The sequence below is a fragment of the Macrobrachium nipponense genome, chromosome 22 (genome assembly GCF_015104395.2).
Source record: "Macrobrachium nipponense isolate FS-2020 chromosome 22, ASM1510439v2, whole genome shotgun sequence".
Taxonomy (NCBI): Eukaryota; Metazoa; Arthropoda; class Malacostraca; order Decapoda; family Palaemonidae; genus Macrobrachium; species Macrobrachium nipponense.
The window spans coordinates 31,284,903-31,356,991 of record NC_087213.1 but is presented as its reverse complement, the minus strand read 5'-3'; the positions used below and the strand labels follow the sequence as shown (position 1 = coordinate 31,356,991).

Here is a 72,089-nt window from a genome sequence, read left to right as displayed (position 1 = left end):
CGCATGTTAACCCCATTGGAAATCAGGTTGCTTCCTTAATACATCTTGCGGTCACGCTATTTCTCCGAAGTTCTTAATGAACTTCCGATAACAACCCGCGAGTCCGAGGAAGCTGGCTACATCCTTAGCATGTTTCGGCTGTGGAAATTCTTTAATATGTGTTCCCAAAAACTCTACTTCAGATTGGAAAAATTTACATTTCTCTAAATTATTTTTCACACCATGGCGCCTTAATGCTTCTAAAACTTCTATCAAGTTAGCTTTATGCTCCTCTACGGTAGCACCGACTACAATGATATTGTCTAGGTATACATATACTCTATGGCCTATTATGGAACCTAAAACTGACATCATTACTCGTGAAAAATGAGCCGGAGCATTCTTTAACCCAAAGGGAAGGAAATTATACTTTTATAACCGATTATTCGTTATAAAGGCCGTTTTCTCTTTACTCTCTTCATCTAGACAGGAATTTGATAATAGGCCGACTTGAGATCCAGCTTAGTGAAAAATTTACTCTCTCTTACTTTAAGCAAAAGCTCTTCGATCGAGGGCAATGGATAGGCATTATCTTTGGTAATGGCGTTTAGTCGCCTAAAATCAACACAACCTGAGAGAGCCATCTTTCTTCTTAACTAAAACGATTGGAGAAGCCGAAGGAGACTCGCTTTCTTGAATAATACCCTGATCTTGCAACTGCTGTATTGTTTCCCCAATTAAGTGTTCGTGACATGCAAGAGTTCTATACGGCTTAGTTCGAATAGGGGGATGATCTGTCTCAATTTTAAAAGGTAACTTATTAATTCTCCATGGGGGCTCTTCTCCTATCGCTACCACATCTTAATAGTCTCTTACTATGTCTCCTATACAACTGCGGTAATTCAAAGGCGTTGCTTTGACAGCTGTTTGCAATAGCCTTCTAAGCCGTGCATCGCTGCGACCTTGACTCTGGGTGGTCAAGGCCGACACAGCGTTATCGGCTTCTACAAGGGTGTACACTTCTAAAATACAAAGAGAATCGTTACTTAATTCTAACCTATTACTACTTACATTAATAAAAGGTCCATTCGCCTTTTTATGGGGATTAATATATACATACCATTGTTCCGTCTTCTATCCTTCGTGCTGGGACGACAGGAAGAGAGTAAAGATGGGAGGGATGGATTACATCCCCTACCTCAAGGCTGGCAGGTACCACTCCCGTAATCCCATTGGATGCCCAGGCCCGGGCCACCTTAACACATCGACTCGGACTCTCTTCTCCCAGGGCGGAATGGTACTGCCCGGTTCCCACTGGCATCGACATTTCCACTCCCTTTCCCTGTCGCTTCCCCTTCCTCTTGAGGGAGGGGGCGCGACGTCGTTTTTTGAACACAGACTGACTTCAGGGTGGCCAATCTATGGCGCATGCGCCAACAGTGGCGCATTGGACGATTACAAGTGGCTCACTATACCCCAGAGATAATAAAAGAAAAAACATGCCTGCTCATAAAAAAGAAAAAATACTAATACTAATAATAATATTGATTTCTAGAAAAAAAATACAAAAAAGAATTCAAGTAACTTATAGCAAGAAGTGAGTTTTACAGAGATTTGTTCTAATCTAAAACATAGAAATGATTTTTATTTGATTTTATTGTTCCGTGTACATCTATTAGTCATCTTCTTTAAACAATAATGCGTCATCATTATGTACCTGTATATATATAGATAAAATATATATATATATATTCGTATGATTAATTTATATATATAAATATATATATATATTTACAAATCAATTAGCCATATATGTCCAAATTGCCATACTTAAAGGATTGGAAGGGGGTTAAAGTTTGTGTGGCGCATCTGAATTAAAAGTGAAGAAAATTGGTGCATGGGAAACAAAAGGTTGGCCACCCCTGGACTAGAGGATATGTTGCCGCACCTAAATCAGCATCTTTTTCCATACGAGGGGCATTGGGCGCGCAGGTGACCCCTCCCCCCGCACTGCCAACAGAACACCCCTGTCGTATCCACGCTCTCTCTTCCCTTGGGCCCCGTCTGTCTCTTGGCACTGGGGCCAGCTCCCCTGGAGCAGGATGGGGCAGGTAGCGCGCGCTTTCGTGTTGCAGAAGGATTGACGGCGGCGGCAATGGGTGGGGGGTAGGACGTCGTCCTCCTCTCCCCTTTTTGATGTATTTCTTTATCCAGCGCTATTTGTGCCTGGGGAATCACCTCCTTCAAGGGCTGCCCACGTCCCGCCAGGAACGCAGCTACAGAGTTGGGGAGGGTCTTCAACAGCATCCATCGACAGAAGTTCTCTCTGTTCTCCTCCGACCGTTCCGTCTCCGGTGCTAAGCTGTTATAATCACGCGAAATTCGAGTGACATAGTCGGCGATAGTCTCCCCGACTAGAATTTCCGGATAATAGCGGAACCACATTTCGCTCCTTTCGTCCTCGTCTAGGGCGAAATTTCGGAAAAGGACATTTTTGAACGGTTCCCAGCCTTTCACTTTGCACTTCAAGGACATCAACGCCTTGGCCGCGGCCCCGGTCATCTTCGCGGTGGTCTGCGCAATTCTCTGTGCATCCGTCCAACCCTCAGTAGCATTTTCGACACTTTCAATGAAGGCTTCGATCGACAGGAAACCCTCCTTGGGCCTGGAATGATCGAATTCGGGGATGGGCAATAACGGAACGGGAAGTTTCATCACCACACTGGTAGGCACTACAACGGCCGGAATCTCCAACCAAGCGGGAACGAGCATTCCATTCCCGCTGCTGCAGTTCCCCACCGACGTAGAACTTTTAATTTTACTATTGCTGCTCGGGATTTCCGACAGTACAGTGCTCTTCATATCGAGTGTCTGGTTTCCAGCCTCCTGCCGTCTCCAATCCATGAATGCCTTAAAAAGGGTTAGTGTATAGTGTTCGTCTATTTCGTGATTTTCTTCACTCTTTACCGGATTAACTTTCACAGCCCTACCGTCTCTCTCGCCTCCGCCATCACTTTCTGTCGCTTGGACCCTCGTGCTTCGTGTATTATACACCATTGTGCCTCACTAATATCACTCCGCGTTCAATTATCGAGTTGGCACAAACGAAATGACCCACAGTTAGCTAATGATTAAAAATTTAGCTCATATAAAAGGTTATACCAGACAAGACCCCGCGACTGACACCAAAATTATGACCCGACCTTGGTCGAGTGGGCTTCTACTCTTACTGCGGGTCATGCATAAATCAAACGCTCTGGTTTAAATGAACACATTAACTATATTCTAGGTATCTAGGATATCTTACACAAGGGCCCAAGTGAAATAGAACTAAAATCTACAGTAACCGCCAGTTAGAGACTGAGGGGGAAAGCGGCAGGTGCAGCAAGGGCCAAGGGGAGTAGCACGTCTTCCCCATTTCTTGATCAACGCGTAACTGCCGCTCCTCAAGGGGGTGCCTTGGGCCCTTGGGCCTTCTCCTCAGTTCCTCTGTTCCCCACAAACCCCCGATGTCTCCCCTCTTGGACGTGATGGGTTCCGACACCTCTCCTTAGGCCTATCGACCAATGGGTGCCAAAATAGGCGACGCTAAACGCCAACGAAATTTTTGGGGGAGGAAGGTTCCTCTTACGTGCTGAGAGCTTGTGACCGTTGGCTGGTGCCTTTATGGCGTCCAGCGAGAGCTCAGGGCTCGGGGAGATTCTTGCAAGCCCTCTAGAATGGCATATATATATATGGGATATATATATATATATATATATATATATATATATATATATCTATATATATATATATATATATATATATATATATATATATATATATATTAATATAATATATATATAATTAGATATTAAAGGAAATTTGTAGCTCGAATAATTTATATGAATCACGGTGATGTGATAATTATTCATGTATGTATATGTGTATATGAATATATACATCTAATAAAAGGAGCCCATAAAAACGCCAAAATACAGAAAGTAAGTACTATATTCCAGAGTCTGCTGTCTCCTCCTTCAGGTAGGTAATACCTGAAGAAGGAGACAATAGTCTCAGAAAAATAGTACTTACTTTCTATGTTTTGGCGTTTTTATGGGCTCCTTTTATTAGATGGAATTCTATTGTAACAGAACATTTTTACCATTCACACACACACCTTACCTTACAGACCTTACATCTTGTTCGGGTTGCCCCACCAGGTCCCTCAGTGTGAGGCACCTCTAATGTCTACCAGAGAGTTGCTAGTACATCTTCCGGTATATTTTGCATCTTCCAATCTTGGATGGTCTGGGATGCAGTTTAGATATTTGTCGAGCTTATTCTTAAACACATCTACGCTCACTCCTGATATATTCCTCAGATGAGCTGGCAACGCATTGAAAATAGACGCTGCATTTATCGATGCTGGTGCGTAGTGGATTAATGTCCTGTGTGCTTTCCTTATTTTTCCTGGTATAGTTTTGGGCACTATTAATCTACCTCTGCTTGCTCTTTCTGATATTTTTAGTTCCATGATATTTTCTGCTATTCCTTCTATCTGTTTCCATGCCTGAATTATCATGTAGCGTTCTCTCTCCTTTCTAGACTATATAATTTTAAGAATTGTAGTCTTTCCCAGTAGTCTAGGTCCTTAACTTCTTCTATTCTAGCTGTAAAGGACCTTTGTACACTCTCTATTTGTGCAATATCCTTTTGATAGTGTGGGTACCATATCATATTGCAATATTCAAGTGGACTACGAACATATGTTTTATAAAGCATAATCAAGTGTTCAGCTTTTGTTGTTTTGAAGTGCCGTAACAACATTCCCATTTTTGCTTTACATTTTGCCAACAGAGTTGCTATTTGATCATTGCATAACATGTTCCTATTCATCATCACACCAAGGTCTTTAACTGCTTCCTTATTTGTGATGGTCTCATTATTAGGTCCCTTATATGCATATAGCTTTCTTTCTCTGTCTCCATAATTATTGATTCAAATTTATCAGAGTTAAATACCATCCTATTTACCTCTGCCCAATCATATACTTTGTTAAGGTCTCTTTGTAGAGCGTTCCTATCTTCATCACAAGTAATTTCTCTACTTATTCTTGTGTCATCTGCGAAACTACTCACTACGAATCCTTAACATTATTGTCTATGTCTTCAATCATAATAACAAACAGTATTGCAGCTAACACCGTACCTTGCGGCACACCGGATATTACCTTGGCTTAATCCGATTTCTCGTCGTTTGCAATAACTATCTGTTTTCTGTTGTGTAAAAATTCTTTTAACCATCTTCCTACTTTATCCACGATATTGTGTTTTCTAATTTTCTTCGCTAATATATTATGGTCTACTTTATCAAAAGCTTTTGCAAAGTCTAAATAAACCACATCTGTTTCATTTCCGCTTTTCATATTTTTGAATATGTTCTCACGGTGGACTAACAGTTGGGTTTGTGTACTTTTTCCGGGTACGAAACCATGTTGTCCTTTATTAAACAAATTATTTTTTATTAAATGTTTCATAATATTTTTCTTCATTACCCTTTCATACACTTTCATAATATGTGATGTTAGACTCACAGGCCTATAATTACTTGCCTCTAGTCTTGATCCACTTTTGAAAGTAGGGGTAATATATGCTAATTTGTGCTCATCATAAATCTTGCCTGTATCTACACTTTGTCTTAATAATATTGCAAGTGGCTTTGCGATAGAATGAACTACTTTCTTTAACAAAATAGCAGGAATTCCATCAGGCCCTGCAGCAGCTCCATTTTTAATTTCATTAATAGCCTGCACAATATCAGCTTCATTAATATCTATGTCAGCTAAATATTCACTATTTTCATCCCTTACTTCTATATCATTATCTTCATTATCTATTCTAGGGGTGAATTCTCTCTTATATCGTTCTGCCAGTATGTTGCAAATTTCCTTTTTTTCATTCGTTAATCTCCCTTCAATTCTCAGAGGGCCTATTTCTATTCTTCTTTTATTCATCTTCTTCGCATATGAGTATAATAGTTTGGGGTTTGCTTGATATTTAATAGGGTTTTTTCTTCCAAGTCCCGTTTTTCATTTTCTTTTGATTGTATAATCTTTTGTTCTGCATTTTCTATCTTACTTTTTAGTTCTATAACTTTCCATGCATTTTTTTCTTTTGCAAGACCTTTTTTCCACTTTCTGATTTTCTGGAACAAGATCCTTTTGTCTCTTGGTATGCATGAATGATGTTTACTTTTCTTCTTCGGTATATATTTTTCCACTATTTTCTCCAATATTTTATATAATATCTCCGTATTTACCCTTATGTCATCACTTACGAAAAGTATTATCCCAATCTTTGTTTAATTCTTCATTAATTTCTGACCATTTTATATTTTTACTGTAGAAGTTGTATTTTCCATATCCTTCCCACTTTTTCATTTCTTGCTTATCTCTATTTTCACTTGCTTTGGAAGGAACTGTTAATTCTATGACATTATGGTCTGAAATACTCGCATTATAAACTATTATTTCTTTAACATAATTCATCTCGTTCACAAATACTAGGTCTAAAGTATTTTCCTTTCTTGTTGGCAGGTGATTTATTTGTTGAATGTTGTATTCTAGTAGCATATCTAATAGCTTTTCAAATTGCCTCTTATCTTCTGCACTACTATTACTCTCTTTTTTATATGTATAAGTACAACCACAATCTCCTATTCGTTCTTTCCATTCTACGAAAGGAAAGTTGAAGTCACCAGATAGGAGAATAGTCCAGTCCTTGTGATTTCTACATATATCATCCAATTTTTCAATTATTAAGTCAAACTCTTTAGTATTAGGAGGTCTATATATTACTATGTTCATCAATTTTTCAGATTCAAATTCTACCGCTATTAGTTCACATTCTGAGTTACTATATTTCTCATATATTTTTCCTTGTTTTTTGTCTTTCCCATATATTGCGGTTCCCCCTTGATTCCTATTTTTTCTATCTGATCTATAAGTTTGGAACCCTTTTATTTGATCATCATTCCCAGTCTCTTGGGAATACCAGGTTTCACTTATATTCATTATATCTATTTTCTTTTCATTTTGGGTTAGTTCTTCTAAGTACTCTATTTTTCTTTTTGAGTTACTCGTAACTAAACCCTGCGCATTCATCACTATGATGGTTTGCGTGTTTTCTCTTCCTTCATTTAATACTGGTAGTAATAAGGATTTTCCCATGTCTCTTTCCTGTTCTGGTATGTTGTTCTTTTTTTCATTTCCAGAAATTCTGACATTAAAAAATCCAACTTTTCCATAATATTTGATCTTCCTTCATCATAATTATTCATTTTGTGTCTGAATCTGCAATTTTCTCCGTTTCTGCAATATCCTCTTGCATAATAAATACAGTTATTATCTCTTGAGTAGAATTTCGGAGCTGATGCTTTGAAATTTTTTGCTGACACCTCTGCATATCTCATTGGTGGTTTGCTTTTCTCTTTTACCTGATATTCTTGATTTCTCTCTTTATTTGTTTCTTTCTTATTTTGGATTTTATTACTTGGTTGGTTATTTATTTGATTATGATTCATGGCTACAGGGTGCATATATATATATATATATATATATATATATATATATATATATATATATATATATATATATATTGTGTGTGTGTATGTATATATTATATATAATTGCACCAGAATATTACTAAGGCTGTCACGTCATTTTCCTTTCCCATCAATATATATTAATTTGCTTTTCACTTAGTGTCAGTTGCTGAAATTTCGTACATTCCTGTATCTGAATATTATTAATGAAATTATAACAAATCTTTATTAATAGCAATATCATTGTAATGAATAAATAACGATATTGATGATATTTTGTACGTACATTAAACAGTTTCATTTATATTTAATATCTTAATTAGATAAAATAGTTTATATTAACCAAAATGCCTAAACATAATTATTCTTAGTATATTTATTAATTAATCTATCTATTTATTAATAATATAAGGATATTTGTTATATATATTTAATGGGTATTATTACATTAAACAAGTTCATTTTGTAAAGGCTACAGAATACATTTGATAACTTATAAAGATTTAATATTTTAGTAATAATCTTTAGTAACAAAACTCAAGTGGCTCTTTCTTGTATGTCCGCCCGGTGGGGGTGTGGGGTGGGACGGGCTAGGTAGGGGATTGGGAGGGTAAAGGAGACATGATACATCCACCCTCCTCCTGCAAACCTGTTTGTCCACCACTCAAACACCTCCCCTCAGGTGGCGACGGAGTAGGTAGGGGATCAGGTTGGGAGCGTAGGGTGGCGTATTACGAAAGCGCGGATTCAGAATAGAAACTATGTTGGGAAAGCGTGACAAAACATGCCATCAAAAGAGCGGCGTGGTTGTTGAACTACCTCACTGCCCAACCAGCACTTTATGGGTATAACATCGAGCCTGTAGGCTACTCGTCACCTAGCGACATAGTCAATCAAAGTTGCCAGTCAGTCAGTATTTGATGATGGATTTTACTGATTCTAGACCAACAAGAGAAAGAAATGTGTGGTGTACGACGGATATATTATGTTTAGAGTGGACAGTTTACTGAAGGACGGGTGTAAAATTTCTTAAGGCGATGTATACTACCAACAAGAAATGTAAAGTTAAAATTAGGACAGACAAGAAAGTGACCTTATTCCCTTTTTTTGTGTTAGTTTAAGGAACTTACGTATGTTAACCCCTTTTAATGTTGTACTTTGCTAATATATAATGTACATCTTTTGTAAATATTATATATTGCATTTTGAAATAAAAAGAAAAAAAGTTCAAAATCTTAGCTCCACCTCCCCGTAGTGAGCAGGGGGCAAGAGACGAGGAAGCATTGCTAACGCGCTTATAATATAAATTTCAGTCGCTTTTTTGATGTAGACAAATCCGCGCTTTCTTTGAAAACGCGACGAGCTTGTGGCATGGGGATCCGCGCTTTCGTAAAACTCTGCAGCTCGGTCTAAGCAAGGTATATAGAATAAGGGCATTCTATATACCTTGGGTCTAGGTATGCCTAGACCGTGCTTCGCAATAGGAGAGACATGATACGAGGGGGAGCGCCAGGTAGCAGTGCAGCGTAGCTAGCACCACTGAGCTCGTAATTGAATATATCATAAAAATTATAATAGTAATCAATTGAAAATAATCAATAATAATCATAATCATTATTATCAGTATGGAGAAGAAACTGATACTTCGTATGTGGGTGGCTTCAGAGAGATAGCAATATAATGGTTAGTGCCTCCTTTCATAATATACTTAAAATATTGTTTAACATTCCGTCATTTTTTCTTCTTATATATTTCATGGATATTTATTCTTCTAATTTTTTCCATAGAATATTCGAGATTTTACTAAGATCAGCCAGAGGGAGAAGGTTAATTATTATTATTATTATTATTATTATTATTATTATTTGCTGGACTATGACCTTAATTAACAGAGGTTTTATTGAAAATAATGGCTATTTCAGCTGCGTTTATTTTGTATAGAATTTTCTCTTTTCTTATTACTGACTTTTTGACATGAATCCCCATTTAACGTCTTAATAGCCAACTTGAGTACAGAAGAAAAGTCAGTATTCAGAAGAATAGAGAAAATTCTATACAAAATAAAAGCGGCTGAAATAGCCATTATTATCAGTAAAACCTGTATAATAATAATAATAATAATAATAATAATAATAATAATAATAATAATAATAATAACTAATACTGCAAGAAACATCAGCTACCTTGCAGTAATAAGTGGTACGAGCACCAACCTGAAGGAGTGATAGAAAACGATCAGGCAAAGATCCTCTGGGACTATGGTATCAGAATGGATAGGGTGATACGTGCAAACAGACCAGACGTGACGTTGATTGACAAGGTCAAGAAGAAAGTATCACTCATTGATGTCGCAATACCATGGGACACCAGAGTTGAAGAGAAAGAGAGGGAAAAATGGATAAGTATCAAGATCTGAAAATAGAAATAAGAAGGATATGGGATATGCCAATGGAAATCGTACCCATAATCATAGGAGCACTAGGCACGATCCCAAGATCCCTGAAAAGGAATCTAGAAAAAACTAGACGCTGAAGTAGCTCCAGGACTCATGCAGAAGAGTGTGATCCTAGTAACGGCACACATAGTAAGAAGAGTGATGGACTCCTAAGGAGGCAGGATGCAACCCGGAACCCCACACTATAAATACCACCCAGTCGAATTGGAGGACTGTGATAGAGCAAAAAAAAAAAAAAAAAAAAAAAAAAAAAAAAAAAAAAATCAATAATAATAATAATAATAATAATAATAATAATAATAATATCATAATAATAATTATGATTATTCTTAGTATTATTTATTTATTCTTATTATTATTATTATTATAGAGCAGTTATTGAATCTTCATAAACGCTAATGGATGAATTTCAAACAAATGTTGACACAAAATTTGACTACTGGTATTTTAAATAATAATAATATTATATTCCAATTCTTAAATTATTATTATTATTACTACTTACTTACAATAACAGTGCCAAGTTTGGGTGACCCTCATCCAGTGGTTTCTATGAAACTATTGAAATTATTGAATTACAAAATAAGCGGGGCCAGGTAAAGAAGAATGCAGAGGATGTTTGCCAATGTAGTACATTTTATGCAGCAGACTTTGTCTATGTAACACGTCAACGCTGACATTTGGCGCAGACGTAAAGTGAGTTCAATTTGCTTGTTGCATAAAAAAACAACTGAGTCATAGTCAGAAATATTTCAATTCATTAATAGTGAAAGGGACGCTAATGTGACCTTCACAACTCTCACGCTGTAATCTGCTTGTACATATACAAAGTCCGGGGTGTGGTATTTCAGGCAGTAGTATTGGCACATAGCACACTTTGAGATATTTATCGAAACGTCACTCATATACACCGGAACACCATAAACGAAAAACTATAGCTGATATAATTTCTTCGTTGGACGAGTGGTTAACTCGCTACCGATTCGATAGTATAGCGAGTTCGATTCCCGGTGTAGCGTTTGATATGCACTCCCCGAAATATGCACTCCCCAGTCATTATTATACGTATGAGTTGCACCCCCAGGGTCATTATTATACGTAAAATATAGACTTCCCTTGAATTATGTGCACTCCTCCAGTCATTATCATACATGTAATTCCCATCCTCTCCCACCCGTTAATGCTATACAGTATTATGTACTCTGCATTCTATAGTTGCTTTCGTACTTAGAGTTTAGACATAATTGTATACTCGTTTATATAGTCTCCTTATCATCATGTTTATATGTATTGTTATTTTTTATAGGCTGCTGAAATACACGTAGTTACTTATGGTTATCGACGAAAAAGACCGTCGAAGATATGAGGTATTTATGCATTTTACTATTCCTCATCTAACGGGGAACAATATAAAGTAAGAAAATTCATTTACCATGACCTTCCAAGTCGTAGTCATACATATTTTCGAACTTGCAGCGTCTCTTCCACTCTCCCTCTGTTCGTTTGCTTTCTCCTTTCATGCTACCCCCACTGTATTTATTCTTTTAACAGCGTTCAATGTCATTAGCTGCCCCAGTGCTTGCCGTAAAACCTTATCAGTTTTTAACACCCATTGGATATGAGCAAAAGGAATTTAAGAACAGATATACTGAGGACTTTTACATGTATTTACAATACAGAAGTACAAAAACTATCGTTTTAATTAACACCTGTTGTATTCTTAAAACTACAAAACATAGAACAAAAACTTAGCATAAATAGAGTTGAAATAAAAAAAAAAAAAACTGCTCGCTCATCATACAATGATCGTTATCATTTTGGTGCTGGTTATTTTTCCCTTCTACGTTTTGAAAATTTGGGAAATGGAGATAATTCTCCCGCTTCCAAACAATTCAAAAGATATTCCCTCGCTTTGCTATTATCATAAGAAGCTGTCGGATTTCCATCTTCTCCCAAAAGCTCTATTGCGTTTGCAATTGCATACACCCCACAATTCGGTTGGCGGTCACATGGTAGAAGATGCACTTCAATACAACCATCTTGGAGAAGAACGGACTATCTACTTTTCAACTGTTTCTCTGCCGACTCAGACAACCTTTCGGATGGCAAGCTGTCTGCCACTTATTTCCTCATTCTCGTTGTTGAAGAAGAAAACCAGTGTTTTTGCTTCTCATCAAAATTGATTTGTAAACAATGATGACCTGCTGAAGCAAATCCACGTTCTGTTTGAGACAGGAGCGTATTGTCTAATCCATTTATTTTATATTGATTACGCAACATCACTTGTGTTGCATCTATAATCCTATCGTTTAGCCAGTTATTAATTATGATTATCTTTTTCTCAACTTCTGTGAGATGGATAGAGGGTAGTCATTTTACAATGGGCGCTTCAATATCTGTCATATCTATCCTCTTAGTCACTTGTAATTGTCCTCTCCAAAAATGGCTTCAGGTTACATGAATTTTGCTTTTGTTTTAGCTTTACATCCGACGATGAAAGCACACAAGTATTATTTCCCAGCAACTCTTCAGTTTTGAAAGGACCTCTCCATGCGAGTTGATGCTTATCTCCCTTCCGTTCTGTGCGCCTTAGGTTTCTTCAGAGAACCAAATCGCCAAGTTTGCATTTATATGATAAGTTGTGCCTTTCATTATAATTTTGCTGTTGTCTTTCCTCTTTCCTGTGCCTTTCTAATATTTGCACTAGCTCTTGCATTGCAACATTCACGTATCTCCTGCATTGCCTTTGCTACTTCAGCAATATAATACTCATCAAACTCGCATGCATCCGAGTGATTTTGTGTTCCATACTTAACATCTTCTGGGAGGGTTGGCTTGCGATTACGAAGCAAGAAGAATGGCGAGAAACCAGTAGATCTGTATATTGCAGTCCCATCAGCAAATAACACGCCATTAAGACAGGAAACCCAGTTATTATCATTTTGTTGCAGTATCCTGACTAGTTTTTCTTTTATTGTTCTATTTTGGCGTTCAACAAGACCATTTGCTTCAGGATGATATGCGCTGGTTACCTTTTGCTTAATTCCAGTAAGATTGTGCAGCGTTTCTGAGACCTGATTCACAAATTATCTGCCTTGATCTTTGATTTGGACACTAAAACATGAATGTCGTGTTGTAAGTTCATACAGGAACTGTGCGACACTTGCACCATCTTTCTGTTTAAGAGGCTTGGCTTCCGTCCATTTTGAAAAATAATCAATGGCCACAACGACATACTTGAAATCATCCTTTTCAGGAAGACTGCGTAGGTCGACACCAATTTGTTTCATGACAGCACTTGGAACAGGGAGCGAATGTAAATTTGGTGCTTCGGACGTCATTTTCGGGTTGACTCGTTGACACTGACTACATGATTTGATATAGTTATGTACACCAGCTTCTACAGACCTCCAGTAAATGCGTTTGGAGATGAGAGTATATAATTGTCGCAGTAATTCCATGATGTCCACTGAAACTCTTCGACTCCCCGCTTTCTCCAGCTCCTTCATGAACTTCTTTGATGATGCAAGTCACTTCCTCTTTACTCCACAAAACCTGCATCTTTGAACATACATGATGCTTTCATTAAAATCACAACTATCTCCCTGAATGAAGAGTTTGGTATTTACCCAACCAAAGTAGAAATACGTACCGAATATTTAGAATTAATCAAAGACTGGAAACAATAAAAAAATCTTTACTATTAATAAGTCAATTTGTTGAGTGAATGTCTTGATATTTACCCAATCAAAGCAAGAAAAGAACCAAACTTGCAAAGTAGTCATAGACTAGAAATGATAAAGCATAAACATTTAACCTTTAATTAATCACCATTTGCCTGTCTCCTATTGTAAAAAAAAGCTTATTATCCGCAATGCAAAATGCCCGGCAAGCGCGACGAAAATTAGCTTTTTTTTCTTTAAATGTGATGCAATCCGGATGTGTATGTTTGTTAATAAACTCGTAAATATCTCCAAATGAATAATGCTCCCTTTTAGAGACTTTCACTATTTCCCCCAATTAATGATCCTGCAAAAAAGAATGCAAATAATTGAAGAAATTATTACATTTTTCATTTCCGCTAACTAGTGTAATGCAGTTGTCACAAAAAGGATATTATATGAATATATATATATATATATATATATATATATATATATATATATGTATATATAGTATATATATATATATATATATATATATATATATATATATATATATATATATATATATACATATACACATAAACACACACACACACACACACACACACACACACCACACACATATATATATATATATATATATATATATATATATATATATAAAGACATCCTCACATACATTAACAAACTGTTCCAATTTTTGATGAAAAAAGTTTACTTACCAACAAAAACAAAGCTTTTTCGAGATGTAGAAACTTATGACTTGATCAAGAGACAATAGTGAGTACTGGGCGTTGGAGTGAATAACAAAGATATGAACAACACGGAACAACAGCTAATGACATTAGTATACTTACAATTCACGTAAACAACCATTTCAGTGGCTAATATTGACATTAGTATACTTACAATTAACACAGAAACTATAAAAGGAGAGTGTTTATCATACAGTGGGAGTGTTTATTGCACGTATAATAGGGACTGGGGGAGCGCAAATCATACGTTTAATAACGAATGGGGAGTTACTTTTATACGTATAATAATGACTAGGGCGTCCAAATTCAAGTGAGTGCAAATTATATGTGGTATCGGCCCTGACAACGTGGAATTAGGAGAATGTAATTCTGGTAATTAGAAACTAGTTTCTCTATGTAATGTGGTTCAGTTCCCACAATAAGCTGTAGGTCTCGTTGCTAGGTAATCAGTTGGTTCCTAGCCACGTTAAAATATCAAATCCTTTGGGTCAGCCCTAGGAGAGCTGTTAATCAGCAGTGGTCTGGTTAAACTAAGATATACTTAACTTTAATATCTCATATATATAAGACGAGAATGTTCACATCACGCAATATATATACAGATGGGTCTAAATCACAACACGGAGTAGGATATCCGACTGATCATCAGAACAAGGCATATCAATATATACTCTTTACCTAGTAATGCCTCAGTCTTCACAGCAGAGCTGTGTACAATTACATTAGCCCTCAAAATGATAAAGAAATGTGTGATTTTTAGCGACTCGAGAAGCGCTATAAAAGAAGTTCGGTTACTACCCAAAAAATAATATTGTACAGCAGATTAACTTTGAACTCCACAAATTGTATAATAATGAAAGAAATGTTGAGATATGTTGGCTTCCGTCCCATTTAGGGATTAAAGGAAACGAAGAGGCTGATAAAGCAGCTAAAGAAGCACAAATGAAAAATCCCTATTAGTAATTATATAAGATACATAAGAACAATCATTGTAAATAAATGGCACAATATATGGAATGAGGAGCCCATCAATAATAAATTGAAACAGATAAAATACCGTGTTGGAAAATGGAGTTCATCATATCAAAGAGAGAGAGAGACAAGTAATTGTGATGCATCTTCGAATAGGCCATACTCGTTTGACACCTAAACACTTAATGAAGAGTCCACATGGCCCTCCTGCTGTCCCTAAATCTTTAACTATTTACAGAGAGAGAGAGAGAGTGGAACGGGAGGATAACAGTCAAACACGTATTTTGTGAATGTCCAAAATACAACCAACAACAATAATGAACTTTTAGAAATAAATCGATGACGGAAATTTTGTCAGAATCATCTACATTTTCAATTATTCCAATTGTAATATCCATGGGGAAATGTAATTTAACTGATAAAATATCAAAATAAATAAGTAAATTATTAAAATACAAAACCTACAGGTTTTTTAATGAACTTTAAAAAACGAAATTTAAAAATGTTACGAAACTTATTCTGAATTTTAATATTCTTTATTTTTTTATGATGGGAACATGAGTGAATGTATTTAAGGTGTGCTTGTGTTCCAGTTTAAAATCATATGCCTTTTGCATTTTTAAAATTTTGATTTAATATCTATTTTATCTATTACATATATATTTTTTATTTTAAATATCATTTGTATTTATCACGCCGAATGACTTATTTGGTCCCAATTATTGATCTATGGCCTAGACCTGGTACTTCGTCCTAATCCTTCGCTTCAGCCTTATGAGAGCTGATAGCCAGCTCAGTGGTCTGGTTAAACTATTTGAGTAATAATAATAATAATAATAATAATAATAATAATAATAATAATAATAATAATAATAATAATAGCTAAGCAGATAAGCGTACATTGCCTAAACAAAATTTCCTTCAGAAGTTGCAGAGATGATAATCCACGTGATCAATGCCATTTTTCCTCGCTGGACGAGTGGTTTTCGCGCTCGGCTGCCAATCCGGTGGTCCGAAGTTCGAATCCCGGCTCGGCCAACGCGGAATCAGAGGAATTTATTTCTGGTGATAGAAATTCATTTCTCGATATAGTGTGGCTCCGATCCCACAATAAGCTGTAGGTCCCGTTGCTAGGTGACCAATTGGTTCCTAGCTACGTAAAAATATCTAATCCTTCGGGCCAGCCCTAGGAGAGCGGTTAATCAGCTCAGTGGTCTGGTAAAACTAAGATATCCTTAACTCCTTAGCTACCATTTTTAGGTCTGAGCGTATGGATTGAGAGAAACCAATTCGAGCACGCACCGTACATGAGTAGGACTTGATCACACGTAGTGTATAAAGAAAACATAAAGTTAACTATACGGGCATGAATACCAGTCGGAGGCTAAGAACTGTATAGACATCTAAAATGAATAATACTCGCTTAGATAGTCGAACGGAATCATTTGATTTCGCCTGGTTTCGCTCATTTTTGGGCGGGATGGAGGAGGGAGGTTTTCCGTTTTCTGGATGCAGTTCGATGAATCATAAAACAGAAATGAAACGACGAATTTTTTTCATTCGTCTGTAAAATGCAGTTCTGGCAAATTAAGGAACTCGTAGGAGTATTTATTTTTTCAACTTTCCTCAAGATTTCTAGTTTTTCTTCCAATTCGCCGAGTTCGCTAGTTTTTTTTCCAGTTAGAAATAAAAAAAAAATTATCGATGCTGTCACTTAGATTAGATGGCCTCATTTATTAACACCATATTTTAAGTCAAATGAAACTTGCATACAATTTTCTACGTCTTGTGTTAACTGGAAAAATTCGTATAATTTCAAAAGGCACCACTTAAATAATAATATAATTGTATGATATATTCTCTACGATCAAATCTTGTAGAGTTTTCGTCGCTGAAGAATATACCCTATCCTGAATATTCATATAGTGTTGTATTCGCAGTAACAGGACTATTTATCGACTGCTCTGTCCGCATAGACTTGGTATTGCGACCATGAATTTTATGTGACAAAATGTTGGATCCACCCTTCTTTGGGAACCTGCAGTATCACGTCCCCGCCCATCTCCCTGCCACTAACCCGCTTTCCATGGTGAATGCAACTTCCGGATGTGGGTTTGCGTCGATCGGGCTGTTACTCACTTCGGGTTGTAGAAGAAACGCAACTGGTATCTACGGAACGTTCCTCTGTCCGGCTCCAAAAGGCGCTCGATTACATTCTAGTGAAGTGACGAGGGCTTGGACATCGGTGATGGTACCCCTCTCTACGTGAATTGACATAGCTTGACAGGATATCATGAATGTCGTTGCTAAGAAATTTGCTTTCTTTGAAAAAATCCAAAAGTAGTGGAATTCTGTGAAGAAGTTAGACCGACGGTGTTTCAATGTTGTTACTACTGAGCTGAATAAAAGAAAAGAAGTTTAACTATAGTTCGTGATATCGATGGATATATTATTGACATGCATTAGTTTTCAAGAGGGTCTTGAAGTTTGGCTCATTTGAAGTTACCCAGCTTGGTGATGTTGCTAGCGAGTGGTTTGATCTTTAAGAAGAGGCACTGGTAAACGAACGATTACAGATCAGATATAAAAACAAATTAAAAAAACTTGAACTCATTCATATTTCAATAGCTCTTGTGGATTTTTAGTGTTTTGCCGCAAAAATAAGAAAAACAGTGTATCAAAGAAGGAAGAACGTCTTGTCAGAATGGGTTTTATCTGGACATGGTTTAAGATTTATTGGCAAAGCGTTCTGCTCATCGCGGTTCCGATTATTTGCGCAGTCATTCCGCTGACGGTAAACACTGAGGTGAGTCCGTGAGACGCAGAGGTGTTCGCTCTCCAACATTCATGCGAAACAGTTTGTATGACTGTGAGAGATGTTGCTCCGTTAAATACTTTTCAGAAAGTTCGATATTTCCTTTAAATAGTCACACGAATAACTTTCTAAAAATTTTAGATTTTTAAAGTCAGGTCAAATACTTTTCAGAAAGTTCGATATTTATTTTAAACAGTCATGCGAATAACTTTCTAAAAATTTTAGATTTTCAAAGTCGGGTCAAGCTGATGGCTTCCATACTGCACCCTGACTTATTGTAAACTGCGTGCGAATGGTTCATTGTTAATGAGATTGTATCATTAAAATTCGTGGATTATTCTCAAGAATAATCTGAGTTTGAAATGTCAAAAGCATCATTATAAACAAGATATTCTATCTTGCACATATCAGTGTCCGGACATGAAGTGAAGCAAGAGAGAAAAAATGGTTGAGTGAACATCTACGATAAAAATTGCTTCCTGTTTTGTTGATTTATTCATTTTGTGTAAATGTCTATCTGTCCTTGGAATATATTTCTTTTTTCTTTAAAGAGTCTCTGTTCATTGGTGGTGAATACTGCTTCAGCTGCCACAGTAATAGCCTACTGGCAGAATAAGTATGAAAATCATGTCTAGGTTATTCAGTTTGTGAATTTCTGTTTCTCTGCCTCATAGTTAAGGTTTTCTCTGTTTCTATATATAAGTATGTCACTCTACTTATAAGCATGAAATAACTTTTTTTCTCCTTTCATTTTTCATATTCGTGTTTTTTCTACATAAAGGCATCTTTTGGTCCGTTTTCGTCGACTTCCTTTTGTTTTTGAAAAAAAAAATATTTATGAACAAGGCGCAGCTTCAAATTGAGCATTAAAGAGCATTCTAGAAAATTTAGCCTTTAAAAAAAAAAGGCTGTTACTACTGAGAATATTTGCAAACATGTTATCCAAATACTCTGAAAGGCGGACAACTTTTAGGAATTAAGCTATTATTCTGATAATATTTGAGAGAGAGAGAGAGAGAAATGGGGCTGGTAGCGATGAGGCCTTTGTAAGGAGGAGAGCTCTTCTGATGGTTTAGATTTAGGTAAATGTTGTGACATTGTTGTAAGTAGACAAGAAACGCACTGTTTTTTTAACTTTCGCTTTCCAAATAATCAACATTTCCAGTGGATATCTTCAATTCCATTAACCACCAACTATAGGACACCACACCGAACCAGTTATCAAAGCAAAGCTCCACTCTCACAAAAAGACTGAGACTTCCGTCATTGTCCTTCCCACAGGCTGCAAGATGTGGCTTTGTCATCTTAGTCATGGCCGCCTTCTGGATGACGGAAGTCATCCCTCTGGCTGTCACGGCGGTCATCCCCGTCTTTGCGTTTCCTCTGCTCGGTATCCTCTCCACGGACGACGTCTGCCTGGTCTACATGAAGGAGACGAACATGATGTTCCTTGGGGGCCTGGCCGTCGCCATTGCTATTGAGCATTGCAATCTTCATCAGAGAATTGCTCTTTTAGTTATTCTACGTGTCGGTAAGTGAATTAGCAACAAGGCTAAACTAACGAGTGCACTTCTACTTATCTATCAGATTGCCTATCCAATTATCTGTCTATCTATTTATCTATCTGCCTAGGATATGTATACTTGCCGATCCGAGCAGTTTCTTGGTATTGTCGTAAGATGTAGCGTGGGGACACTAGCAGCGTTCAGCAGTTCTGAAAATAATCAGCAGGAAAACGCTTTGCTTATAGTTCTTTATATTCCGCTGACTTGGAAGCTTAGTAATAGGAATTTTAAAAATATCTGTTCTTAAACATGGGAGTTCGATGGTAGGATATTGTTTTGATCTTATGAATTCGATATATATCTGACGCTTTTTAAAGCCTTAAAACATAATGGTAGTTTAGCATTGCACCTGATTACTGCTGGCATCTTCATTTCAAATTTGATTGTTTTCACTACATTTGTCTACGCTCTATATATATATATAGATATAATATATATATATATATATATATATATATATATATTATATATATGTATAACTGAATCACGAAAGTTAGGAACGTGATAAATCAATAAATAAAGGTATATGACACGAGGGAAAATAAACAACGGAGTACCCGCGAGATCTTTCGACGTTCAAAAGTAAAGGATGTTTGAACGTCGAAAGATCTTGTGGATACTCCGTTGTTTATTTTCCCTTGTGGCATATACCTTTAAATATATATATATATATATATATATATATATATATATATAATATATATATATGTGTGTGTGTTTGTGTAATCTCAAAATAATTCATTGAATTCTCTCATGCTGTTTCAAAAACTGTACTTACATTGAGTCATATAGAACAGTGAATATATCCGAAACAGTCATGCGACATGTTACTATTCTTGTCTTGGAAATATTCTTGAATTTCATACATAATAAATACATTGATGAGATGAGATGAAGGCTAGGGTAGTTCATTAGTTAACAGAAGCTTAATAACTATTCATTGCAAGACTATCTGTATATAGACGAAATCTATTTTCTAATCTTCTTTGTGAAAATTTTTCAATTCCATATAAAGTTTCATATATACTGTTCATTTGAAAACTACTAGTAGGGTGGTGGCTAGTTCAGAGCTAAGTATTTGCCTGGTTATTTTAATGATTTATTATCCAAAGGATTTGTTGATGGTAAATGTATATTGTAAAAAACTCTTGACAAAAATATTCTATGGAGCTTTTAAACAACAGGCCAAAGCCCTCGGCGCCTGATGACAGGATTCATGCTGACCACCATGTTCCTCTCCATGTGGATCTCTAACACGGCTTCCACCGCCATGATGGTTCCAGTTGTTGAAGCCATAATAGTGGAACTACAGCTGGTAACTTTGTCCCATCTCTTTAGTTTCTACATTCTTCTAACATGAATTTTGTTCTTTGAAAAAAAAAAGCACTCTCCTTTTCATGATTATTCTGCTGACATACAACATATAGGTACGAATGCAAAATTATTTGCAGTATCCTTTCTAAAAACAAAATCATATCTGATGCTTTTAGAGACGGCAAAGAGAGACAATCTTCTAAAATGAATATAAGAAATTAATGTAAAAATGGGTGTTAAATCCAGGTTCCAGAAAAGCAGAAATCAGTCGGTTCAGCTCTAGTAAATACAAAAATGATCAGAACAAAATTCATGTTACGAGCCTTGGTAAGGCCTAGTTATACAAATAATAAGAGAAAGGAGAAATGTTTTTAGGAATGTAATGTTAGTATTAGTGGTAGTAGGGGGTGGGAGTACGTGTTTGTAAAAACTTTTAAAAATCAGTAGTACTATTAGTAGTCGTGATAATGATAGGGATATTCCTTTTCAACGGCTCCTTGTCTCGATCTAGTAGGCATAGTTGGGCCTTAGGGCCCTTTCACACTATGTCGTACGTAAATGCGACACGATGTCGGACCTACATGCGACTAGCAGTCGACTATTATCTCTAATGTACCTTTTCACACTATGTCGGTCCGACAAATTTGCCGGTCCGGCATCGCGTTACAGCCGACAGGCCCCACTGGCCATGTCCAGTGCTGCACCCAGACGCGATTGCAGTTGGCCATTGCCTTCAATACGTGTCTTCACACTTTGCGATTTTTTCCTGCATATACGCGCGACAGCAGTAGACTTCCACTGCTTCTGGTGATCGGGTGCATTGGGTATTGAAAATTTGAAAACATTTGAGGGATATAAATAGTGTTATTCCCGTTGCTGAATAACCACTGGTTCCATGCAACGAAAAAACACCATACAATAATAATAATAACAATAGTGTTATTCGTAAATAAGAAAGAACTACAGGTATGGATAGCTTAAGTATAAACTATACTGAGAAATGATTTACTAAATGATTTGCTGTTTTATTCATCAAGGTTACATATACGTTTTGATACTGAAATTATTAGAAGGTTATCGGCAGATTATTGATATAAAAGAGGACTAAAAGCTTTTGATTTCGATATATATGATTTTTTGAGAAGTTTTTATAGTTAACACTTACGTTTTATTTACATTAATTAATGAAACAGAGAGAGATATGGATTTTTTATATCAAAGTAAAAGATTTTAGTTTTTTTATATAGATATATCAGTTTATACTTTTGATAAATAGAGATGTTTCAGCTAACACTAGTTTTTTTCATTTCTCCTTTTTAATTTCTATATGGAAAAGCAAATTTACAAGGAAAGGTCCATATTATTTCCTCTTACTTGATGGTAACTGCCAGTTGTTGTGCTGGTGAAATACATACCATCTCTGAATGTCGTATTTCTTTTAGCAACTGGTCATGTAAACGTGACAAGAATTCCTCAAAGGTTGTTTTAGACACTGAAGTAAGTGAAAAATTTATCATTATCTCTCTTCAGCTCCTAGAAAATGGTGGAAAATGCACCATACAAGTGACTTTGTGTATTCAAAGGGTGTACCCAGTGAATTCTAGGTTTTCTCTTCTTTTTTTCTCAAATGTAATAAATAAAGACAATAATTTTCTCCTCCTGTCCATCTAGTCACCACTACAGGCTGAGAGCAGACTGCAAGCGCTTGTCAATAATTGGATCACTTTGTACTGCAGTCGGACAAATGTACGATTTGGGCAATTTTGTGTCGCATTTAGATCCGGCACTGCATGCAATCGTATCTTGGTCCAACAAGTGTGAAAGGGCCTTAAGAGTTGTGATCGATCCCTTGCTTTTCAACAGCGCACCCCGAAAGAATCTAAGTTAAAACTATGATCGGTCGTTAGAAGTTGAAAGAATATGTGGAATGTACTTTTACAAAGCCAAATATACCGAATATCGCTTTTTAATAGTGGGAGCCACGAATTCCATAAAGGAGCGACCCAACGATCGTTTCACCTCTATACGGAATTCAGATCTATGCAGATGTAGGGTTATTTCTAGGTTGTATTTACACAGTCCTGCCAAATAGAAATCTTTAAAATGTTATCATGAAAGAATAAAACTAATGAAACAATGGTACATATACCTTAGAAGTGAGGTAGTTATGCCATTGCTGTATTTTTGTTCATTTTATGCTTTTAAAACCCTATGTTTTAGTTTATTCATAGTGCAAATTCTTAGGTAATAAGCATAAAAAATATCCATCAGTCACACAGAGGAGAGGATAGCGGTGTTCCTTCAGAAGCTTTCTCTTCAGGTGACGTCCAACGAGAACAGGTGGAAATGGAATCAAACCGTATTTCCAGCGATATCTCCAATACGTCAACGTGAGTGAAATTTGGAAGTTTGCTGTTCTACAGTAACACAAACTCTTCTCAAAACGTTTGTGCAAGATGAAATATATGAAATGTCACTGCTTGCCTTTTATTTAATCTTAAGAGTGTTTGTTGCAATCTATACTTTCGACTGAATATGTCAGGACGCATCGAGCTTAGAAAAGAGACAAATCATATATTTTATACAATTACTTTTGTCTTTCAGGGAGAAGTTCAGCGGCGGAGTCACAAACGACGCTTTTGTAAGAGAAGAGACCAATGGCGGTGAAAATACAGACACGACACCCGGCAGAGACCAGAATACCAGACAAGGCCAGGGGGCCAGCAGTACTCTTCTTGACGCCAAGCATCTTGCCCTGAGGGACATGTGTTTAATGGCAACAGCATACTCTGCTAATATTGGAGGCACAGGTTCACTAACTGGAACTGGCCCCAATATGGTAGTCAAGTCGGTTCTGGAGAGGTAGTCATTCTAATTTTGTGGTTTAGCATTATTTGCACTAACGCTCAACATTCCCAGTTCTTCTAAAGTGAAGCATAATGTCTTTTTCTACTTGTACTTGCACAAAAATATAAGATTTAAAGTCCTTGGAAAATTGTTAAGTTGAAGCTCATCTGTCAGTTTCATGGCTTGCTGATAGAAGCTTGTCTCGATTTTTGCTATTTAAAAAAACAGTAAAGCATTATGTCATTTACTTTTTGGTTATCTTTTTCTTTAGTTCCTTTAGCGAGCCGTCTGGACTCAATTTTGCCACGTGGATGGCATTCAACATACCAGGCATGATTCTCTGCGTCATTCTGGCTTGGGTTTGGCTGCAGATCCTCTACATGGGCCTCGGATGGTAAGTCTCCTCCAGTGATACGGTTTCTCAAGTGTTGTTGCGGTTTCATTCAGTTTTATTCCACGTACGTTATTACTGGGTTCATACTTTGAAACATTATAATCTACTCCATTTCAAGTTAGTATGATCGAATACACTGCGAGGTTGACATTTATCAGCGCGTATTTCGAACTCCATTTTCTCCACAACCAACGTTACAGTTATTCCTGAGCATTTGTATACTCCAGTGACATCTCTGAAAGTCTGTAGATACAAATTAATGTTATTTTCAGATACTTACCAAAGCGATGTCTTAAAAGTGCACTACAGGAAATTGTGAATAATTGCTTTCCAGAAGTTAAAAAAACTAATTACATCTTAAAACAGTGCTAATAATCCGAGTTTATTATCATTTATCGTTATTATTGTTATTAGGGAAGACTATGTTTTTGTTTTATTTTGACAACTTGTTTGATTAACCAGCTGGTATTCTTGATCTTTTTGTTTACCTTGCAACCTTCTTTCCAACTGTATTTCATTTGTGGCTCGACAATGCCTGAGCAATGAAGACGAAAGTGCCCGGTACGGATTTCTGCCTATCATTTTCCTGTGGTATTCGATTATATAATGAAGTCACGTGCATCTACTGTGATTTTTTAATATATATATATATATGTATATATATATGTATATATATATATATATATACATATATCTATATCTATATATATAATATATATATATATATATATATATCTTTGATATAAATTTTATCTATATATATATATATATATATATATATATATATATATATATATATTATATCATAATTACAACCAACACATTTTTACATCCTACAGTAAAACCGGTACCGTCCAGAAGACCAGCGCCGAGAGCGAGGCTGCCGTCAAGCATCTCATTTCCCGAAAGTACCGAGACCTGGGCCCTATGACCCACCAGGAGAAAACGGTGACTCTGCTCTTCGTCGCGCTGGTGGTGCTGTGGTTCTTCGAGAAGCCCGAGTTCATCCCTGGATGGGCGACCTGGATCTCCAGTTTCTTTGAGAAGAAAGTGTAAGTCTTCTATGTTTTATTTTTGTAATCTTATTCTGTTGGTTTTTGAGTTTCATTTTGACTCAGCTGATTTCCACAGACTCCTGAAGTTTGTCGAAAGTTTCTTTAAAAATAGGATCTCTTAAGGCAGGGACCGTCATACTTGGTTTTTAACTTCAGTTGCAGCTGTTATTGTTATTATTATTATTATATTATATTATCAGTCCTACTATTATTTCATGCTAATAAATGTAGCAAATGATTCTTTGTAGTTGCTGAAGAAGATGTATACTTCCGATTATATGTATTCCTGAAATTTCAAGGTTCATTCATAATCCTCCCGGCCCCTAACCCTCTCTCCTCTTAACTACGGTAGCTTTTCCTCCCTCTAGTGACCTCATATCTCAAATTATTATTATTATTATTTACAAAAATTCTTGTAAAATTCAAGTTCCAATCGATAAGAGAAAAAGTAAACTTATTAGGTGAAATTTGCCTATGACAGGGTGCACAAATTTCACCTAAAAATTCTGTTATCAATATTATTCTTTTTGTTTTGCTTTCAATTATTAACATCATAAGTTGACGTAGATGTTAATGTATGTCGTTAAATTTTCCAATGATAGATTTGATCATAACCGTTGAAGTTCATCATGTTACTATCATTCAAAGGGGTATCAGCCTTCAGTACACTCGTACTGTAACAGTCTGACAACTGCTTTCGAAATAGATAAGCCCGAAAGCCTTTCTGATTCACAATGCTAATAATAGAAAATATCGTAGAACATAATCAACAGCGAATATCAAAAAGAACATGGCGAACTGATTACAGTATTGTCATTCCGTCATTCCAGCAAAATTGGCGGCGCAACACCTGCCCTGGCGGTCACCTTCCTCCTTTTTGTCCTTCCTGCACAACCCACATTCTGGTGCTCTGGTGGCCTCAAATGTAAGTAAGAAGAACAAACATGAACACTGAAACCACAACTCTAAAGTCGATTTCATTATTATCTGTCTAAAAGCTTTATAGTGGTATTCTGGGCTGCATTGGATTTCGTTCGGGGAATAATCTCATCAAGGGACAACCGTCACTCCAGATTACTGGAAATGGTGATGTTTTTTCAAGTTAAATGGTATGACACTTAGGTAAGGGATTAGAATGCTTAAAAAAGCAACCAAAAGTAAAATGAATTCACATAGGCCCAGTTCCTTTTTCTCTGTACTTACTATTTCCTCGTATTTGGGATAGATGGGAGTATTGGGTTGCCAGTTCCAATGTTCTCTGAATGTAACAAAACGCCTACATTGTTGGATGGTAATGTTATCTTTCCTTTTCTCTCATACCCCTTTTGTTCATTGAAATCACTGCTGTCTCTCAGTGAAGGATGAGAATAACAGAAAAAGGCTAGCAATAATCACTCATTGTCATCCTCTCAGAGTCCTCTAAGAGTAATTCCCTGTTATAGCTTATAGCTTTTCATATAAAAAGGCTGTACTATGTTAATGATCAGATTTTGAAGGAAATCTGCAATAAGCTCCAGCCCTTGGCTGAAATACGGTGATTATTGTTCAGTCATCTAGAAACGACAAAATAGATGGCGTTCGTAACTCGGTATTTCTATAGAACATCTCCCGTATACAGCTGAAGAAGAGTATGGCAAGCATGAAAACTCGGGAGATCACATTACAGTCTATAAGAAAACTATAGCCACTGGTTTTTAAACCGAGCAAAGGCTTGAAATTCGATAGCCATGATATGTAAGAGTGACTCAGAAATGTAAATTTAACTTAACATATTTAAGCGTTAAGACTATAAATTGGAGGCAAGATGTCTAGGGCTAGATTGTTATACACTTCATGATCTGGCGGCTTTTTTTTTTTTGTTTTTTGGGGGGGGGGGAGGGGGAGTGAATTTAATTTTCAAGGGTATCATACGTGCACAAAAACTGACACTTCCTGGGATTTCTTTTGCATTGAATCGTTAATTATAAACGGCAATACTTGTAAATCTAGTGTTAAAAACATTGCACTTATACATTGGACATAACTAAAGACTATATCATAACGAGGGTCTAGATTTGCGGATCAGTTCTTGGTATGAAAACTTCTTTAATAAATTTAAATCATTTGAACAGGGTGCATAAGAAGCAACCATTTACAAACCATAACTTCAGCAGATGTAAATACGTCAAACCATAAGTTACTGAATAAGAGCGATGAAAAATTATGATCTTATACCGTGGATGTATATTTTAATATCTTCCATCATCTCACCCCAAAGGTAGCGGACCCATGAAGGCATCGCCAGCCTGCATTGCGTGGGAAGTGATCCACCAGAAGATGCCCTGGAATCTCATGTTCCTGCTGGGTGGCGGCTTCGCTCTGGCCAAGGGCTCCTCTACTTCTGGGTTGTCCTCCTGGTTAGGATCTCAGCTCGTGGCTCTCCAGGTCATGCCCAAGGAAGCCATAGTTTTCATTGTCAGTCTCATGACAGCAATGGCCACCGAAGTCGCCTCGAACACGGCAACGGCCTCCATCATTTTGCCTGTGCTGAAGGAGATGGTGAGATGTGGCCTCCTTTTTCAGAGTAATGCGGTCTGATTTATTCTAGACTCATGATCTATAGAAACAGGAAATCTGGTATTGATATCCTTAAGTCTTACTAAAGGAAGCATTTAGAAATAGACGTCCTTGCTTTTAACCGAAGAATATATATATATATATATAATATATATAGATATATATATATATATATAATATATATATATATATATTAAGCTGTACACTTCCTGTTGTACCTACCTCGTACTATTAAAAAATTAAAGTTCTCTTGTATAGAAAAAAAAATACTGACGACACGGTCGTCTAAAACTGACATAACACGGAATTAAACACTTCATGATCAATATAAATTTATAGCAATGACTTCTGCAAATGAAAGTTTTATTCCATGATTCGAGGGCATTAATTTTTGTGCAGGCCCTGAATATGAAGGTAAACCCGCTCTACCTGATGCTACCTGCAGCCGTGTGCTGTTCCTACGCCTTCATGCTTCCAGTGGCAACACCTCCGAATGCTATCGTCTTCAATGCTGCCCAGATGAGCAACTTTGATATGGTGAGCCATTTTGATTCGCTAAAAATTACAAAAACCTTTGGTATGATTTTGCAATGAATGAGAAGTATTTTATCGTAAGCATTTTTCCAGAAAAAAAACATCGAATTTTGATTTCTCGTATTTCCTCAGAGCTCTATCTCTCCCTTCTCCGTATTTCAATCCAGGCTCGTTTTCCAGGGCGGTTTGTTATTGTTTCTACTATTATGGAGTCCCTTTCGGAAACTGTATTCGAATGAGGAACTGCAGGACGTTTAAAAATAGTATCCATCTCTCCATTCGACTCTTTATTCTCACGAAGCTTTCGAATTTCTGCTCTTAACCCATCATCATTTGCACATATCTATGTATAGAGTTTTAACTGAAAGTCAGAATTGTTATTTGAAACGCCTTCCCTGTTCACTCTGAGAATAAGATAGTGTCAAGTCGTAACAGCTCCTCAGTTCCTATCAGTATTACGGTAGAGTTTTGGAAAATCTAATCACCCGTAAAAACTGGACCTTTACTCAGACGTTCGCTTAAAACAACCGTAATTGGCTGGAACATTCAAGCTTAACGGCAAAGTATAATTCGTTGTTAGAAAGTGAATCTTTTATACGTTATCTTTATTTGCTATTTTCGTTTGTCCCATAGACTTGAAATTTTTCAGAACTCCACAACTCTTGAATCTTTGGTTAAGGGTCATTCTACCATTTCTTAATTAATATCCAGTCAGTTACTGAGTTACTTACTTTCCACCCTTGTGTTATTTTCTACATTGTTAAAAATCTGGAGTAAAGCTTTGATACAAAATTTCATATAGCTCTATCCTTCAGTTTAACTTAGACATTCTGAAACCACGAATTATCGCTCTCATACGATTTCAGTAGTCCTTACATTCTTTCAATGATTTTTGCTTGCTTTCAGAATCTTAATGACTTTGATTATATTCTCAACATTTTGGGTTTGCCTTAAAGATTTGCAATTGCAAAATGTATTGTTTAGGGGAGGGGTCACAAGAGTACTTTCCAGTTAGTTTACTGCTCAATATAAATTGTTCATTATCGATGTATACACATTTGTTTACATTGGGCACAAGTTTATGCACCTGATTTTTAAATGACCTCTTTTAGAGTCGGTTTCATTGTGTAGTTGTATGCATTTATTATGTAGAAATTTTTGAATATTGAACGTAATTAGAACATGATATCTCTTTCAGATGAAGGCTGGTGTGGTTATGAACATCATATGTGTAATTGTTATTACAGTCATGATCAACTCGATTGGTATTCCCATGTTTGATCTTCACAGCATGCCTGCTTGGACCAATTCTACAACTGTGTAATCATACATCACAATGGTGGGAGGTTCTGTGAATTTAGAGCAGATTAGATGAAATGTATAATTGTAAAACATCATGGTGGAAAGGAGCATTACTTCTAATAATAGTAATGGAATCTGTGTACCTGTGAAATAAAGTCGTCCAAAAATATGTATTAGTTAACGAAACAAGAGACAGACTGAATTACTGTTACCATATTACATATGCCTTGTTCAAGCACTGTACTTCACCGTAGCACATTGGAATTCAAATGAACCAATCTTCAGTACTATTTAACTTCTATATAGTATGATATTCTTTGTTACTGTATGGTATTTGAATACCTAGACTGACCCATCATTAGAACTTCTTGGAAAGGTCGTCCCTCAGTTCATACTGGACCAGTTTCTTAGTTTTCGCAGCACTCATGAAATATATTTTCTGAATATTAAACAAATACAGAAAAAATGAGAAATATTTAGAACTGCAGAGACACACTCTTAATCTTTTATCTATATATTTTTTCTAATTATTTATTATGTTAACGAAATAACTGAATATACTAAAAAATGACTGACCATTTTGGTGAAAGAGAACTTGAAGGTCGGAAGGACAACTCAATTGAATTAATGTTCAGATGAGCCCAACTATTTGGAAGAGAATGCTGGAATGAGCGAGGAATGAAATGTTCCGCTCTCCTTTGTTGTTTCATGTCTGCTGAAAATTGATTGACAGGGGTAACTGAAGTAACAACACCTGGGTAGTCCTCGACGAGAGCGTATGGGACAAGCCATCAAAAAAAGTTGAAGGAAGTCCTACTTAAGAATGCTAACTAGACTTCTGAGGTTTGCAGCATGTTAGTCATTGTTAAACAAATAATGGATATTCACAAGAGAAATCTCTAAAACGGCAAAGATTAGGATGTGTAAGCATGGATTGAAAACGAGCACCATGACTACTATCTTTATGAAAAGGCTAAATAATATGACAGAAGAGTTTTATGTATGACCTGTCATTCATAATAATAGGAAGGTATCGTTGAATAACAATCAAACATAAAAGTGACCAACGATCATCATCCTTTTACAGAATAATTTTAATTGCGAACTCAGGGAAAGCTTGAGTTAAATTCTGAGGTTGGAGACCTTCCGGCTCAGCATTTTGGACATAGGCCATGGAAGTTTTTTTTTTAGAACCAAGAGTATGTTCTCTTGTTGCTGTTTTATTTCTAATATGGTTTTCTGTTCACTTCTTTATTGTCTTTCTTATCCCAAATTGGGGTGCTTTTTCTATTTGGGTTTGGGTTGTATCATTTTTACTTTTTCAATTAGAGTTGCAGAGCTTGGCTGGTAATAATAATAATAATGGATAAAGATATCAGGAAAATGAGACTGTCTTCCCTGCTGTATTTTTTTAAAAATTGCGAAATACCAAGGGTTTGTTCAGCTGAGTGTATGTTTAAAGAACATAGCAGGCCGTGTTTATCAAGCATGTATACTTTATATACTAATCAAGATCAATTAAACCTTACATAATCGACAAGGTTATCGTCATGTAATGCTTCTGGGTCATCAGAAAGTAGCACCGAATAGGTTGGAAGCTATGAAAAAAGTATATCTTAAGTTTTACCAGACCACTGAGCTGATTAACAGCTCTCCTCGGGCTGGCCCGAAGGATTAGATATTTTGACGTGGCTAGGAACCAATTGGTCACCTAGCAACGGGACCTACAGCTTATTGTGGGATCCGAACCACACTATATCGAGAAATAAATTATCCATGAAATTCAAAACAAGATCATCTTGCAATAATGTTGATGATAATAGTTTAAGTTCAGCAGTTACCGCTCGAGGAAGTTGCACCTGATTTTGAACAACCTTTTAAGTTGGTTATTATAATAACGCAAAATTCCTCATGCAGTGGATTCAGACCATTAACCCATAAAAATTCCTCGTGAGGCGGTAGGAGGCTAGGAGCAGTTACAAAAATAATAATTCTTCAAATTATTCCAAGGCTGTGCATTACGATAGTTTATGAAAGACAATGGTATTGCTGCGTGACTAAAGAAAGGAACGCTCCTAAACGTTAAAGATGTTATAGTAAATTTTGCTGCAATGTATTAAAGAAATGACGTGTGTGAGCGAAAGCCACAACAAATAACCACAACTATGCATCAGGGAAAGTATAACGTCACTCAGGAACCCTCCATAATTTTCGTTCGAAACTTATGTTCATGCCGTATCAGTTATAGTGACAAATGTCCGTATTTGTATACAATCAGTCATCACAATAAAGTTTGTTGTAAAAATACCATAAAATATTTTATATCTAAAACGACTTGCAGAGGATTCATTTACACTGTACAAGATTATTTTTCTGTATCGTAAGATGGAACATTTCGGACACAGCCTGTGATTCACTTAGCTGATGCTAGAGGGAGAAGGGTCAATGTGTTACCAGCTTTTGAGCTGCAAATATTATTTAAAGAATGACATATGCCTTTCTTAATCAAAAATTTTGCGTCAAATTTATATTTGAATTAAATGTAAGTAAATTAAATCATATAATTATATCTCTTTATAGGATCTTATCATAGAAATATTATAATATCCATCACCACAGTAAACGTGCAACAGCTAACCGTGCGCGCTTGGTAGACTGGTATAACTGCTCTGGCTATCCTCTTGTTTTCCTCGCGTGGTCGACGAGGTTGGTCTGCTTGTGTGGTTATCATTTTATTACAATTATTTAGTTTTCTGTTCAATACAATTTAAGTAAGTCACGCAGAAGTGAAAAGTAAAGTATAGTGTTGGGGCTGTATTCATGTGAATCATTTTATACTCTGGAATTGACAATTTTTCAATGTTTTGTTCATGCTTTATGACTGATCTGGAACATCATGGTCCGGTGTGGAAACGTCGAACCCCGCAAATGGTGGTAGATAATGTACGCTAGGGAATTTTTGTGTCTGGGTTACCCGTTGTACGTTAGGGAAATGTTTTTGTCAATGTTAACCAATTTAGGTTAGGGAAATGGTTGTGTATTGTAAACCACTATGTAACTAAAATGTCAAAGTTGGCCAATGTATGTTAAGATTATGGTTGCGTGTTTCCTTATGGTAGCGTGTTTCCTAAGTCTAAAGGCGCTGTCACACTAGCGAAATTTCCGTTGACTTTTGAATCTGACGTCGACTTTTCATGTTTTGACGAGGGCTTTCTGGTGTCGTCGTCACGAATTTTGAAAACGGTACCGATCGAATTCAACCCATCGCTACCGTCGACTTATTGTTTGTTTATATTTCGGAGAGCGTGCATTTTAAGTCATCAGATGCAAGATGGAGTTCTTGTTACAGTGGACAAGATTGGCAGAACAGTTTTTGGTCGAAGATGTGGGGTAGAGACGATGCGTATGGGATAGGGTAGATCATCACAGCAGGCCAAGCAGGCCGCCTACCATCAATGCAAGCCACCCTCCGAAAAAGTACATTATAACGCGTCCTGACACCCGAGATGGGCATCAGTCGCGACTTGTTGTTGGTGAGAAACGGAGCTAAAGACCTCTACTCTCCTTTCGAAGTAAGTATTTTCTCCAAAGTTAGAAATTAAGGCCAAATTTTAAGTTTCAAACATCTAACTCGACCTGGTAGTTGATATATATAGCTTACGTCCCTGACGTTCACGGCAGAATTTCAAAACTCGCGGCAATCGCCGATTGGGTAGTCAGGTGCACCACCTGTGCGCCCTTCTACCAGGTTACGTAGCACCATACCAAACTATTCCTCAGATCTTCCCTGCCGCCGCTACGGGGATGAGCATCGTTGGAACTTCGCTCGTTATTAGCCGTGTCTTTTGCAGTATTATTTGGTGAAGTACACTTTGGCTTTGGCTTTCGCTTGATTGGATTTTGATTCGTTTCGATATGTTGGTTTTTGACCTTTGCTTGTTTTTTGATCTCTCTTTTGATTTCTCATCATGTCTGATTCTGCTTCAAGTTTGAGAATGTGTGTGAAAGGTTGCAAGACTAGACTTGCTAAATCCTCTTTAGATCCTCATTCTATTTGTAGTAAATGCAGAGGAAAAGTTTGTGAGATAGGTGATAGATGTGATGAATGTGTGGGCTTGCCTGAGACTGAATGGATTGAATATTACCGCTATGTGCGTAAATTAGAGAAGGATAGGATAAGGAGAGCGAAGAAGACCTTGTCTCGCTCCTCCATAGACAGTCAGGAATAGATAGTTCTCTATCCCTCGATAATCCTATTGATCCTCCTCCTGTTGTATCATTACCAAATCCAGTTTCAGAAACAGGTAAAAGTCCATCATTACAGGACATGATGACGGCCATTCAAGCCCTTGGTCAACGGGTTGGTAGAATCCCTGGCCACAAGACAGGGATAAATTATGGTCTAATATGAGAGATATTAAAGTGAATAGTGAAATTAGTGCAAGTGCAGTGGAGGGTGCGGCCGCTCGGACTTGTCGTGCTCCTAGTCCTAGACCTCTTCCAAGCTCACCAACCCCTGTGAGAAGGAAAGTCGACCGACGAAGGGAGGGCGAGAGGTTTTAGCTCCCAGAGGGCGGTCGTCCCCTCGAGCGTACCTGTAGACGATCCCCAGGACGCTCACCCTCGCTATAGGAAAGGCGAGGTTAAAGTGTTTTCTTCGTCTTCTGACGACGCAGTACCCAGACGGGGCTGGCGTCAGACTTCTAAATCCAGACCCATTAAAAGGAAATCCCAGGACGCGAGCGTCTTGATACTGGACGCCAGACGATATACGTCAAGAGCGTCCAGGATGTAGTCATTGGAGCAGCCCCGAGCGCTTCCCTTCAGGTTCCGATATTTGCTCTCCTACCAAATTAAGACGTAAGACGTCGCACAGGCGACCATCGTCTTTGGTAGGAGGCAAGGAAATATTGGAAAGGGGGAAAACCTTCGGTGCAAACTGCAACTCCGGATCGTTTCTCTTTCGATTCCGATGCTTGCTCTCCTATGCCAATCAAGACGCATGATGTCGCACAGCGGCCGTCCGTCTTTGGCAGGAAATAAGGAAGGATCGGACGAAGGGAGACTTTCGGTGCGTGCTACAACTCCTGTTCGCTTCCATTTCGTCTCCGATGTTTGCTCTCCTACCAATATAAGACGTAAGATACCGCACAGGCGCCGTCGTCTTTGGTAGGAGTAAAGGAAGCATCGGACGATTGGATGCCTTCAGTGCATGCTCCTGCTCCTCCTTCGGATTGGCGTTCTTCAGGCCTTTCATCTCAAGACGAACAAGAATGAAGAGAGAGAGATTGACTTTGCAACTTCTCTAGATCTGTTCCCAGCAGCAAGGAAGCTCCACAGTTTTCCGTACTGCAAGATTTTAAGCAGAAACTCTCCTCTCTTATGCAGTCATATCAACCTGCTACTCTTACTGTAAACGCCAGGACGAAAAACGTTTAAAGCACGACGACAGACGAAAAAACGTTCTTGAAACAAGACGCCAGGATGAAAAACATCTTGAAGCAGACAGCAGGACGATAAGCGTCTTGAAGCAAGACGCCAGGACGAAAGAAGTCTTGAAGGAAGACACCAGGACGAAAAACGTCTTGAAGCAAGAAGCGCCAGGACGAAAAACGTCTTGAAGCAAGACGCAAGGACGAAAAACGTCTTGAAGCAAGACGCCAGGACGAAAAAACGTCTTGAAGCCAAGACGCCAGGACGAAAATCGTCATGAGACAGGATGCCGAGACTCCAGCATCAAGAAACTGGACAGCAGGATGCGCAAACGCAACATGACATCGCTACATCAGTTGTGTCTCAATCAGAAGAAAGGAATGAAGACATCCCCCATTCTCCTTTTGATCAGATGCAAGTCGTTTTTCCGAGGAAGAATATCAAACAGATCTACAACCTTCAGCAGATCTTAAAAGGCTTATGAAAGTTTTTGCGGAACTTTTTCCAGAAAGTTTGTGCCAGCTGCCCCCTCGTTCTCCACCTTCAGAGTTCACTTTAGGGAAGGCCTTCTAAAGAATCCGACTTTACGAAGATGGTATTATCGCGCTCTTCGAAAAAGAGCCTTGAAATTAATGAAGGAATGGATGGACTCTAAGAAAGGACCAGGGAAAAAACAGCTTTCTCATTTCCTCCGGCCAGATTAGCTTCCAGATCCAGCATCTGGTACGACACTGGAGAAGTCCTAGGTTTGGGAGTTCCAGCTTCTTCCCATGGGGACTTCTCTAGTCTTGTGGACTCTTCTCGTCGGAACGGCCATGGGGAAGACGAAAGTGGTTGTCTTCCTCTGAAATGGACCACCTCCTCAAAGGGATTTTTTAGAGCCTTCGAAGTCTTTAACTTCCTAGACTGGACTCTGGGTTCGTTGGGAAAGAAAATTGAAAACTTGAAGTCTACCAAAACGGAAGAACTGCGTTTCACCTTATGTCATGCATTGACAAAGCGCTTCGAGACGGGTCGAACGAGCTAGCAGCCCTTTTCTCAGCTGGAATCTTGAAGAAAAGGGCCCAATTTTGTTCTTTCTTTCGACGTGGAGTACGCTCACTCAGAGCAGCGGAACTGCTTTTCGCTCCCCTTTCGACTCATCTTTTTCCGCATAGTTTGGTAAAAGAAGTATCCTCAGCTCTGACTCAAAAAGCGACACAAGATCTGATGACTAAAGCAGCAAGGAGAGTTGTTTCCGTCAAGTTTTGCAGGACAGAAACTTAAAGAAACCACTCCTCACCACGTAGTTCTCGGCCCTTTCGAGGTAGATCCCTCAGGAGAGGGAATGCAACGACCTATTACAAAAAACTCCAAGAAAGGAGGCTTCAGAGGAGGAAGTAATAAAGTCTGACAAAGTTCTTCTTTCAGACAGTGGTAGGAGCCAGACTCAAAAATTTCTGGCAAAACATGGAGAAAAAGGGAGCAGATCCTTGGTCTATTCAGCTTCTCAAAGAAGGATACAAGATCCCTTTCTGGAAAAAACCCCCCTTAGCAGAAAAACCCCCGATTTTGGACGTGAGTTCCCTGAATTTTTCGTGAAGAAACAAAATTCACTATGGAGACAACGAAATCAGTTCTTGCTGCAGTCAGACGAGACGACTGGATGGTTTCGTTGGATCTCCAGGATGCTTATTTTCACGTCCCGATCCACCCAAACTCCAGAAAGTACCTAAGATTTGTTTACAAGACAGAACACTTTCAATTCCGAGCTCTTTGTTTCGGTCTAAATACCGGCACCTCAAATTTTCACAAAATAAAACTATGAGCAACGTAGCAGCAATGCTACAACAAGAAACGCATCAGAGCCTCCATTGTATCTGGACGATTGGCTCCTCAGAGCCCATTCCTACGCCAACTGTCTGGAGAATCTTCAGAAAACAATTCGATTATCAGAAGACCTAGGCCTTCTGATAAACCACCAGAAATCCCAACTGATCCCATCCCAGGAAATCGTGTACTTGGGGATGAGGATTCAGAGTCAGGTTTTTCGGGGTTTCTTTTTCCGTCCACATTGAGAACGGAACAAGCTTTAGAGAAAACATAAGAAACTTCCTAAAGAACAGAAGTGCTCTGCGAGGGAATGGATGAGTCTGCTGGGGACCTTTTCCTCGCTAGAACAGTTTGTCTCCTTGGGAAAACTGAACCTACGCCCTCTGCAGTTTCATCTAAATCAGCATTGGGACAAGAAGAAGACACTAGAGTCAATGTGTATTCCTGTTTTTTCGAAACGACATGAAACACTATCTACAGTGGTGGACGATCCCGTCAAGCTCCAGGAAGGCCTCTCCCTAAGCGCAGAGGAACCCAAGACCTAGTGTTGCCTTTTCCGACGCCTCGGACTCGTGGCTGGGGAGCAACACTGGGGAAGTTAGAAGTCTCGGGCCTTCTGGAACAAGGAGCAAGTAAAGTTCCACACAATCTGAAAGAATTGACTGCAGTTTTCCTAGCTCTCAAGAAATTAGAGAGCGTAGTCCGGAACAAAGTGGTACAGGTCAACTCCGACAACACAACGGCGTTGGCCTACATCAGCAAACAAGGCGGGACTCACTCAGTCTCTCTATACAGAGCAGCAAGAGAACTGCTCCTCTGGACAAAAAGGAAAAAACGTGATTCTGGTAACACGCTTCATTCAGGGAGAAAAGAATGTGAGAGCAGACATCCTGAGCAGAAAACATCAAGTCTTGACAACAGAATGGACTCTCCATCAGGAAGTTTGCAAGAGTCTATGGCGAATCTGGGGGCGCCCGCCCTTGCATAGATCTCTTTGCAACAGCGCAGACAAGACGGATGGAGACTTACTGTTCTCCAGTCCCAGACCCCGAAGCAATCCACATAGATGCGTTCTTCTGAATTGGACACATCTAGACGTGTACGCCTTTCCCCCATTCAAAGTGGTACACAGAGTGTTACAAAAGTTTGTGGCTCACGAAGGAACCAGGATGACTCTAGTGGCACCCTTCTGGCCGACAAGAGAATGGTTCACGAGGTACTGGAATGGATGGTGGACACCCCAAGAAGCCTTCCGTTAAGAGTAGATCTACTCAAACAGCCCCACTTGGAAAGGTATCACCAAAACCTCCAAGCTCTTCAGCTAACTGCCTTCAGACTATCGAAAAACTCACAAGAGCTAGAGGATTTTCGAGGGAGGCAGCGAGTGCAATTGCAAGAGCAAGGAGGTCTTCAACCATTAAGGTATACCAATCGAAGTGGGAGACTTTAGAGGATGGTGCAGGAACAACTCTATTTCCTCTTCCAGTACCTCTGTGACTCAGATAGCAGATTTTCTGCTATACTCAAGAAGAGACGTAAACTTTTCTGCTTCTACTATCAAGGGTTATAGGAGCATGCTAGCAGCTGTCTTCAGGCATAGAAACCTTAATCTATCTGATAATAAGGATCTACAAGATCTTCTTAGATCCTTCGCGACAACTAAGGAAAGAATACAATCCTCAACATCTTGGAATTTGGATGTAGTCCTCAAGTTTTCTCATGAGTGACAGGTTCGAACCCTTACAGGGAAACATCCCTTAAGGACCTCACCATGAAAACTCTCTTCCTGATTAGCCTAGCAACAGCAAAGAGGGTCAGCGAAATCCATGCCTTCAGCAAAACTGTAGGTTTCAGACAGGGCAAAGCCATCTGCTCGCTACAGTTGGGATTCCTAGCCAAAACGAACGCCCCTCTCAACCCTGGCCCAAGTCATTCGAATTCGAACCTCTCGGATCTCACGGGTGAGGAAGTAGAGAGAGTTCTTTGTCCGGTAAGGTCTCTGAGGCATTACTTGGAGAGAACGAGACAAATACGTGGCACTTCAGAAGGGCTTTGGTGTTCGTCAAGAAACCCTCTCTGCAAATGTCGAAGAATGCGCTATCCTTTTTTATAAGGCAATTAATTAGGGGAAGCGCATTCAGCATGTACTGAAGCAGATATGAAGCTGCTTAAAGTTAAGACTCACGAGGTTAGAGCTGTAGCAACCTCGGTTAGCATTTAAACAAAATAGATCTCTTCAGAATATCCTGGACGCAACATTCTGGAGGAGCAAGTCAGTTTTTTGCGTCGCACTATCTTACGCAAGTGCAAACTTTGTATGAAGACTGCTACACACTGGGTCCGTTTGTAGCAGCTCTTTCAGTAGTGGGAAAAGGGTCTACCCCTTAAAACCCATAATCCAATACTCTTTTTCTTCTCTTGGAACTATTGAAAAGTTATGGTTGTTTGTGGAGACCTGGATGCAGTCTTCCACAATCATTGATCTTAGTCAGGTGATCAACTTGTTCCTTAGTAGTGCCCGTAACAAGAGTATTGTAGGGAGTCTAGTCACATAGAGGTTTGACCGGTTGACAGTCTCCAAGAGGTCTTCAGCCCCTGGGTGGATCGCTGGACCTCATAAGGAAAGCAGGACACAATGAGACAGGATATCATTAAAGTCAGCTTCCTTAACAGGTACGAACCCGTAAGTTTGTTTTTATTAACACTTATGTCAATTCCAACGATGATAGCTGTTTCTGACCCTCCACCAAAGGTGTTAATCAGCTATATATATAACTACCAGGTGAGTTAGATGTTTTGAAAATGTTATTTTCATGATAAAATAAATTTTTGAACATACTCACCTGGTAGTTATATATAATTAAATTCCCACCCTCCTCCCCTCTAGAAACTATGGCATGGAAGATCTGAGGAATAGTTGGTATGGTGCTACGTACCTGGTAGAGGGCGCACAGGTGGTGCACCTGATACCCAATCGGCGATTGCCGCGAGTTTTGAAATTCTGCCGTGACGTCAGGGACGTAGCTATATATAACTACAGGTGAGTATGTTTCAAAAATTTATTTTATCATGAAAATAACATATTTTAAACAGAGGGTACTGAAAACGGTCTCAAACGTAGTGCAAATCTCACCAAAAACGCGTTCAACATTTTTACTTACAACTCGAGGTATTTAGAAGATTGACGCCATCTCGATGTTTACGGAGTAGCTTGTGTCAATAAACTAACCATTTCCTGTGATAAATCCGCACACCACTTGTACCCACAGACGCTGGAGCACTTTTATCACAACAATCGAAACACGATTTCTCATCAACAACAAGCCCAGGCGTAAACAGCTGTTGGGGTAGAAGATGACAAGAAGCGTGCTCTTGGCTAATTTTTAAATAAGTAGTAAAACATCAATATTTTACATATTTATGATGATTAATTTGAAAATATTCGTTATTGAAAAAGTAACTCGACTCTGACTCAATTTAAGTAATTATTTTTCTGAATTAGAACGTTCTTTCAAGTTCTGTATTATGACGTCACGACATCTTGACTTTCGTACCTATTGTAAATAATTGCTATACTCAACTGTCATTGCAGAACAGTTTACCAGTTATTCATGCAGATTGTTATCAGCTATACATGTAATTGTTATAATCGTAATGCGCATATATATCTTTATTATTTACTTTTTGGATATATGAAGATGTTTTACTGCTGGGATTATCGCCGTAGTGTGACGCAATCGTTTTCGGTCCATGGGCCTCTTGTCTGTTTTCGCACCATAAGAAATTATGGGGCCGAATTTGCAATGACCCAGAAAGTCGTTAAAAGAGGAAAGTTAGCATTGAGGGGCATATGTTTTGACTGAGAAAAATACAAATTTTATCAATAGCTAGCTTGTAAAAAATACTGGTTATAAAAACTTGATTGACAACTAAGCAGCATGTCTACTATGGGTTTCAGAGACAGTGCAAGCAGGTTTTTGGGCAATACCTATTTCTGTAACGAACACTCTTAACAGAACGAGATTTTGCTATAGTGCATTACACCCAGTGCCGTAATTTATATGGGTATCGTGAATCACTAATCGTAAAGAATAAACGACACTTGTCCTTGTACCAAGAGACAAAAACTCCATTATGCAGAAATGGATACGAACACAGCGTATAAAAGCTACGACCTACCCTACCCTCTCCCCAACCCCAACCCCCCCTCCACCGCCATCCCTTTTCTTCTTCGTTCCTCCGCCTTCCTTTCTCTCTCTCTCTCATCTCTCTCTCTCTCTCTCTCTCTCTCTCTCTCTCTCTCTTGTCTGTTCGTCCCCCCCCATTCGGTGTGTTGCCCTCCAAACTGGGTATAAGACTTACACACAAAACGTTGAAATTGGTGAAATTAGGCTATGTATTGGAAGTATATATACATAAATATTAAAGCAATTTATCATTATTGCATTACTATGACAACTAGAATTCATGGAAACAGTTTTATAACCTGTTAAGCGTCACCCACGTAATAATACGTTTACCTTGCGATCTACTCGGTAGCGCCTTCAACGGGATATTACGTTCAAGACTTTAACTGTGCTTGTCAAGCCGTCAGCCCCGTAATAATACGTTTACTCGTATAGAAAGTGTAGGAACATCATTTGGTAAACACTCTCAGCACATGGGAAACTTATTTCCAGCCTGGCAACTCTTTCCTGGTGGTGGTCGCTTATGCTAGAAAACTGCCTGTCCCTGTTGGTTTTCTTTCAATACGCTTCGGGCGTTTATCGAGACAAATTGGATTTCGCGTCTTCACAATGAATGTCCCAAAGAGGAGGCATATTTCTTTAGGTGAGATCAATCAAATACTAGATGAGGAGTGTGATATTGATAACCTATTTGATGATGAGAGCTCTAGTTTCTGAATCCTCCAGTGATGATACAAATTTTTCTTCCAATTGCGGGAGTGGAAGATGACTTTTCTTTGCCGAGTGACTGGACTCCGAGAGAGAGAGAGAGAGAGAGAGAGAGAGAGAGAGAGAGAGAGAGAGAAGAGAGAGAGAATTTCCTACAGTTAATTACAGTATGAATAACAAGCAATAAAAATCAATATTAACTTTGAAAAACTATCATCAGTGCTATGATCGCTGAATTACAAAAAAAGCGTGACGGTGACTTTGTTAGCAGCGAGCTCATCAGGGGCGGACGCTAACAGGATAATGGAACGGCGTATGTGTGAAGCCTCCACTAATGTGGCAACGATGATTTTGCCATTCTTAGCATGCAAACATTAAAGCATGCAAACATTAAAGGTTACATTTATTTCTGGCATACGATTATTTAAGAAATTCAAATACTAATAAAGACTGAAATCAATGAAAGTGCTAGCAAAAACAAAAAAAGCAAAAAAAAAAAAAAACGTAGTCTTTCCTCTATGCACTTTTTCCGTATTCGTTCCTCTATGGTTTTCGGCAGCCAGATGTACGAAAACGTTAGAAACATTTGATTTTATCTACGTTAGAAATATCTGTAATTTTTCGGGGTAATTTGGTTGCAAAAAAGGGATAATATACATGAATTAAATCAAAATTTTTAAATAACAATGTAAATTTAAACTAAATAACGAGTAAAGTAAACAGTTTAGGGAATAAAACTTTGCAGTTTCGTCGTCTGTCGTCGTCTGCTGTTTGTAATTGTGTTTATGGCGCGCGCGCTTAGAAACCAGGAACAGCAACGGGTTTAAAGTGCAATGTGGAGTGAACTGAGACCAAAATGTGTATAATAACAATCAAATAAGCACTGTGGAGTTTCAGTTGTGATGGCAGTAAGGATAAAAACCGCCGATTACAAGGTAAGAATGAATTCAGTTCCAACCATAACCCCGGGAATAACAAGTTTCATACTTTCACTATTAAATATGCAACAAAATGTTGTTTTATTGTGCTGATTACAACTGCAATCTTGAGTAAGATCAATAAACGTTACATACATACGCTAACATTGTTCAAATGAGTGCTGGGAAGGCTGGGGAAAGATGGTGTCCGTCACTGATGAGAACCGTCCATGAAAAACGTAGCCGCCATATTGGATTTCAAAACTGCCTTGAAAACATATTTTACGAAGAGCTCACATGCTTATTTTAGTTCGTATGGGGCTTTCATATATCACAATATGTTGACGAAACTTCAGTCTTTTAAATGGTATGCTTAGAGTTGCAATTGTATTCATGTTTCACCAATTAAATATCGAGTGAATAAGACCCGTCTACCGTGATGAGGGTTGGCCTGTACTGATGTTTCCCCCTAGTACTAAGCATGATAGTTTTATGAAAAAGGGTCTTAAATGAAAAGATTACCAAGAGATCACCATGCGACTCGGGGAAAACTGTCCTGAACTTGCTGATCTTTATACAGATAAGCATATGCTATAGGGTAAAAAAAAAACCGCATGGTACAGGGGTGGACCATGTACGATCAATTGCGATAGATATTGGTACGGTAGTGAATTACTCATGCGTCAATTTCAGACTTCGTGCCGTGGGGGTACGTCAGATTCTGTCAGTGGTGCCGAATTGCGCTATTGACTTGCTGTAGGCACGGCAGGTTGCTAATCAAGCAGCAGTTGCCGTACTCTGTGGCTAAGAGCAATAGGTATGGCACTAGAAGATCAGTGACAGTAGTAATAATAGTCGAACTGCATTGGTTCGCTGAACATGTTCAATTCAAAATGTCAAAGTGAAGCACCATACTGTCATCACCAAAGCACCAAAACATTTTTTGACAGTAAATGAAAATATAAAAAATCATAATAAAGATTTCGAACTGGATATTGGTACGGCAGCCGTACCCCGATCTCGGTAGATATTGGTACGGCAGTGAATTACGCATGCGCTAACCGTTGTTTACCGCCTCACGCATATCCAAAGACTATACTGAAGTATATACACAGTCTTTGGGCATATCAGTGACAGCAAGAAAAATGGTGACGGAACAGCATGAACCGCGGAATAATACATTAGTTTTCGCCGAAAAACAGATGTTTTCAGGCTTTAACGAGCTGAAGAAAGCCATAGACATCTATGAAGACTCAAACTTTCAAAAATTGGGTAATTCATGGTATATACGTAGGTCACGAACGATCGAATCGGCCCTGAAAAGAATTCCGAAGAGGAGATTCAAAGAGGATTATATATAAATATATACACTACCATCGTACCTTTGGTGACTTTCTCGGCTCTTTATTCTGCCCGACGTCGGCAGCTGCAAGGGCCGTTATATACTTTACAATATTCTTTTAATTCACTTCATTGGGTATATTGCAGCTGTCGGAGAAGACGATAGAATTTACCAGGTCCATTAAAATCTGGATAGTGTTGTTTTTGTAGTACAAAAAAGCGGGACACAATTCACAAAAGCTAAAATAAACCAAAAACAAAAACAGGGGGGAGGAACATTTTGCTAACTGAAAAAAGGGGGACAGATGTTCAAAAAGCGTGACTGTCCCACCTAAAAGCCGAGCTCTGGTTTACATAATACAGTATGATTAGCAAACTGGTAAACGGATACAGCTAACTGCCGTATCTACAGCAAGTCAAGACCGCAAATACGGCGCCAATGACAGAATCTGCCGTACCCTCACCGCACTATATTATTTGTACGGCAGGAAGTCTGAAATTGACGCATGCGCAATTCACTGCCGTACCAATATCTACCACGATCGGGATACGGCTGCCGTACCTATATCCTGTGCCTAAAGATTTTTACTATATAGACATAAAAATAAAAATACACTAATCTATCTGTGTACTTCATATCTTCCTTGAATCTCCTCTGAACCGTGTAATAATACATCAGTTTTCACGGAAAAACAGATGTTTTCGGGTTTCAAAGAGCTGAAAAAAGCAATACTGTAGATGTCTATGAAGAGTCAAACTTCCAGAAATTGTATATCCGTAGGCCACAAACTATTGAATCAACCCTGAAAAGAGCTCCGAAGAGGAGATTCAAAGACGACTTGAAGTACACAGAAATCGTCTTCTGCTGTATTTATGTTAGTAAGGAAAACTACCAGTGTCGATCCTCTGGTAAATGGCCTAATCAACCATAAGTAATCTTCCAAATCAGGTCTATATTAACAGCATGTTTCCTATATTGGACGCACTACTGACTGCTGCACTACCTGACTAGCTAAGCTTCAAATTTTCTTTGAATCTTCTCTTCGGAGGTCTTTTCAGGGCCGATTTGATCATTCGTGACTTACAGATATACAATTTCTGGAAGTTTGACTCTGTAGACGTCTCTTGCCATTTTCAGCTTGTTGAAACCTGAAAACATCTGATTTTCGGCAAAAACTGATGTATTATCATACGGTTCACGTTGCTAGGTCGTCATTTCCTTTCTGTCACTGAGATGCCTTAGGCGGTAAACAAGGGTTCGCGCATGCGCAATTCACAGCTGTACCAATATCCAGTTCATGAACTATATGGGTATGCGGTGAACTTGACGACAGTAACGTAACCGCCTAGTTTATAGGTATTTGGTTATCTGCTCGTGAGGGTTAGACAGAATTAGGCTATTAAGCTATGCTTTATCTAATTTAAAGAAGGCTGGGGCAGAAGTAGTGTAAGCTGTAGAAGTAGGGTAAACTGCTGAACTGCGGCAAAGTGGCCACCTTCCTGAGAAAGTACTTGAATTTGCTACCATGAGCATAAGTCAAGAGGCAGCTCATCTTGAAGTGTTTTCTCCTAAATTACGAAAATGGCATAATTCAAGCTCTTTTTCAGGAAGTGGCTGTATCCGATAATGTAAACTGCATAGCAGATCACCTTGGAAATTGATTTTTCTATATTTTGGTTTGCTTATCAAGCATTGGTAGATCTAATGTAATTGCTCCGCATCAGGTATTTCCTTGGAAATTAATTTTTTCTATGGTAATTTGGTTGCTTATTAAGAATACATTTTTATTTTACAATGTAACCTGTAATTAATCTCAGAACTGATTGGTTTTATGTGGGATGCAATTGCACATGGGCAGTGTTACAGGGGACATTAGGTAAGAAGTGGTTTCCTTCAACCCTGATTTAAGTAACATGGCCAACTAGGTTAGGTTATGGCATAATAGGATAATTTGGGTCCTATTATAATGGTGTAAAATACCAAATGGCCACCTCTACAGTAGCACAACCACTGTCCCAAAAATCTGAAAGTATGGCATACCTAATTTGTGACTTGGGAGAAAACACTTTGAGAGGAAAGTAGAGGTCTCGAGGTGTTGCTTTGACAGAAGCTGGCTCTTGACCAATGTCTATCCTGGATTACAGGACTTGTTATAGTGTTTTTGGGAGGGTTATTTTACCCTAGATTTCTATAGCCAATCCCTTTTCGAACATATGACTCCCTAATGACTTTAATATTCGCTGAGCCGTTAGTCTGTGTGCAGTTGGTTACTTGGAAATACTGGATACTGTAATTAAGCTCAGAACTGATATGTTATTGTATGTTTGTCTTCATCAAATGCTGTTGCTCACATGTAGTGTTGTACCTAGGGGAACATTGGTAAAAAGTAGAATTTCCTTCACGGGGGGGATGTTCGGACCTGGAGCTCTGGCTAACACAACCTATTATATTAGGGTAGGTTAGTATAGTGCCTCTTAATAGGTTTCCCAAGTCAATCACTTCTTAAACATAGTCTATGGCACCCACATGCCTTGCGTATGCATGGAACCATTCCAGGGTGGCCATCTTAACAATAACATGTCTGTTCTCCCTGTGTTTTACCCCACCCTAAACCCCATTCCCAAAGGGTCCCTGATAACCTGGCTGGCCTCCCACCAAGTAATTCATGACCCCTTTCTATGCATTCTACACTGTAGACTATGCCCTGTTTAGGCTAAGTGGGCTAGCTTAAACAAGTTGTTAGTATGTTAGCCATTCTGTTAGGCAAACAATCTTTAGACAGGAATAGGAGTGGATGTAGATAGACTAAAGGGAATATTTTACAAATGTAGCAATGGGATTGCCAAGACTGCAGTGGTGGCAGTTGCATATAACTTTAGATCACGGTAGGATGAGTCTCAATCCTGGGTGTCTTAAGAAAATCAAATTGTGATTGGATTGTTTGAGACACCTCGCATACAGTTTCATACAATGGTGTTTTCCATTCCTCAGAGCTTACTGCTACAGTTTTTAAGGGAGATGTTGAACCACTTTATATGTGAAGTTTCGTTATCTCAGTACTTGGTGTGTTTTTTTATATACATATATATATATATATATATATATATATATATATATATAATAAACAGTTTATTTAATTTATTTCATAATTGCATTAATCATGCCGTAGAGCACCAGTAATTGAAACCATTTATGCCACATGTGGAGCTAATTTGACAAAGTAAACAGGGACGTGCACTATATGAAAACAAACCTCCAGTTTTCATACAATCAACTTACCTGTCAGATATATACATAGCTAAGACTCCGTCGTCCCCGACAGAAATTCAAATTTCGCGCCACTCGCTACAGGTAGGTCAGGTGATCTACCGGCCTGCCCTGGGTGGCAGGACTAGGAACCATCCCCGTTTTCTATCATATTTTCTCTGTCGCCGGTGGTATCAACATTGTTGTTATTACCTCCTGACTTAGATTCATTTTTCATCCTTTGATCATCGTTTTTCGGCTTTTTGTGACGTATTTGGATCGTGTTTTGGCATTCGCTACAGTGGACTGTTTTTGGAATAACTCTTTTGGATTTTTCTCAGTATGTCTGATTCTAATGTGAGTGTGAGAATGTGTGTGAATGTAGGCTGCAGGGTGAGGATACCGAAAGCTTCGGTTGATCCTCACACTGTATGCCGTAAATGTAGGGGGTTTCAGTGTTCTGCTATTAATACTTGTAAGGAATGCGAGGGATTGAATGCAGAAGAGTGGAAGACTTTGACTTCTTATTTGAAGAAGCTAGAGAGGGATAGAATTAGACGATTGAAAGGTGTGAGTTCAAGGCTATTGAGCCTTTCACTGATATTTCTAATCCTACTGATGTAGATTCTCCCTATGTATCTCATTCTCAGAGTGCTTTTTCGGATTCGGCATCGGAAATCGCCAATCTGAAAGCTACAATTAGAGACATGAAGTCCAAGATGGCTGACTTCAAAGGTAAGGCTAGTGAAAGTGAGCATTACAGTGAAGTGAGTTTTCCCTCCAAGTGTTGTGGAGGGGGCGTTTGATCGTCCCTGCGACGCTCCCAGGCCTAGACCTCTTCCAAGCTCACAAGCCCAGAGGAGAAGGAAAGTCGAAAGCCTTAAGGAGGTTGTGGGGAATCCCCAACGGTCAGACGTCCCTTCAGCTAGCTCTGCTTCGTGGCAGGCGGCTCAAGGGCGCTATAGAAAAAAGCGTCCTTCGCGAGTGTTTCTCGTCCTCTCCCTCTCCCTCACCTAAACGAGGGTGGAAGGAATCGAACTTGTCGAGACCGCTGAAGCGTCATATGAAGCCTGACATAGATTCTAGTCAGAGCGTTTCTCAGATGACGCTCCGTCTTCTAGCAAGAAAGCGAAGGGGGCGTCAGCGTCACCTGAAGTGTACGCGGAAGTACCCTTTCCTTCTTCTCCCCGAGTGATGACGAAAGACGTCATGCACTGGACGTGGGAGAAGCGTCAAGAAGATCCATTATGGGCAGTTCAAGAGCAACTGTCATCTCTAGTGGAGTTTTAGCGCCACGTCTTAAGGACGTGACGCTTCCAATTAAGAAGTCTCGTCCTCTCTCACCTGTTCAACGAGAAGCGTCATACAGACGGGAATCGGCTAAACGTCTTACAGAAGCGTCTAGTTCGAGAGCGAGAACAGGTGCTTACGAGAGTTTCGTAACGCCAGAGAGACGTAAGACGTCTTTTAGACGAGAAGCGTCATTGGAAACGGAGCATAGACATGACGCTCCGTCCAATATTATGACGCCAAGTTGGACGCCTTTGGAGAGCGGAGCGTCTTCCAAGCGCGAAGCGTCATCGAGACGTCAGCAAAAGACGTCATCCATGACGCTTGGCGAACGGGAAGCGTCATGTAAGCGTGAAGCGTCTTCTAAAATTCTAGAGAAGCCGAAGCTTATGACGCCTTCCCAGAACTATTAGAGCGGGAAAGAGGAAGGATTATCATTCCCTTAGCCCTCTCCTATTAGATTTGTCTCCTCAAGAAGAGGAACGTTCGGAAAGGAGAGCGGAGACGCATGTAGATCCCGAGTTACAGGAAAACTCGGATGACGAATATAGTGGAAGAGAAGGTCTGTCTAACTATAAGGTGTTGACTACCCTACTTCTTGAGGAGTACGGAGACGAGTTGACTCCTGCCGCTCCTCCTTCTCCGCGCTCGCTCTTTTCCAGTGCTAAGACGAAGAAGCCTTCGTCTTTTCTCGAAATGAAACCCACCATATCGATGAAAAGAGCTTTACATGCCTTAGACTCATGGATGAAGTCTAAGAAAGACTTAGTGAGGACAGTCTTCTGCATGCCTCCAGCAAGATTAGCTGGGAAAAGAGGCATTTGGTATCGGACGGGAGAGAATATGGGTATTGCTCTCCCTTCTACAACCGAAACAGATTTTTCGACTTTGGTTGACGCTTCACGGCGTCCAAGTCTCAATTCTGCACGGATTACATGGGGAATTTCGGAACTGGATCATCTCCTCAAGGGACTCTTTCGTGTATTGGAAGTTTTTAACTTCTTAGATTGGTCCCTTGGGGTGATGTCCAAGAAAGCCCATGATTCGGAAGGAATCGAACCTGAAGCCCTGTTATGCATATTGTCTTGTATTGACAAGGCGGTACAGGATGGATCTTTTGAAATCTCCTCTTTGTTCGGGGCAGGTCTTTTAAAGAAAAGGACTGTATATGGCGCCTTCTTAACAAAGGCAGTCTCACATGCTCAGAGAGCAGCACTTCTATATGTGCCTCTATCTGACTTTTTGTTCCCTTCTCAGTTAGTAAAGGACATTGCGCATTCTTTAACTGAGAAGGCAACTCAGGATCTGCTGACGCAGTCAGCAAGAAAGAAGAAACCTGTTGCTACATCGGACAAGAAAGGACCCAGTACAACGGTGCAGCCCTTTCGAGGTGGTCCGACCTCCAGACCTTCCACAAGGAGGAAGGCTCCAGAGAAGAGAGGTAGATCTGCTTTTCGTTCCTTTAAGAAAGGAAAATGAAGATTCTCTCCTCCAAGCACCAGTAGGTGCCAGGCTCCTGGGATTTGTGGAAGCCTGGACACTGATAAATGCAGACGCGTCATCTTTGGCGATCTTAAGGAGGGGATATCGTATCCCTTTCCTGAACACTCCTCCCTTAACGTCAATACCAAGGGAACTATCAGCCAAATACAAGGATCCTGTGCTGAGGGATACTCTTCGATCGATGGTGGAACAAATGTGGGACAAGAGAGCGATAGAATTGGTACGGGATCAACACTCCCCGGGGTTTTACAATCGCCTTTTTCTGGTGGCGAAAGCCTCGGGAGGCTGGAGACCAGTACTGGACGTCAGCTCTCTGAACAAATTTGTTCAGAAGGAGAAGTTCTCCATGGAGACTTCTGCTTCAGTCATGGCGTCATTACGACAGGGAGATTGGATGGTGTCTTTAGATCTCCAGGACGCCTACTTTCACGTCCCGATCCACCCTTCATCGAAGAAGTACCTCCGTTTCATGACGGGGGGAAGGATCTTTCAGTTCAGAGCCTTGTGTTTCGGCCTGTCCACAGCTCCTCAGGTCTTCACAAGCCTGATGAAGAATGTGGCGAGGTTTCTTCACCTCAAAGGAGTGAATGTCTCTATGTATCTGGACGACTGGCTCATCAGGGCCAGATCGGAGAGACAGTGCTTGGAGGACCTAAAGTTAACTCTGGATTTAATCAAAGCGTTGGGATTGCTTGTGAACCTCGAGAAGTCTCAGCTGACCCCCAGACAAGACCTAGTCTATCTGGGGATTGGATGGATTCTCGGGGTTTTCGAGTTTTTCCTTCGCAAGAGAGAATCGCAAAAGGTTTGCGGATAGTCTCTCTCTTCTTAGAGAAGCAACAAACGTCGGCGAGGGAATGGTTGAGCCTTCTGGGGACGCTTTCCTCACTAGAACAATTCTTCCCTCTAGGAAGACTTCATATACGTCTGCTTCAATTCTTCCTCAAGAGGTCTTGGAGCTGGAAAACCGGACAACTGTCGGACGTTTTTCCCATTCCAGTGGAGATAAAGTCACACCTACAGTGGTGGTTGCTCCCTCTGGAAGAGAACAAAGGGATCTCTCTAAGAACACAGAACCCAGACCTAGTGTTGTTCTCCGACGCGTCGGAGAGAGGTTGGGGAGCGACTTTAGGCTCAGAGGAAGTGTCAGGCACCTGGGAACCAGCACAGGTGTCTTGGCACATAAAACTGCAAAGAGCTCTTCGCCGTACATCTGGCCTTGAAGAGCCTAGAACCTCTGGTGTCAAACAAGGTAGTGCAAGTAAACGTGGACAACACCACCGCACTTGCCTACATTCGGAAACAGGGAGGGACGCACTCCTCGTTCCTTTACGAGCTCACGAGAGACCTATTACTTTGGACGTCTCACAGGAACATCTCCCTGCTGACAAGGTTCGTACAGGGAGTAAGGAATGTGAGGGCGGACAGGCTCAGCAGGAGGAACCAGGTCCTTCATACGGAATGGACACTACACGAGGAAGTGTCTCTCGATCTCTGGTCTCTGTGGGGAACTCCTCATGTGGATCTCTTCGCAACATTCATTTCAAAAAGGCTCCCAGTGTTTTGCTCGGTCGTGGAAGATCCAAGAGCACTTATGGTAGACGCCTTCCTGCTAAACTGGTCTCGAGTAGACGTTTATGCTTTTCCCCCATTCAAAATCCTGGGGTTAGTAATGAAAAAGTTTGTGGCGTCAAAGGAGACGAGGATGACGTTAATAGCCCCCTTTTGGCCGGCCCAGGAATGGTTCACGGAGGTGGTAGAGTGGATCGTAGACTTTCCAAGATCCCTACCAAGAAGGACGGATCTTCTCAGACAACCACACTTCAAGAGGTACCACCAAAACCTCCCCGCTCTCGCTCTGACTGCCTTTCGACTATCGAAAGACTTGTCAGAGCGAGAGGCTTTTCTCGCGAAGTGGCAAGCGCGATCGCGAGAGCACGCAGAACCTCCACTACGAAAGTATACCAATCAAAGTGGGAGGTATTTAGAAGGTGGTGTAGATCCAAGAAGTTGTCCTCCTCCACTACCTCTATAGCGGAAATTGCTGATTTCCTGCTATTCCTGAGAGAAAAATCTCATCTAGCCGTATCCACAATAAAGGGATACAGAAGTATGCTCTCGGCTGTATTCAGGAACAGAGGTTTAGATCTGGCAGATAATAAAGATCTCCACGATCTCATAAGGTCTTTTGAGACTTCAAAGTCTAAGGAACCAGTACCGCCGAACTGGAACCTAGACGTAGTCCTAAAGTATCTGTCATCGGAAAGATTCGAACCTCCTCATCGGGCATCGTTTAGAGACATTACCCGAAAATGCCTATTCCTATTATCTTTAGCTACGGCAAAGAGAATTAGTGAATTGCATGCTCTGCAGGATAAAGTAGGATTCAAGGGAGACTCAGCGATTTGCTCGTTTAAGACCCTGTTTTTAGCGAAAAACGAGAATCCTACGAATCCCTGGCCTAAGTCATTCGAAGTCAAAGGCATGTCGAGTCTCGTAGGCAGAGAAGCAGAGAGGTCTCTATGCCCTGTTAGAGCTCTGAAGTTCTACCTTCAGAGAAAACATCAAATGGGAGGCTCTAGACAAGGTCTTTGGTGCGCGGTAAAAGACCCCACAAGACTGATGTCCAAGAATGCGCTGGCATTCTTTGTAAGAAACGTCATTACAGACGCTCATAAGGCCTGTCCTGACGAACAGTTACAACTGTTGAGAGTAAAAGCTCATGAAGTGAGAGATATAGCGACGTCTCTCTCGTTTCATAAGAATATGTCGCTTAAAAACATCATAGATACGACCATTTTGGGATGATAGCAAACTCGCAGTATTTAGCATCTCATTACTTGAAAGACGTGCGTGTGACATATGAGAAGTGTTTTTCTCTAGGTCCGTTCGTATCGGCGGATACGATCTGGGTACGGGAGCCGACACCAATTCCTTAAATGTATATACTTTTCTTCTTTTTGGATATGGTCGAGAGTCTCTTCGAACAATGGAGGACTTAGGCTAGCACGGGCGGGGCGGGCCGTCTATGTTGTTCAGTAAGAGAATTCTTGTCATATCCAATTAGTTGAGTATAATTTTTTTTTGGAAATTATGTATGTGTGCGTAGTGGTTTTGAGTTACGGTTGTTGTGACGAGTTCGGGGATAACTCGGAACAATCCTTAGTTCTAACATATGGTTAGGATCAGGTGGTCGGGATTGGTTGTGTGCTCCTTCATAAGGTGTATTGTCATATAAGTGGATCAGCACCCATTGACAAAGTCCTTTTAGGCTCTGCCGAGTAAGCGGATAAGACCCCATCGGCAGACCCACAAGAACTCTTGGCCATAGATCATATATCTCGCTAAAGTTTCTTGAGGTGATGCAGACTACTGGGCAAACACCCACGAAGTCTACCACCTATCAGGTAGGAACCAAGGTTTTATTTATACCTACAACATATGTTGTTTACCTGTCTATTCCATATAGAAGCTGTCTCTTACCCTCCACCGAAGGGTGCCAATCAGCTATGTATATAATCTGACAGGTAAGTTGATTGTATGAAATGATATTGTTATGTTACAATAAAGTTTCATACATACTTACCTGGCAGATATATACAATTAAAGGCCCACCCAGCCTCCCCGCAGGAGACAGGTGGAAGAGAGAAAATATGATAGAAAACGGGGATGGTTCCTAGTCCTGCCACCCAGGGCAGGCCGGTAGATCACCTGACCTACCTGTAGCGAGTGGCGCGAAATTTGAATTTCTGTCGGGGACGACTGAGTCTTAGCTATGTATATATCTGCCAGGTAAGTATGTATGAAACTTTATTGTAACATAACAATATCATTTTTATCAATATATCTCGGCATTAAAATGTGAATGGTAATAAATATCAGTTTTTAACATCAGTTGTTGGTTATAACATATGTCCAATAGTTTGTCCTCATTACTGATGCTCAAAAGGCAATGTTGATGGTGTTAAATATCTATGTAGCCATATTCAATGATGTAATCTACTGTGTACTGTTAATATTTTTTAAATGAGCTACATTACATAAGATCATAGCAAAGATGGTAGATCACAGCACATTTGAAACTGTATGTAAACTATTGCATTTTAAAAGTTAATGTAACAAATGGATGAAGATGACTTGCATGAGTAAAAAAATTATCTGGATTATTTCAGGTAGGCTATTCAGAGTTTGTGTATGTATATCAGTATATGTATGTGAAAACAATTATGTATGGTCATCTTATCACCCATAGTATTGTGATCGAAATTGCCAGATATGTGCATTTATTTAATTTTATTTTTTTGAGGCTGGCATGGAAAATTCAATAGAAGCCCTACTTGCAGTGAAAGTGTTTATTTCTTTTATTATATCTTTAGGCATTCACCAGTCTTAACTGTATAATGGATATATTATTGCATAACCTAGGTCCTTTGCCAACATCGCACTAGATTATTGAGGCAATCCTTGGAGTTTGAGTTGATCACACTTAAACAACAATATGTCTTTTAGAAGTTAACCAAATTTATGGGTCATGTAGGTCTGGTGAGAAATTTTTTGTTAGTTTATTTTGAAAATATTAAGCAAATGAACCATCTAGATTAGGGCAACCCCTACTCTTTTTGCAGTGTCACTAGTATTATGTTAACTTTATAGGCTAGGCTAATGTCAAACAAGCTACTGTAACCTTCCGTTCTTAAATGGCTCGTGTAAGAATAAGTGTTGATACAGAAACAACTAAGCTAGAGGTTAACATTCTAGGTATACATATTCAGTAAGAGGAGTTGGTGACACTTGTCCGGTGATTTATTATAAAAATCTGCTTCCACTGTGTCACTGGAGTACTTACTGCATTGATAGGGTACAAGGAACCCATATTAGGTTGCTGTCCCTTGCCCTTATTTAAAATAATTCATGTCAAATCTAAATGGTGTGGCTGAATATTAAATGAAGGAAATCCTTTCCATATTAGGATTATGCTAGGATCCATTACAAATTACACATTGGAGCATTCTAGGCATTTGCTTAACTCCCTGTCATGTAGAACATCTTGATATGAAGTGTAGTTGACTAAGCATAAATATAAAAAAGTTATTCATCAACATTAAATATGTAAAAATACAAACATTCAGTTGGAAATCATGCCAACTCCAAAACTTGTGTAGTTAATGCATGCAGATCATAAATTTAATAAGCTTTTAAGTTGCAGTGGTCTGTTATGTTTTGTGGCAGTACTAGTAAATAAATTTTAGTTGAATCATGTTCAACATCTGATAGACTTCTTGTAATTCTGTGGTTTGATTACAAGGAAGTCATCAGGTTTTGAGATGTGATAAATGCTTATTTTCACTTCCAATTTTGTAATACTGAGCCTGTTCAGTTAATACTGGAAACCCACATGGGAAACAATACAGATGAAACTAGTAGCTGGAATATGAATACAGTAGTACTTTCAAGTACAGGCAGTCCCCAGGTTACGACAGGGTTTCCGTTCTTGAGATGCATTGTAAGCCGAAAATCATTGTAAGCCTGAACATCATAAAAAATCTTAAGAAAACCTTACTTTTAATGCTTTGGGTGCATTAAAAACTATGTAAGCTGCGTTCTTATTGAATTTTTCTTCAAAAAACCTTCAAATATTGATTATTTTGCATTTTTGGAGTCATATTTCTTCAGCCAGATCAGCGTTGTAGGCGTTGTATGTAACCCTGGAACATGCATCGTAAACTATTGATTATTTTGCATTTTTGGAGTCATATTTCTTCAGCCAGGTCAGCGTTGTAGGCGTTGTATGTAACCCTGGAACATGCGTCGTAAACCTGGAAATAATTTCTGATAAATATAATTGAAAAGCGTAACCTCGGAACATTTTAGCCAGTGACTGCCTGTATTGATGAATTATAGCACCCAGGAAATCAGAATACTATTAGGTTAAACAGCATGAAATTACAAATTGGATAAAACCAATAGATAATTGCCTTAAAAAAAAAAATTAGTTAATTCTGTTCTAATTAATTCTGTTTGAGGGGTTGGAACCCCCACGTCACTTTCAAATGCAGAAAATGATCTTTTGAACAACCATAATTTGTTTTGATAGTGCTAATCCCTAGAGTTGAATAAATTGTGCCTGTGGTTTATGCAGTTTTATTGGAATTTTCTTAAGTGATTAATTTGAAATTTAATTGCAGGTCTAAACAAAATGGCTATCGTACCACTTAAGAAGCCTAGGATTCTAAAGAAAAGGGTTAAAAAGTTTAAGCGTCATCAAAGCGATCGCTATGTTAAGATAAAGGTAAGTTGCTTTACTTTGGGTGTTAACTCATTTTCTTGATTTGAATATATGGCAATTTTAGAATTTAAAAATACCGTGGATTTAATTGTAAAGTTTTCTTACTTGAAACTAGAAAGTTGGCAGTTGATCAATTTTGAGTATCAAATAGATAAAATGTTTACAGGTCATGTTTTTATTATTCAATGGCCAGAAATTAATGTCAAGGAATGGGCTTACTAAAACTTGGTATTGGTCTGATGGATTATTGTTTAGCATGTAGTTGCTATAAAATCTGAAATTTATATTTCAGCCTAATTGGAGAAAACCCAAGGGTATTGACAACAGGGTCAGAAGGCGTTTCTCTGGTCAGAATTTGATGCCTAGCATTGGTTATGGATCAGACAGAAGAACAAAACACATGCTGCCCACTGGATTTAAAAAAGTCCTTGTCCACAATGTTCGAGTAAGTTAATGTTCTGTTTTCCCTAGTGGTCTCTTGATGCATTTTCAGCATATTCAAGAGTATTGGTATTGCAAGTTAGGAGTCTTTCTTTCCGGCACAGATTTTTACCGTTCTACATCCAGTGCTTTCAAGATGATATGTACTTGATGTTGGCCGTTGTAAGGGGAAATTGCCAGTCTCCATTTTTTTTTACTTCAGTTTTGAAATTTGTAAGTGTCATTTACCAAATAAAATGAAAGACTAATCCTTCTGGCTAGCCCTGTTCTTAAATTGAATAAATTAGCTGTGGCCTGGTTTAAATACTTATAAAAATGTGTTGCCTAAAAGAGAAAGATCTTTTTGTAATATTGGTTGCATTAGCCTTGGATTAGTTGAACTTCACCACCATAGTAGAAAAATTTGAAACAACTGAAATGAAATTGTTTGGATGAATGGAAAGTGTTTAAACCACTGAAATTAGACTAAATCTGTAGGAATGGAAAGTGTTGACCAGAAATTTTAAATTAGCAATGAATGATTTCATGTTGCAGAATGAAGTTTTCTATGTTAAGTAAACTTTTTCTGAGAGATTGCTTTGTTCTTCTCTGAAATAGAAATCACTGCAGTCCATATTGGTTTCATGATTGTTTTTTATTTTTTTCATTTTTTGTTATTTTTCTTTTGTAATATTTACGGTGAACTGTAAGAGCTTCCATGGCATCCATCATACATGATTGCAGTTGTAAAAGTAATTATGTTCATGCAGTGGTATATGAAATAGGCATGTTCCATGTGACATATGTACCACATAAAGTTAAGTGAAATTTTTCTGGAAGAAGGATACACAGAGGGTAATGCTCATAATTTTAGCTAGAAAAGGCCATGGCCAAAATTAAGTTTTAAGAAGTAATAAGTAATATTTCAAGCCAACAGTCTAATAACAACCAATTATTTGCATTATATTTATGAAGTCTGAATAAGTTAGGCAAAGTATGGTGAAAAGACATTTATTTGTTAGGAATACTGGACATGCACTTAGAAAACAAGAAAACCACTGAAATCTTGTCTTGGCATTTTACCAGCATGAAATTTCAGTTAACAAGGTCTGTCATATGACAGGGCATTTTTTACCAGCATGAAATTTCGGTCTTAAGGTCTGTCATATGACGGAGTAAGAAGTTGACTGTATAATCATAGCTAACTTGTGGACACTGGTGCATCACCCTGACCCCTGGCACCAATGTCTGAACAATGTGAATTTCCTCTGTGTATTACATAATTAATGAGGCTGAGGTTTTAATAAGTGACTACATAATAGGTTACACCTGATCTGCCTATCAACAGTCCTAAAATAGAGGCTGATAAGCAACAGCAACTGTAGTGGCTTCTGTCATGAGCAAAGAGCATAGTGTGGGCATACCACATTGACTGGACTGTTTCTCATCTATTGTCTCTCCTGCTTTGCCAGATGGCATTTGTGTTTGCAAAAGTGGACTGTTTGCCTTGCCATCATACTGTCACTCTTACATTCCAGACATGTAAAATGTTCTAGCAGACAAGCTAAGTTGCATTTATGCCTTATGAGAGCCATGAGATTCTACTAAAAGGAATTGATATTCGTCAGGTGCCCGCACATTTTTGTTTGTACATGCAAACGTCTATACAGGCAGTACCCAGGTTACGACGGGGGTTCTGAAAATGGTCGTAAGACGGAACATCATAAAAAATTCTAAGAAAACGTTAACATTTAATGCTTTGGGTGCATTGAAAACTATGTAAACTGCATTCTTTATGGCATTTTTCATAAAAAACCCCTTTAAATATTGATTATTTTGCATTTTTCGTGTCATTTCATCTGCCAGATGAGCGTTGTAAAGTCGTAACCCTGGAAATAATGTCTGGTGAATATAGTAATTGAAAAGTGTCGTAACCTCTGAACGTCGTAAGCCGAGACTGTCATAACCCAGGGACTGCCTGTATATGAATTCATGAGGTACACAATGAGCTTATGACTCCTCTTGGGATTGTCACCTTACTACTCATGCAAAGCTCACTATGTTGGGTATGGGACTGTCCTCAGGTCTTCTACCTTAAGGATGTCATCCAATCCCTGGATACATTCTGCTTGGGACCTGTAGTGGCTGCTCAGTAAGTTTATGTAGTCACCCAACTCCATTTGGACAAAGAAGTACTATCTTGACACACACACACACTGCTGTATTCTCATCATGTATCACAGATCCTGTAGAAGTTTCAATACAACTACATTCCTTACTCTTGCTGAAGGATATATTTGGCTAACTGTACCACTTATATTGAACTTTGAAACCATAATTGTGGGCATGAGGAGTCATTGGTTTAGTAATTATAGAGAATTCAGTATTGTATTAAAGTGAAATCCTATAGTGTTTTAGTTTTAAATTATCCTCTTGGGGGTGGCAGACAACCTCCCCCCATCTCCGTTTGAACAAACTGAAAACATTTTGTAGGTTTAAGATGAAGTTGACTGTGTACACCTAAAGTGTCAGGTATATCCTAAATGCATTTACCAATGCTGGACACATGATGGGATAGGTTCAGTTGTGCAAAAAACGAAATTGTATGACAATAGTACCATTAGTGCTGAAGGTAACTTGCCAAAGTAAGCCTAATACAGTGTATCTTTTACACAGTATGGCTTAATGAACTCGCTGGGTTACCTCGGAAATACTATAGAACAGTTTGGAAATTTTCTCCTCAGATTTATATTTGAATGTTAAAATTTTATTAATATAATTGTATGCAAAATGAAAAATTTAACATATACCAAATTTTCTTGTCTCCCAGGATTTAGAAGTACTCATGATGCAGAACCGCACTTTCTGTGCTGAAGTTGCCCATGGTGTGTCGTCTCGTAAACGAAAGGAGATTGTTGAAAGAGCCAACCAACTTTCAATTCGTTTGACCAACGGTGCTGCAAGATTGCGCACTGAGGAATCTACCTAGTTTAATAAATTGTGGTTGTAATATTGGTTTTTTCTAGCCTTGGTTTTTTTTTTTTTAATCTTTTGTGTAAGATTTTATATTTGAATGTTGTTAAATTTTCAGGTTTGTGTATCACCGTTATAACTAAACTGTTAATCTAGCAACATTGCCAGTCCTTTGAGAATTATAAAATTTTAATTGGTGTTTGTTTGATAGGTTTAACTGTTTATTTAATTTGTCAATACCCAGAAGTAAGTTTATTGTGCAACCTGATCATTTTATTGCTATGAAATGTGTTTCGTAGTGAGACTGCAACGTGTGCCTCCTGGTACACCTTTCTAACCTTTTTACTGTCGACTTCCGTTTCAGCGTTGAGTGACCTCTGGGTCCCATCGCAAGGCGTTTTGACCGAAATTCTAGTGTTTATATAAAGTATTTTTGTTACCGATTTAATCCTAAATACATAATAGTATATCGGTTCTTGGGAGCCCGCCGATCCTGTCGTAGTATATTGAAGTGCAGCATTAATAATCTTTGCGAATAGAAATCATTTAGGCGATTAAGAGTACATCTGATTTTATTAAAATCTTCTGCAAGGTCAGGCTTTTGTGAGGCTGTAAAAAAAGTTCCAAAGAAATTTTTGGGGAAAGTGGTGCTTCCATAGTCAAGAAGTTTGAGAACTACAATTTGTTTTCGTTAGTAATTTTAACCCGTCTAATTGAAAACGCCAACCCTTTTCATGCATTATGATCGGCTGCCACCAGTGGCACTTGGTTTTTTTTCATGCCTTATTCTTAGGTTTTCTACTGATTCCATCCCTTTATTCATGAGAAACTTTGTTGGGCCCTTTGCTGAATAACCACTGGACCATACAACGTAAAAACCATCCAAACAAACAATGTTCCTCACCAGCAACGAAGAAAGAATAGAATTGGTAGGAAACTGCCGCAACCCTCGAGCAGTTATAAAGGGAAAGAAAACATTTCAACGTAAGAGAGGTTAAAAATAATGGCCCCAGTCGTAGTGCAAAAATAATTCTAAAATCATTAGTGCAATTATTAATGACATCTTCGGTTGATAAGTAGCCTGGACTAAATTCTTGAAATGAAGTATTAGATTAGGCCTAGCCTATGCAATGAATGAAGAGATTATCTGATTAAGGCCGTACAATTTTTTTTCTTTTATACTTTCATTTTATGAATGTAAAATTCGAACAGGTGATTAGACCTATGCGTAGTGACGTACTTCTGAGTAAGTCTTCCTGTGCAGACAATAATTAGGCCTAGATCTTTTTTATTTCTTCAGAACCCTACTAAGGGATATCGTTGAGTCAGAGTATAGACTGAGTTCAAGTGTAGACAAATTTCTTGTTAGGTAAGAACAACATTTTAAGCAATCACGGTCATAATGTCGCTCCTAATGATAACATACCATGTATGAGCAATACTAGTGTTATGGAACCAGGTAAGTCTTGGGTTTCCAAAACCCCTGAAGAAAGTAAGTGACTCCAGTCATGTTGACTTAGACTGAATTATATATCAATGCTCATCTCTTGATAAGAATTCCTCAGGAAGGTCTACCTAATGAGCTGGAGGAAGAGGATTTTGTAGATCCTGGAGTAGTCTGAAAATGGCATAGAAATTGAAGCCTTAAATTATCTGGGAGTTTTATATAGCTCATAAGTACATAAATAAACATCCTTCCTTAGGATTCCCAGAAGTTGAAGGCCTAAACGACTGGATCTCCAAAGTGAAGAGGGAAGTGTAGTTTAGGCCCAGTCCTCAATTTGTCAGTAATTGAAAGGAAATGGAATAACTCATAAATCTTTTCATGAGGAACAGTTGAAACCAGGCGTTGATGGGATTACGAAATTAGTTAATATTTTCAGGGAATTAACCATTGATGCTCCAGAGGAAGTAATGAAGTTCTTTATTAGGTACAAAATACATTTTAGGATGATATTAAATGCTGAAAGGAAGCCAGAAATTCTTAAAAAAGGTGTAAACAAAATGAAAAAAAAATTCTTCAGTAATTTTTGATAAATAAAAGAACAATACGCTAATTCAATAAACGTGGAAAGTTTTTATATGTTCATTCACCCTCGTTACTTTCGTTATTAGTATTCCAACAAGATTATATTCTGTATGGTAAGGTCTTAGATATCTTTATGTAACTGTGTTTTAAGATATATATATATAGTATATATATATCTATATATATATATATATATATATATATATATATATATATATACACAGAGAGAGAATTTTCCTGTATGGAAATTGTGAACACCAGCATAGCAACAAATTACTGTCAAAACATACGTAATCCCTTATTCTATATACCTTGGCCCAGTCGACGCGCACCTGTGACGTCACAGTGCGGGAACCGAGCGACCGACGACTTCACCTTTTGTTATTCCATCCCGGGTCCAGGTACAGAGTAATGGAGCGGAGTCCCGGCATATGGCTTTTCCACATAATAAATTCGGGGAGAAGGATTAATCAAAGATTTAGTAGATCACCATGCACAGTGCTGGACAAAAAGTATAACCGTATGTCAAATATACAGATTAATGGAATGAGATACTATACTGAAAAGGGAAATTAGAATTAGCTAGATATCGAAGAGACTTTGAAAGAAATGGAGAAGCTGAGGTTCATAGAAAACGATTTGGGGAAAATAAGGTACATAGGGAACTAAACAAAAGACGCCTGTATAGTGAAAGCCAGGCTAAATATGCTGAACTTGAAGGCTAACTTATGGGATGAATATAAGAACGAGGTCAGTGATATCTGCAGAGTGAAGGAGGACGCCACCCAACTTTTATTCATGTGTCAAACTATACAAAAAGCAGATCATGACTACTTTGGAGCTCTACCTTGGAATCCTCCAACAGACCTGAAAATTAAGAATGTTAACAATGTAAGAGGGTTGGGTTAAAAGTAAAATGGGAATATTTTGTAATAACTAATTGAGAAAATTCTGTAATCTTTGCGGGTTATTACTGCTGAAAAGTGTAATGGACAAGAATAAAAATGAACATTTCGAAGCGAGTGCTATTAAGTAAAACTAAATACGAGTAAAATTGTAAACGAGGCAATAAAGCTTTGCATCTCATGAGAATAGCATAGTGTGGCGCGCATAACATACCTCATGCCATTTTATTATTATTATTATTAATATTTTATTGCTTATTCAAAGCAGAAGTTTTTCATATATTCTTGTGTCTAAAACAGATGGAAGGATATAGTTTTCACTTTTGGATAAAGTAGTTGAGTTGAATGTCTAACTCCCGAGTTATCCGAGATCATTAAATATAGTTAAATTAATGGCGTTTGATTAAGTAGGTTATTTGTTAATCTCAACATGAATCCTCATACAAGACTTATAACAGTCAACTGAGGTCAGAAGAAATTTAATTGTCAGTGTGTATTTTGGGGAAAGATCAATACTTGTCAAATGAGAATTCTTGATGCAGATAGATAATGATTTGAATGACCCCTTCATGAAGAGCATAAGCTGATAGCTCAAAAGGTAGTCAATCTTATGGGCGACTGAGTTAAGCATTAACGGTAGACATTAGTCGGGAATAATCAATTACACTGAAACAGCCTTTATAGGAATTAATTATTCCCAGGGAAATAAAAGGCATCGAAGCTGATATATTTATTTACTGATCGGTATTGATTCCACTGGGGTAGAATATTTGTTAATTTTCTCTCTCAAAGCCTGGCTGTAACGAGTTTAGCTCACCTGCCGAGGAACCTGCGTTCGATCCCGAAGACGGGTGAAGAAATGGACTGCCCTAAAATCCAGCATACATTTTAATTCATGTTACCGTTGTCAGGTGGTGACTACTGCGGGTTGCAGGTGGAGGAAGAGAGAGGGTTTGCAAACCAGGATTCGAGTGATATAAGTGACCATTGCTCAGTCACAATGTATGTCGTCACAAATGTAATTAAAGAATTTCATGAGAGATTTGACCAGGTAATGTTACCCCGCAAGGGAGAAACCATTAATCTAATAAAGCAGTCTATAATATACTATATAATATATATATATATATATATTAATATCTATATATATATATAATATATATATATATATATATATATACAGTGGCGTCTCGTCACTAGATACTGTGGAACTGCAGCACCCCTTATAGATTTCATATACATGCAAAAGATTATGAATATATACATGAATATGAGATATTAAGTATAACAATAACCCTTTAAAAATTATTACCATTCTCTTGTCTTTGTAAATAAAAAGCAAATGAATTAAACCTTCTAAATACACACTTCCCCATACATAATGTATCCTGGCATGTTTTATAATCAGTTAGTGGACCAATATAATATCAAATATAATTTTTATCATTTTGAAACTTTTTGTTCACCCTGAACGTATTCATCAACTTTTGCAGTCAACGCCATCTACTTTCTGTTTAAGAAATGTAAGAAATGGTTCAAGATCCCTGTAAGAGAGGGAGTGCTTCTGGCTCTCAGTGATCCTTGAATTTTGAATGCTTTGTAATGGTAGAGAACGCAGTCCAATACTTTAGTATACGTATGTTATGCTGTTGTGTGTGTGATGTTAAGACTATAGTTTTGTTCGGGGTTAAGTATTTTATGTATTCTGTGTTTGTGGAATTTTAAAAGTTTTGTCTGGGTAGAATAGCTTTTATTTTTATTTTTTATTTTTTTTTTTACCCAAGGATTCATGGTTGATATTGTGTATAGGTAATTATCAAAGTTTGTGTTTGCTCTGTTTCATAATCTTTCCAGATTTTTGGAGATTGTGTGTACTTTGGCCCCTTCTTGAATTGGAACCTCCGGCTATTCGGGACTTTTGTGGTAACTATTTTTATACTTGGACTAAGGTAAGTAATATTCCTTATTTGCAAGCGAGGCCTCCCCCTTCAGGGGCAGCCCCTGAAGCGGGGAGGATCTCTTGACCAAAAGTAAACTTAAGTCTACCGTTGGTCGAGAGGGCGCTTGCTGTTTAAGTTAATTGTGTGAGTAGTAAAATTTTATATCCATTTCTAACGTAAGTTAAGGCTCATATTTAAGGGCTTTAAACGGTTTTTTTTAAAATGTATCTGTATTTTGTTAAATACTTATTTTTTTCTTGATTTATCTAATTTCCTTCAGTTTAGCAGTTCAGAATTCTAAAGGTTAACTGGCAGACTGCTACCGCTGATTATTCCCGACAATTATTTTGTCTCGGGGGGCTAGTACTAACCAGTTGCCGAGCTCGAGGGCTTGGGTAGTTGTGGCACTTGGTTTGTCAAGCATTACTACTGGAAGGTAGTTTGGATCACCTGAAGATTAGCGACCCCTAATACCTCTCCTGAAGAAAATCGACCTCAATATTTTCCTCCTGAAGAAAAGCGACCCCAATATTTTCCACCTGAAGATAAACGACCCCTGCTTGTTGGTGTCTCCAATCTTTCGGTGGCCCACTTTAGCTCATAATATTATAGAAAAAAGGAGAAAAAAATAGATATAAATTCATTAAAAACTACCTTAAACATTTGTTAAAAACACAAATTTAGACAAACGATCAATAGTTAATTAAAAGCGTATTGTCTTGCAATTTCAGTACAAAAATAATCAAACCTACTGTAACCCCTGTGGCTAGTGCGCACAGCGCAACATTACCTCTTGCCAGAACATACCGAGCTTGCCAAGAATCTCTAAATATGCGGATAAGGCGCGAAGCGCCATTCCGCCACTGCCTTACTGTAACCCCTGTTAATTCCTCACTTTAAGAAAAACGACCCCAATATTTTCCACCTGAAGAAAAGCAACCCCAGCGTGTGTTGGGGTCGCTTTTCTTCAGGTGATCCGGTAGTTTTGTCAAAGCCTTAAATTTTTAATGTAATGTTATAAATTATATAATAAAATGGAAACTTTAGCAACTTTAGCTGTTGCTCTTTCTTTCCAGGTTGTGAAGTATACTGGAGAAATACTGAACCCAAGTGTCAGGACAATTTAAACTATTTAGCTGTTGGTTAAGTATTTCATGAGTTACTATTGAGAATATAGTATCTTCCTGGGATGTGGAAGGTGATTGCTAATGCATAGGAAGCATTAGTGTTTGGAGCCTAAATTAAGATTGCCGTTGAAATCTGTTTAGGAATAGGAACGTAACGACTGAGGAACGTAACGACGCCTCTCCTTTTAGGCATCTTTTCCTAAAGATTAACACTAGTATAAGGTTAAGGTAATTATGTAATAAAGCATTTAGGGGTTTTTGATATACTTTTAACTCTGTCGAAAATAAGTTTCCACGGGTAACACACTGGTTTCCTTGCATATGGATAGTGTTCACATTAAGTTTAGTAGTCTATTATGAAAAAAATTCCCATAATCTCCTCTCTGCCTTGTTAATAAAATAAACTTTTAATAGTGTCATTTGAGCGTTTGTACTTTCCCAATGTTATATTTAAAGAGCTGGTAGTAAATTTATGAAGATGTTTGAGCGTTATGTACTTAAACTAACATGTGTTTGACTCAAAGGTAACTGTATTACGTATTGATCAAATCTCGTAGGTTTACCTGGTCTGAACCTTGCTAGCTTGAGATAATTGCCAGTTAGAATGCTTTGAAACTGACCTTACTAGCGAGCATATTAAGGGAAAATGCTAGTCTTATTTTGCTCAAGTCTATGGATGAACCATAAGATTAGTCTTGACATTCTTGATTGGAGTTTTAAGAAAAGCAGACTTGTAAAAGCAGAGTTCTAAATTTGATTTAACTCTAACCTTTGTCAGCAAAATTGTCAAAAATTCTATTAGTCTAATGAAAAATCTACTTAAAACTACCAGTAGTAGTACGGGTCTTGAATTGAAAATTATAAATTCATGTGTGTAACATTGGTTCCTGGCTTTTTACACTGATAAGGTTGATTTCCAGTAAACTGGTCTTAAGTGCCAAATCTGAATGCAAAAGGAGAGAAAACTAGTCCTAAGGTGTGGATAATTGGTAACCAGCATGTTTAGCGAACTCTTAAAAGGTTTACCTGGTCTGACACATAGTAGATTGAGTGTTGCCAAGTTCAATTGCTTTGAAACAGACCTTAGTAGTGAGCTTAAGGGAAAATGCCTTTAGTCTTATTGCTTTCAGTCATTGGATGAACCATAGGATTAGTCTTCTTGATTGGTATTTAAGAAAAGCAAATTTCTAGATTTTATGTAACTCTTAACCTTTGTCAGTAATATTTTTTAAAATTCGGCTAGCTAGTCTAGTTCACACAGTACCAGCTTTACTGTCTTTAATTTATATTAATAATTTGATTTGTAATATTGGTTCCTGGCCTTTTCTAGACATAATTAGGTTTTCTAGTGAACAAACTGGTCTTAAGTGCTAAATCGTAATGCAAAATGCGAGAAAACTAGTCCCAAGGTAGGTGTGGATGGCCATCTGTTAACTCGCATGTTTAGTGTGTTCCTGCTAAAAAATTTACCAACAATGTTGACACTTTAAATAAGTATAACCATATCCAGATAAACCTAACCATATCCAGCATGAGTAATGTTAAAGGATTTACGATGGAAGTATTTCTTATAAATGGAGTGTAAGCTAAGGCTAACAAGCCACACTTACCAACTCGATCAAATCCCAATGGCAGTTAAAATGAGTGCATAAATTTGGAGGCAGCAGTTCCTTAAGGAAAACTGGCTAAATGCCAGTTACCTTTTAGGAGGAAATAGAGATCTGGCAAAGTAGTTTTAGGCATAAATTAATCTACCAAGGCTCTAAAAATGCAATTATTATTAATTTGGTTTTAACTTAAACAATAGTATGAAAATTGGTATAGCGGATGTTCACTATTCTGATAGGTTGCTCTCCCTACCCCATAGGGCGGCGTTTTAAAAATTTACCGCATTGCGACCCATTATACCAAAGTTAAATGAATCCAAACCCTTCGCTAAGTTCAATTATTTAGCAGCCGTAGTGGGGTTAGTGCCGTCAGTGCACCTCATGCAATGCAATGTAGGCATTAGTAAAGGTGGTTGGAAGCGATCCTTAAGGTGCGTTCACACGGTCGAACAATGCCCGACGGACAAACATTGTTGCCATATCAAAGGCGAAGCAGGATGACGTCAAAAGCGCTGAAACGAGGGAAGTAGATCTGGCAACAAACTGTGGTACCAGTTGAAGTTGTATATACTGTTCTTACTCTGCTCACAAGGCAAACTCTGGTAAGCAATTGTTAATTGGTAACAATGTTTGTCCGTCGGACGTTGTTCGACCGTGTGAACGCACCCTTAGGCCCTTGGCTGCAACCCCTTTCAAACCTTTTACTGTACCTCCATACATACATCATATCCATCTTATTATTCATCCCCTCTCAACGATTATTCTATGGTATACAAGTGCGAGATTTGCCTCTTGTTACCCCTTTCATACCTGCCTACTCTCAATTTCCTTTTCAGCACTGAATGACCTCAAAGGCCCCAGTGCTTGGGCCTAAACTCTATATTTCATTCTTTTCCATTTATTGAGCATCGACAATTTATATTAATCATTCCGCATATATTGGAATTTTACGTATTTGCAGGAGTGTAAAAATGAAAAAATTTAAATTTCGACGAGTAGGTATTTGAAAAAGACAATGCCACTCATATATCAGTTGCAGTTTTTAGCTTGTTCCTGTCCTCCGTCTTTCTAGTCAAATTTCGAAATTCCCAGTTCACACTAGTTGCAAAAGGCAATAATAATAATAAAATGGCCTTCTTACTCAATGTTAATTCCGTTTAGTTCTTAATCTAAAATTAAGGCATTTCATTTCGCAATCATTCTTAAGTTTGAAGAAAAATAAGATGCAGGAATTCAGCTTCCTCCTTGGGTAACAAGTTTTAACAAGGTTAACTTGACTCTATTATTGAATCAGGACTTTTGAAAGCAAATGGCTTTTTTATCCAAAGGCTTTTCTTCACTGGTTCAAATTTCTCTTCGGGGAAAGACTTATCAAAACTGAGATTTGACAAAATCGGTTTTAATCCTCTTAATATGTCATCATTGGCAATGTTCACAGTAGTGTGTTGTAACGATGTTGGGAAATAATGGTAAGTGGAATAATCATAAGTCCCCATAGGGGGGTTTGCCGTCAGTGCACCTCATGTGGTGCAGTTTAGGCATTGCATTATAAAGTTCTTTGCAGCGTCCCTTCGGCCCCTAGCTGCAACTATCATTCCTTTTTCTGTACCTCCGTTCATATTTTCTCTACTCCCTCTTATTGTCCACCATCTCAACAATTTATTCATAGTGCAACTGCAATGTTTTCCTCCTTTACACCTTTCAAACCTTTTGCTGTCAATTTCCGTTTCAGCGCTGAATGGCCTTATAGTTGCCCCAGTGCTTGACATTATGCCTTAAGGCCTGTTCACACGAGCGGGCCTGATCGGTGTGCTCCGCGGGTTAACGGGCAAATAATGGCGGGTTTACCCGTGAATGTTGTCCACTCGGGTGAGGCGATGGAGAGGTGGGCGTGCCCGACGATGCCAGTGTGTGATTAAAAAGAAGAGAACATGGTGCAAAGAATGACTCGGTAAAAGAAATGTATATGGTTAACGTACGTCTGCCAAGGTCGAAGCTCAAGCCATCGGGCACCACCATGGTGATTTTGCTATTTGACGGTTTGCCCGTCAAGTGTGCCCGTTAGAGGGGAAGTCCGCCGATCAAGCCCGATCGTGTGGAGAGGCCTTTTGAGGGGAGGTCCGCCGATCTGGCCCGGTCGTGTGCACAGGCCTTTAGATCTATATACGGCCATATACGATCACTTATAAGTCTTCCTTTCATTATCCTCAACATTTTCTGAAACCCTTCAATATATCCAATATGCTGATATATATTGCCGCTTTTTCCTTGACGTTTCATGTTTAAATCATTAAGAATGGCAAAAATGTCTGTTAACTAACCTAATGTGTAACCCAAAAAATTATTCTCAAAAAGTTGTGGCAACATTATTTCTTTCTACCAAAAAACGTGAAAAATAGTTAAGTTATGCTATGTAACATTAGTGAAGACTTGAGCAAAAATGTGAAAATTATAAAAACCCTTGACAACTAGCCATTCAATTTTGGAACGACGTTGTTTAATGATTAACTTTCAAGACGAGAGCTTATGTGTGTAGATTGCCATAGTTTTTGTCAACTATACTCGGTTTTTTTCTATCTGTCCACCCACCTGTGGTGTTTGCGTATGGTAACACTGCGTCCCGGGCTTTAGATAGTTACATTCAGCCTACACTCAACAATAATAATAATATCCTATTTCGAATATTAACGGTGTAATTCGCATACAGTAAATTATTAAAACACTTTTCAGTTGCAAATGTACACCCAGATATCCTTTTATTTACATGAAACTTAGACATAGCGTAACTATTTAAAGCCCGGGATGCAGTGTTACCATGCGCAAACACCACAGGCGGATGGACAGATGGAAAAAAAACAAAGTGTAGTTACTAAAATTTAACCAGACTTGTGTGATCGTTATGGATTCAAGAAAAAAGAAAGAGAGAGAGAGAAAGGGTGAGAGACTGTCGATTGCCATGGACAAAACCTTGACCTTATTCCGACTGCGATAACATCCTTTTATGTTTTGATAGGTAAAGCCTGCCTTGTCATGGGAGGAATTGGCAAAACTAGCGATGATTTTTGTGTTACATTTAGAGTTTATATCCTGCGTTTTGCGCCCACATTATATTTTGCGCTTTGCATCCACTTGAGTTTTTTCTTTAGCTCTCTTTTGTCGTGACTCATTTTATTCACCTCGCGACCTGAAGGGTCGGGGCCCACAGTTTGAAAACCGCTGCCGTACATTCATCCCCTTAGCTGCAGCCCCCTTTCCTTTTACTGTCTTCGCTCATATTTTCTTCTTTTTACTTCTACCTAACCTTTACTCTCAATTTCTCTTTTAGCTCTTAATGACCTCAAAGGTACCAGAGCTTGGCCTTTTTGCCTGAGCAGAAAGATTAAGCCAACCTTATGCTGGTAAGGGCTCTTGCTATTCAGCAATTTTTCTTAAATGATATATTCCATCTCTCTCTCTCTCTCTCTCTCTCTCTCTCTCTCTCTCTCTCTCTCTATCTCTCTCTCTCTATTTACATTCCCATTTTTTTGTGGGTCTAATGCTTCCTTTACCTTATATGTATATTCATTTATTTTGAGAAAGCCTACGTATTCAAATAAACTGGGTTGGCTAGTGATAGTCAAATGTGGATTGGTTTTAAACTAAAACGCACTAAAATGTCATTAAATATGACAAATTGCACCTACGACTGATTAATTCCGTCATGTGGAATTTAGACTTGACAATGGTCGGGTTAGATCACTAGGGCTTTTCTCCACCTGCGGATAATTCATTCCATTTACTTTCCTGAAACTGGACAGCATTATCGAAAATTTGATTTAAGTATTTATGTACTTTGGGTCATAAAGCTGTTAACATAATTTTCAATTTAGGGCCAGACTATGAAGGAGAGGCGTATGCGATATTATTTCATTAATATGATATCAAGCTGCCTTTTATGCTGATTTCTTTGTTTTCTGTCAGAAGCTGGAGTGAGTTTACTGAATACTCGCCTTGATTGGTAGTCTTTAGAGATCGCGTTTTTTTTTAACGCCAAATTTATGTATGTCTAAATTACATTTTACTTTTATATTGGATAAAGGTGTTTATTTTCCTTTTTCCCGACACGAAGTGGGCATGTCTCACCTCCTCCATCTTCAAGTACACCAGTAGTGTACCTAACTACTCGGTGTTTAACTTTTATCGACCTCGGTTCGTTTCCAACTTACTCTGAACATTTCTTAGGTTAACTGGGGCGGTAGAGAATCATCACAAACACTTGTTGAAGGCTATCATGCTAATCCGCTCGTGCATTGACTTTGTCCTACAGCGGGAGGCTCGTGAAGCTCATCGTTCATAACTACTCCTGTTGAGTGCTGTGTTTTGTTTTGTGCTCGATGATTACGGGATAATTAACTTTGACATACAACTTCTGAAAGAAGACAGAGTTCTCAGACGGGGGACAAGAAATTGTGATTTATTTTCTCGGAAATTGGTTCATTTTAAACGCACCAGCTCTGTTGAGGTTAGAGGGACTGAAAATAATCGAAAGCAAATATGACACACTTCACTTCATTTGTATAGCGAGTAAATGAG

At 38.5% G+C, this 72,089-nt stretch overlaps 2 protein-coding genes across 2 annotated transcripts; both read left to right on the top strand.

The window, feature by feature from the left end:
• Positions 1–19,510: 19,510 nt before the first annotated feature.
• Positions 19,511–29,895, top strand: LOC135198371 (solute carrier family 13 member 2-like). Its single transcript, XM_064225923.1, has 10 exons — positions 19,511–19,756; positions 20,975–21,105; positions 23,376–23,494; positions 23,709–23,966; positions 24,223–24,345; positions 25,185–25,397; positions 26,231–26,325; positions 27,658–27,938; positions 28,356–28,493; positions 29,689–29,895. The coding sequence occupies exons 1-10, from the start codon at positions 19,537–19,539 to the stop codon at positions 29,812–29,814; spliced, it is 1,704 nt and encodes a 567-aa protein (XP_064081993.1). The 5' UTR covers positions 19,511–19,536; the 3' UTR covers positions 29,815–29,895.
• Positions 29,896–32,442: 2,547 nt separating this feature from the next.
• LOC135198579 (large ribosomal subunit protein eL32-like) lies at positions 32,443–59,946 on the top strand. Its single transcript, XM_064226295.1, has 4 exons — positions 32,443–32,498; positions 56,416–56,519; positions 56,809–56,961; positions 59,767–59,946. The coding sequence occupies exons 2-4, from the start codon at positions 56,427–56,429 to the stop codon at positions 59,923–59,925; spliced, it is 405 nt and encodes a 134-aa protein (XP_064082365.1). The 5' UTR covers positions 32,443–32,498; positions 56,416–56,426; the 3' UTR covers positions 59,926–59,946.
• Positions 59,947–72,089: the final 12,143 nt, after the last annotated feature.

Coding starts and splice junctions, on each gene's coding strand:
- LOC135198579 (XM_064226295.1), top strand. CDS start 56,427: ATGGCTATCGTACCACTTAAGAAGCCTAGGATTCTAAAGAAAAGGGTT. Junction 56,520..56,808: donor ATCGCTATGTTAAGATAAAG/GTAAGTTGCTTT, acceptor TTTATATTTCAG/CCTAATTGGAGAAAACCCAA. Junction 56,962..59,766: donor TCCTTGTCCACAATGTTCGA/GTAAGTTAATGT, acceptor CTTGTCTCCCAG/GATTTAGAAGTACTCATGAT.
- LOC135198371 (XM_064225923.1), top strand. CDS start 19,537: ATGGCCGCCTTCTGGATGACGGAAGTCATCCCTCTGGCTGTCACGGCG. Junction 21,106..23,375: donor TAATAGTGGAACTACAGCTG/GTAACTTTGTCC, acceptor AATATCCATCAG/TCACACAGAGGAGAGGATAG. Junction 26,326..27,657: donor GTGCTCTGGTGGCCTCAAAT/GTAAGTAAGAAG, acceptor CTCACCCCAAAG/GTAGCGGACCCATGAAGGCA.